General features: G+C 41.2%; 1 protein-coding gene and 1 long non-coding RNA gene across 2 annotated transcripts; one reads left to right on the top strand and one right to left on the bottom strand.

Annotated features, from left to right (window-relative positions):
* Positions 1-14497: 14497 nt before the first annotated feature.
* Positions 14498-62953, bottom strand: GRXCR1 (glutaredoxin and cysteine rich domain containing 1). The gene is made up of 4 exons (XM_074991796.1): positions 62418-62953; positions 25580-25819; positions 16693-16758; positions 14498-14715 (listed from the first exon to the last, which is right to left on the bottom strand). The coding sequence occupies exons 1-4, from the start codon at positions 62820-62822 to the stop codon at positions 14536-14538; spliced, it is 891 nt and encodes a 296-aa protein (XP_074847897.1). The 5' UTR covers positions 62823-62953; the 3' UTR covers positions 14498-14535.
* LOC142012020 (uncharacterized) lies at positions 51665-67916 on the top strand. The gene is made up of 3 exons (XR_012645245.1): positions 51665-51715; positions 62159-62380; positions 65892-67916. It is a non-coding gene; the product is annotated as an uncharacterized LOC142012020 (long non-coding RNA).
* The last annotated feature ends 4173 nt before the right edge of the window (positions 67917-72089 follow it).

The following is a 72089-nucleotide window of genomic DNA, read 5'->3' as shown; positions in this document are numbered from 1 at the left end:
AAGGGGTACATTCAGATAACCTAAAAAACTGGAACGTTCACTTGGTTTATTCAACAACTGTAAGCTAGTGAGGAATAATATGTTTTAGATTGGTTTTACTGTTGAATGTTATCTAGGAATTTAGAAACAGAAAATAAAGAAGCATGAAATATTTGGTCAAGTTTCCAAAGAGTATCTTTGCAAAGGGAGTGTAGATGTTTATCTGTAACTTTCTGGATGAGATCATGCCATCATTTCAATTTTCTTCAATTCCACAGAGCCATTGACTTCATTCTCATCTTGCATGGAATAATGGCATATTTGGCTCTATCATTGCCTGGAGAAAATATTCTAGGCCAGATTTGGATGCATAGGATTCACCACCTATAGACTGGTAGCAATATAGCCAAATCAAAACTAGGGTAAACGAAGTGCATGTCTAATTTGGTCTTTATGTGGTAGAACTGGCATGAAGGTAGTTTTCTAGTTCAACTTTACAGTTGTACTAACTAGCTTTTAAAAATAGAGAAGTTATTCAGTTTTTATTCAAGCTAGTCTGACAATCACATGCTTATTCTACTTCCAGATATCTGACTTCTTCCTAAATAGGACTTAAGCAGACTTAAAGGGACTCTTGTTAGTGTTCAGAGTTTAATTGTTACAAGACAGTGTGCACTCTATCTCAGCCAATAGAGGTCTCGTCCAGCTCTTTCAGCTAAAAACAGGGCAAGTTTATACAGTTTCTGATGATCAGCATAGTGGTACTTCTAGGCAAAGTGGATGTGAACCCAGGAAATATGACTCCTGTTTCTAACAAAGGCTGAAATCTCAACCCAAACTAAAGTGGTGTTGCTTTTCATCATGAAATGAGAAAACAAGGCAACAACTCTGCTAATTCTTGCAACATTGTCTCTGAAAAATTTCAGTATGTGCGAAAAAATATCGTATGCCATATTAGCTTAAACAAAACATCTTGTGCCATATACTGAACGCTGCTCTGGTGTGCAAGCTCTTTTATCATTCTGTTCCTGTTCATAGTTCATAGCTACCTTCTGGGGAATAATTCAGACCAGTGATGGTTGTCACCACTCACCTTGTAAACTCAGGCACTCTAAATGTTCCGTTGTTGCAGTCCTTTGCTAGAGAGATGCACAGCCATCAACAAACATGCACTCTGCACAGCTCACGGACACAATGCTGAGCCAATAGTCCAACATCATCAGTCTTCTTTCTGCAGCAACACAACCATTCCCTGTTTTCCACCAGTTTTGTTTGCACTGAGCAGGATGATATCAACACTTTCCCCACCATCCTGAATTTCCCAGAACCATATGCTCTCCACTGTCCAGCTCTTTCTGTGCTACTCAGAGGAATAATAAGGTTTGCTTGCTCCACTAAAAATAAACAAACTGTACAGTGTATCACTGTGGCTAAAGTGAACAGTCACCTCAATTCAAACAGAGCACTGAGTTGGTTTAGAGTTAAAGTAAAATCTGGTTAGTAACAAAAGAATATAGGACTTTTAGAGCACGTATAAGGAATAAATTTGCAAAGGATTATGAACAAAAGTAAAAATATGCTTTCTAGTAATAAGGCTTACAAAACTTCAGTCTTGGTTCAAGGAAGGGTTGCAAACCTACCAGGATTGTCCTGGAGTCTCCAGGAATTAAAGGTGAATCTTTAATTAAAGATTACATCATGTGATGAAAGCTCCAGGAATATGTTCAACCAAAACTGACAACCTTAGTTCAAGGTAAGATTTTTACCACACTACCCTACAGATCACTTTGGCAATGACACTTCCTCAAACTCCAGTGATCTGTCACAACCAGCTTTGGGTAGCTTTTCACTTTCCATACAGTTGTTAGATTTTAACTAACAGTCTTCTAGCTCTGTTATTCAACAATAGCACTGTATTAAACCTAACTGATGGTTGTATGTATGTACCTACAAAAATTCTACGCATAAAGTGTATCATAAAGATAAGAGAGAAATTTATATCACAATTTAACAAAGTTTGATTGCTGGCTTAGGTGGCTGTTAACACTTATTTAAGTCTCTTTTGTGAAATATGTAAAGTGCTTCTTCAGTGCTTTTAAAATCTTATACATGAATGAAACCCATATCTTTGGCCTATGTGGAGGTACATAGCAATATATTATTATTAAGCTCCATATATTCTATTGTGAGCTGCCCTTATGTGTTGGGGGGGTTAAGGGTAAACTATGATGTGTGAGGTATTATGCCTCCCAGTGGTGCTGAAGTGATGCAGCTCCACAGAATCCTTAATGGAGGCTGCAACTAAAAAACATAACTCAGGATATAAATTAAAATGATTAGCAAAACATAGAAAAAGTCACAGCACATTGGAAGAGGAACAGTAACTCTGAATTGCAGTTTGAGATGAGCTATTCAGCTGTGGGTTTTCCCTGTCAAGACCATGACAGCCAAAATAAATTATGAAGTAAGTGGGGCCTGTGTTGCTGATATTATTATTTATTACTTTCATGATGAGGAGGAGAGTGGAATTTTTTCTCTGCCTGTAAGTGATATCACTTCTAATATTTCTTTTTCATAAATTCCACACAACATGAATGGGAAAAAGCCCATTGTATACTCTTGAGTGAATGTTTGAGGGACACAAAATAAATTATATTTGTCCATTAAATTAAATCAGTCTAATTAATAACATCTAAATATATAAAACATCTCCACCATGAAGGGTGGTTATTTCCCCCCATCATGTGACGGATGTAAATAACTCATGTCTTCATTAATTTTTTTTTCTTTTTCAATTAAAATAGAGAACAGTTGTCCTTCACGGATGAGCAATTCAACAGTATTTAGTCAAGATAAATGGCTTTTTTTTAAAAAAACACTCCTCAGATCAGGCATGTAATGGCAAGTCATTTACAATTGGTCAATGGCTACTTACAGTACAGATGTATATTTCCAAGCATACGTGCTGAATGATGAGCAGTAAAATATTCCCATCAGCTTATTGTTATCATTGTCAGTCTAGAACATGAGCAGCTGCTCTCATGTACATGACATATTCTTTAGTGATGTTTTTTATACAAGAAGCCAAATATCAGCAAAGATAATGATTACTGAAAATGTTTAATAAAGTACAAGAAAACCAAATCAAACATATACTAGTGTTAAAGTAAAATCAAATTTGTTTCCAGTCTTGTCCTGAGAATAGTTTTTGCAGTCCATTTATGTCTGATGTATAGTTATGACCCAATAAATGTAAGATTGGTAAATAAGACGAATTGACAAGACCAGTTTGGGGTTTTTTTCAACTCATTCTCATAAAACATACACATCCAGGACCAGAATGTCAAAGGGAAAATACTCACATGAAAACATTTGGCATGATGGCCTGTACCAGTGTTAGTTTCTACAGCTGAGTAACTGCATGCTCATTTGTTTCAGGGGAATATGACTGGAAATTCAGCTCTTCTTATTTAAGAAAACTGCAGAGCTTCAAAGGAGGATGGGTTATAGAGTGGACCCCAACCCTGCGTGACAGGGAAATATGATGATTGCCCAGATTCAAACATCAATAACAAGACAGAAAATAGAACCCAAAGGCCTAATTCTCTGCTCTGTTGTCACAGTTCCACACCAGTGTAACTCCAATGAAGCAGCGATTCAGACTTTTTCATTCTGTGTCCCCAAGGGTAAAATAGAAAAAATAATGTTGACCTGGCAAGTTGTTGTGAGGCTCTAGAGTATTTACAATATGAACTGAGATTCACAGCAGGAAAGTGCTATGTACATTCGAAATAATAAAGATAACAACTGCAGCCTTATTAATTTAGTATTTTAATGTGTTTCATGAATTTATTTTATGATAGGAGTGAGGTTCAAAGTCCATATTTAGCAACAGTTACCACACAGTGGTATTTCACATGCAGAAGTATTTGCCTACACATAGTAATAGGATATAATTACAGAAGCTCAGTTGTTGAAATTTTTTTAATTAAAAACATCTATTTTAATTGACTCTTTCAGTATAGTATATATATAGGAGTAGGAGTGCTGAGGGTACAGCAGTATCCCTGGTTGAAGTGGTTTCCATCACAGACAGGGTTTACAGATTGATTTAGCACCTGCCGCAGTGTACAGATTGTCCCAGCACCCAGTTTGGAGGCCAACTGAAGTCCTGTTGGTGACCAGTGAGTAGATGCGCAGGCTCGAATGCCATATGTCTCACTCTGGCTCAGACAGTCTCCTTCTTTGAAGCTGTGTCCCAGATTTCACATTTTTGGCAAACCTGAGCATTTGTCTCCTTTGTTCTTGCCATTTTGGGGGCACTGAGGAATGATCAGGCAAAAGCAAACAGGACAAATGCCCAGTTTCGCCAAAAAAAGTCACAATGTCCATGAAAGCAGGCAGAGCATAGGCCAGTGGCAAAGCCAGCCAGGGCTCAGACTAGTGGTGATGGCAGGTGGCTCATACCCTTTCAATGCAGATAGGTGAAGAAGGGGCGGCAGAGGACGGTAATAGGAGCAAAGTGGGTCAGGGAGAAGGGAGAGGGGAGAAAATAGAAGAGAAAGAGACTGTGGCAGAAGGGTCTGTGCCAGCTCTTGGTGTCCTGTGTTCAGGGAGGGGAAATATGGTTTGGCACAAGATTCACCTTAATAGATCAGCCAGCAGGGATAGAAGCTTTTTTGTTATTAATTATAGTAAATTGGTAATGCTGATTTTTAGTGGTATCTTTTGTTTCCTTTATTTTTAATTGACAATCACTCATCTGCTTATTAAAGAGATTATCAGCAATATACCATGTAGGAGCTTTGTTCCCAAGTTCAAAATACATCCCATGACAATTTGCTGGAGGGTATCACCCCGCAGCATTTGCTACGTATATTTTTATACCTCAAGACATTAGCACTGTTCATTCCCTCAGGCCATCTGGCATTGGCCACTGCTGATAGATGGGATACTGGATCAGTATGGCCATTTTTATGTTCTTAGCATTACATGCAGCAGAATGCAATTTTATTTCTAATTGGCTTATAAAGTTCTTCCTTTTGAGTGAGATGTGTTGTATTTTGGTCAAGACAAACAAGCAGTGAAAGTCTTCCTGAAATACCACAAGGCCTTACCTTAGTAAAAAGTTGATGGACTTCATGAATCTTTTAATCAGTACTTTTGTTGTTGTTGTTGTTTTTTAAAAAGAAAAGAGCCATGCACCACCACCACTGCCCACCCCCTCCCGCTGCTGGGTTCCCACTGCTGGGGCTGCTGGAGGGGCAGTGGAGACTCTGGTTCTCAGCCCCATGCTGCCGCAGAGCTCGGGGGCTCTGGCTGTGACTCTCAGCCCTACCCTGGTGCAGAAGTCGGGAGCTCTGGCTCCTGACCCCACACTGCTGAAGACCCAGCGGGGACTTTGGTTACTGGCCCTGCTCTGCCATGGGGCATGGGGGCTTTACCCCCAGCCCTGTGGCAGCTTCCCAGCTCCCAACGGCTCTGTAAAAAAGTGACAGTACATTGTACTAGCAAGAACCATCACAAAAAAGACACTGCTTTTAACTCATTTGAAAGCAATTGTGCAAAGTAGCACTATAAGCCCTACGCACCAATGTCTGAGTCTGTTCATAACTCTTCTCTTCTAAAACAGCGACGTCCTGATTCATTAACCAGGAATAAAAGAGTGTAGGAAGAAAGAAAAATGAGTTAAACAAAATATTTTTCTTATCATTTCTATCATCTAAATTGTAGCTGGATTACAATGTCCCTTACTATACTCTCTGAATAATTTTAAGTCAGATGAGCAATCTAAATTCTTTTCACCTAAATTATTTAGGGCATAAATGTTTCCTGTTGAATGCTTTTGTGGTCATGTTATGTGTCTCAGTGTAAGAGAATAAAACTATCTTTAATGCAATAATATAAAGGCAGTAGACAGATGTAATACATTAAGAGCCTACTTTTATTTCGCATCTCATGAAAATGATAAAGCACATTCCAGCAACAAAATTAAAGTCTCATTTTATTTAATAAACCTGGAGCCTCTGGAAGAAAAATGTTGCCCTTTTTGTCCTTTTGTTTGTTTTTTTGTTTTTTGTTTTTGTTTTTGCATCAGATGAAGTCCAAGGAAAATTGTATTTGATGCTTGTTACTTATGGCACAGTTAGCTTTTACCTTCCTGTTTAAATATCCATTCAGGCTTTTTATGTAAAAAACAACTAGTGTAAAGGTTTGCTCTCTCGAGAAAGTATAGCTTCCATTATTTTTGCAAAATGCAAAGCGTTATGATTCTAAAATGATGCTTTGGTAATTCCATATTCCCTGACTTCTGAATAATGAAGAGTTTATTTTAAACTTTAAGGTCTCAGTAAAAAGTCCTTTGAAATCAATGGAAAGATGCCCATTGGTTTTAACAGGCTTTGGTTGGGCCTTATAGACCATACAGTTAGAAACCAGAGACCAGTAACCCTACATGATTTATCAGAATGAATTAACTAGTCAAGACAATTATGAAAATTCTAACCAGAATTGCACAGCAATCCTCGCTATCCTGACGTAATGTAAAACATTGTCCAAACTAGACAGTCTCTCCCTAAAAGAATAAATGGACATAAATCAGACATCTGGAATGGTAATGTACAGAAGCCTGTGGGTGAACATTCAATCTCCCTGGACACTCAGTGGCAGATTTAAGGGGGACAGTCCTGAAACAAAAACATTTCAAAAATCAAATAGAGAGAGAAATCTCTGAGCTGCAATTTATTTGTAAATTTGACTCCATTAACCATGGATTAAACAGAGACTGGGAGCGTCTCACAGCTTACGAAGGCAGCTTCTCTGCTCTGGGTGATAATATCTCCCCATTAGACTCTGACAAAGGCTCACATCCCCGTCTGATCTGACTTGTTTTTTCCTCTCTTGATAAGTACTATTGATACGGGGCCATTTCCACCTTGCTGAATAGACCTTGTCAGCTCTGGCCCTCCCCCTTACTGGGACCCCACTCTTTAAATACCTCTCTGAAACCACACCCACCAGCTCATGCATCTGATGAAGCAGGTCTTTGCCCAAGAAAGCTTATGCTCCCAAATATCTGTTAGTCTATAAGGTGCCACAAGACTTCTTGTTGTTCTCGAATCTACAGACTAACACGGCTACCTCTCTGATACATATTACTGATGTAGCCTATTATCAGAGAGTCATGTTAGTCTGTAGCATCACACATAATACACAGTTCTGTAGCACCATAAAGACTAACAAAGTTATTTATTAGATAATGACCTTTCATGGGTAAGACCCAGTTCCTTCGGTCTGGAGCAGACAATTAGAATCCAGGATTTATACATAGGGAGGCAAATGTAATGAGCAAGTGTGGCCATTCACTCACCAAGATGGGGAAGACCCCTCTGTGAGCCCTGGGGGGCAGAACTTAACCCACCAGTTACTTGACCACAAATCAGGGAGCAGGACATCTGTATAAAAGATCCAGCTAGAAGCCCAGTTGGGGCCCTGCCACCAGAGAAGGCAGATGCTAGTCCTGAGCACCCAGGTTAGGAGACCAGTACAGCCCAGCAGGAGGCTGAGGATTGGCCCAGACTGCTAGGCCTCACCAAAGAGGAACTGCAAGCTGGGACATAGAGCCTAGTCTGCCTGTGCATGGAAAAGCCTACGCCCCCTGGGGCCCTGTGAGGTATGAGCTGGAGGGGGAGTCTAGAAGTGGCCCAGAGATATGTGGGTCAGCATGTTGTGGTTTAGATCCCCCTGAACCTAGTGGCAGACCACTCTGCCACTAGTAGGGCCCTGTGCTGGGGTGCAGTTGTGTGGGTGGGCCTACATCCTATCACCCCTAACCTGTAGATGGCGGTCTGCCCCTTCACCATTCTAAGCACACACCTGGGTTTGTCAGCCCTCCACCTTGTGAGGACAGCTGACCTTTATGAACTGCGTTTGTCTGTCACCCCACCCTGGACCACAGCATGTATCTAATGAGGCATGAGCAGAGCCCCAAGTCCCAGGAATAAGCCTTAGCGGTTGACAGGGTGAGGGGGGAGCTTTTATCTCCCTCCTCCACAACACACCAAGATGGCTCTCCCGTATGCCAATCTCTTCACAGGGTGCACTGAGAAAATGTTTCTGGAAAAAGGCATCACAACACTATGCTTTATCTGAGATACATATCTGGTATTTTATCTTCAAGATAGAAGACCTAAACTCACTCACAGATTTCATCACAATTTCAACACCATCCATCCATCAAACTTCTTGTAGGCAATAAGTGGCCGATAAGCTGACATACCATGCCAGGGTTAGCTGCTGGTTGGCCACTGACACTTCATTTACCTGCACATCCAAAGGTAGAGCCATTCAGAACTTCCCTTGGCTGTGGATCGCCATTCTTGGCCAATGGGAGCTGCAAGACGTGGCATAGACACCATTTCCCACCATTGCCCGGGAACAATGATCCACGGCCAAGGGGAGCTGCAAGTGGCCATACCTATGGACATGCAAGGAAAGATAGCACAGGCAGCCCACCCATGTTAACCCTGATTAATTTGCTCTTGGCTTATTGGCCACCTCTGTTCTATACCATCCCTACAACAGCAACAACTTTTTGGATACCATGACTAGCTTGAACAATGGAACCCTACAAACAACTATGTATAAGAAACCTACTATCACCACGTTTACTTCCACAGATCTGGCAAGCACCCCAGGTGCACCAAAATCTATGTTCATCAATCAGGCACTCAGGTAACACACACTAGCTGTGTCTACACGTGCACACTACTTCGAAGTAGCGGCACTAACTTCGAAATAGCACCCGTCGCGGCTACACGCGTCGGGCGCTATTTCGAAGTTAACTTCGACTTTAGGCGGCGAGATGTCGAAGTCGCTAACCTCATGAGGGGATCGGAATAGCGCCCTACTTCGACGTTGAACATCGAAGTAGGGACCGTGTAGACGATCCGCGTCCCGCAACGTCAAAATTGTGGGGTCCTCCATGGCAGCCATCAGCTGGGGGGTTGAGAGACGCTGTCTCTCCAGCCCGTGTGGGGCTCTATGGTCACCGTGTGCAGCAGCCCTTAGCCCAGGGCTTCTGGCTGCTGCTGCTGCAGCGGGGGATTCATGCTGCATGCACAGGGTCTGCAACTCGTTGTCGGCTCTGTGTATCTTGTGCTGTTTAGTGCAAGTGTGTCTGGGAGGGGCCCTTTAAGGGAGCAGCTTGCTGTTGAGTCCGCCCTGTGACCCTGTCTGCAGCTGTGCCTGGCACCCTTATTTCGATGTGTGCTACTGTGGTGTGTAGACGTTCCCTCGCTGCGCCTATTTCGATGTGGTGCTGCGCAACGTCGATGTTGAACATCGACGTTGCCAGCCCTGGAGGACGTGTAGACGTTATTCATCGAAATAGCCTATTTTAGGCTACTTCGATGTAGGCTTCACGTGTAGACATAGCCACTGTGTTCTTAGGAGAATGTTTGGGATACACATATTAACATACTTAAAACAGCCTTTACCAAATGAAGACACTGTGCCAGTAAATTGTTTCATGGAACAAACTACCTGAAAACCCTGAGAGAATCTGCTCTAATGGAAATGTGTATAGAGGTGTAGGGGTTGACTCCACTGGCTGCAAATCCCTAGCTGTCACCCACATGCCATCCTGTAACCCATGCAGAATATCATCAAGCAGTATCAACCAATATTAAGTGGGACCTTAATATTTTTTCTCTTACATTTTTCCTCCTGAAAAAATCTCTCCCAAGCCCTCTTTGCTGGCCTTCAAACAATTCCCTAACTTTGCCAAGATCATCAAGGACACAAAAAGTTAATGCAGCACCTGACCTTTCCAGACGAACAGGTATAAAAACTACAAATAATTCCACGCCTCCAAGGATCAATGCTCCCTAATAAAGCACCTTTCAGGATCGTAAATTCTACATGTGCTTATCACAATATGTGGTGATCCTCATTCACTGCATCAGAACCAATCATGACAATCAAATGGACTCATGCAGAAAAATGATAAAAAGACTAAAACAGCTGATCACCTGGGGCAAACATTTTTCACAAACTGATCCCTCCACATCTGATCTTTCAACACTTGTTCTCAAAGGAAACCTTCACATATTCAAAATGAAAGACTGGGAACTGTGTCATAACTCTGCTAGACATGAAAAGCCATGGAATTAATATCAATACTGGTTTTATGGCTCATTACAAGAGTCCACACTTTCTGATATCCTTAATTATCCAGTTCAAAGCTTTTGTACATAACAATCTACTCCCAAGTGCACATTTCATTTGCAAAATCCAGTTCCAGCATGTTACTCCTTTAGCTCAACAATGTGACATTCTTCTTCCTTCCCCAGACCAGAAGATGAACTGTGACTGCCAAAGGGTTGTATCTTCCACCAGCAGAAGTTGGTCCAACAAACAATTACCTTATGTACCTTATCTCACACCAAGAAACAATATAGAGCTAACAAAAAGCAGTTTCTAGAGGCTCTATTTCTCATAAGAAAAAAAGATTGGACACCTCTCAAGGCAAACCAAATCAAATCAAGCTTTCAAGGTGTTAAAGTGAACTATTAGAAAGAACAACAAAATTTTTAAAAATTAAGAACGCATTAAATAAAAAGCAAAATCCTGCACCAGGGCTATAGAATAAAAATGAACTACTTAGCAATATCCTCGGCTCTGGCACATTTTTAAAAAGCCAAGGGCCCAGTGCAAAGAAATACATTTTGCTAGAAGCCCAAATTTGTCTTAGACAGTGAAAGGTTCACTTACATCCAGCATCAGGTACAGTGAAACACCAATGAACATAAAATGTAAGTGCCACTTAAATTCCATGTCAGAAGTTTATATACGTTGGATGTAAGTGGTCTGTATTGGCTCTGCAGAGGGCAAATTCAGGCCATAATGTAGACTGATTGCTCTGACAATTTCACTTTCTGCAGGACCTTTTTAATAAAAATTACATACACTTTTGTTGCTCTCTGCAAATAACCTGTTTTTCTCATACTTATTGGTCCCATTTATGTGGCTAGCCTGGAGCAGTTACCAGCATGATATGTAATCTAGCATTTTCTGTCTTCCACAATTTTTTTTCCTGAGGTAACTTAGTTGTTCTTGGCTTTGTGTCTGATTTTCATCCCTTCCAAAAATGAATAATGAGGTATCAGGTAGCAAACAGTGCATCCATTTCCCATGGTTGTTATGTAATATCATAATTACAGTGTTTATTTTGTATGTCAGTTGTACTTTACTGGATATGGACAGAACTACTCCACTGTATGCCATAGGTCCTATGTTGCTTATAGCTACAGGAATTTGTCCCTTATTTTTAGTAGTAAGGGACCTTTACTTCCAGAAGACGAGGCTCTGATTTCTAGTCCAGTCTAGTCCATGTGCAGAGGGTGTGCTCCAATGAATGATCCTGCTGCGTATCATAGTGACAATTATGTAGTTGTACGCATAATTTTACTGACAATATTGCTGCAGTATTTGTCAATATATTCTATACTTTGGCTTATTCTTAGTAGAAATAAGCTCAGTTTTCTGAGCACACAACAGAATAGAAACTTTAAGAATGTCAGAGAGTGGATTTTAGCATGTTATGGCATGTGGCATGAATCATGGTGAGAGGGAAAAACAAGCTTCACAATGCTTTTCTTATAAGATAGATCAGTATTCAGGGTAGCATACACTTCATTCCTGGATGTTCATTCTACTTGCTATAGAATTCTACAACTTTAACTGCTCTTTCAGTCTAATGTCTCATTAACAATTACCAGGATTTTGCAGAGGAGTTAAATGATTTTGTGATTGGACTCAGTTATGGTTCATATACATTTGAGCCAGGCTAGAGAGGGAGACAGTTTGGTCACCCTCTGAATCCTCTGCCCAGTCTATCGCAGTTTTTGCAGGGAGCAATACAATATGGTCTATATTGGTTTGTTATTTATTCTTCTGAATTACCTATTCATATACTCCTATTTCTCTCTAACTCCTATTACATATTGTTATCTCAATTGCCTTGCTTGTCCCCCAGCACAGAGATACACGCCACAGGCAGCTGGGGCCTGTGTTCCCTGCAAGCTATGCACTTGTGCAGCTGCTCAGGAGAGATTCAAGCGCCACACAGGTGATGGCAGAGCTAGATTTTTTCTGTTGGTGGTGCACATTTGCAAGTGTATCGGTGCATATAGAAAAAGTATTCTGCACACAGATGGAAAAAAATCCACACATGGATCGCAAAGGTGAGAAGGAACATTGCTGAGGACAAGGGACAAGCTTGGATAACATATTGGTTAGGATAATAGAGCAGAGACACTCCTCTTACCCAGCAAGGACTGCCTGAAAAAGACATCTCCTAGTAGAATTTTCCTTTTCAGCTGCATAAAGGACCAGTCGTGGCGGGGGGGAGTCTTACCTGTGACCTAAGCTAGTGTAAGAGAGGACTGTAACTCCTTTAACATAAGTGGTGTTATGTTAGTGTTCAACTTGGGCAAGTCAAACTGGAATTAAGTCCTTTGTCTAGTTTGTATACAAATATAGCTTAAAACATGGTTTACAAGTGCCATGGCTCAGGGACATTCGCTCCTATTTCTGAGAAGCACTGGGCATATTAATGTTATTGTCACCAGATCTTTAGCTGGTGTAAATTGGCATCACTCTATATATTTCACTGGTGTTACTCGTCTTCATCTAGTCAAGGATCATCTGAAGGCTGAATCATCAATGTAAATGGAGGTAAAGCTCTTTTCATCAGTGAGGGCCTTTGGGTTTTCAATGCCATAAATCAACTGAAAATACAGTTTTGGTTTAGGGCAGTTTAATTACCCAGAACACATCCTGGTAGTCACTGTCTAGAGGGTGCTCATAAGTTATATCCAGTGTTCATTGGGGTAAAGGATGTAAAAGAAGCAGGGTTTCATTCACTAGAAATTGCAAGATAATGAGTATCAGCATATTCTTTAATACCATTCCATTTTCCCATTAATCCAACTAGTTCTTATGCATTAGCCACTAAGGGCACTAGCCACTAAGGGCAGGTCTATACTAGGGGAAAAAGTCAGTTTAAAGTATGCAACTCCAGCTATGACAATTTCATATCTGGAGTCGAAGTACCATAAATCGATTTTTGCTGCCGTCCACATAGCAGGAGGTTGAAGTGAGAAACTGTCCCATCAATTTCTCTTACTCCTCATGATTCCCTTACTCCCTGTGACTGCGATGAGTACCAGGGTCAACAGTGGCACCCTGATCATTTGATTTATCACAGCGGCCTACTAGACATGCTAAATCAAACCCCAGAATATTAACTGTCAGTGCATCAATCTTCCCATTAGTACAGACATGCCCTAAGGGAAGCTACCTCTTTGTGGCAGCATAACATACAGAGTAGGACATTGACTATGTAAGGGAAAGAAGATGCAAAAACAATTTGTACATTTGCAGTTCACTCTCTAATAACCTCAGGCCACACTGCACTTTGATTGCTCCTTGGAGCAAATGCAGTTACGTTAATTCATTTGTCCTGCCATGTAGAAGATCTGTGAGAAGGAAGAGATTCCTTGTTACTATCCCATAAAAGCAGGAATTTCCAATTCCTTACATACACTGTAGTTTGTAAGACTCTCTTGTGATCTCAATTTATCACTGCAGTATGCAGCAGATCATACTTCCTTGTGATGTTTCAGAGATCATTACAAGCAGAAGTCATAACATCAAATATTTATATAACTTTGTTTAATACAATGAAACAAAGCAGCAGAAATGTGGCACTTTAGAGACTAACAAAATGATTTATTTGGTGATGAGCTTTTGTGGGACAGACCCACTTCTTCAGATCCTTTCTGTCCCACAAAAGCTCATCACCAAATAAATCATTTTGTTAGTCTCTAAAGTGCTACATTTCTGCTGCTTTGTTGGCACACAGACTAACACAGCTACCTCTCTGTTACTATTTAATAAAACAAGTTAGGCATTTAAAGTATAAGAGATGTTAGTGGTTCAAGGGCTGGTATGGGATATTTTACATATATGTCACCAACTAAATTTTATGATCAAATATTATGACCAAACATTTATAATTCAGTGAAATGTTCTCTGAAAAAGAACTGGTGGTCTTGGGTTAGTCCACATCACAAAATCACTGTCAGTATTGGCAGTCTGTGCAGACACTCGACACGCTAAATTTCCTTCTGAGGTTTTCTCAAGGTACCTGAGAGGGAAAGGGACTGAGGTGGGACAGTTTGAGGAAACTTGTGCTTCAGCTGCTAAATCTCCTATGTGAATAAAGAGGATTTCACATCCAAAAGCTGTCCATTTAGTGACACTCGTGCGCTCTGTGTTCTCTTAAATATCCTGTACTCTCTCCCTTTTTTGAAAACTCTGTTCACAGAAGAGGCAGTGGCCTGAGTTCATGGTGTCAGCAACTGAATCAGAAAAGCTTCTTACAAATAATTTTTATTGACTGCATCAGAAACGTGGTTGTTTTTAAAAAGTATATAATAAACTTCTGCAGTAAGATAACAAAATGAGTTTGGACATGAGAAGATGCCGTTCTTAACTCGTGCAGCTCTTGCAGCGCTGTAACCCATTCTCATTGCAAGAGGTACACTTGAGGGCTTTGAAAGAGTCTGTAAAACAGTTCCGAAAAACTGACATCTTGCTCCCATGGCACGCTGAGCATGGAAGGAAACCAAAACCACCACAGGAAGGGCATTCACGGGGATGTTGCACTCTCTGAATAAGGAGAAAGAAAGGAGAAGAGGAAAAACATTACCCTATTAAAGGCCGTAAGCTCAAATATAATGAGGATTCTGAGCTGCAGTCCACTCTGCAATATCTGTTCCAGGAAACATCCAAATCAGACCATTGAAATGTGGTTGTGGTTTTTGTTGCTGTTCTGCTCCTGCCACAGGATCTTGCTTTATTTGTCCTTTCAGGTTGTAAAAGCAATCGTCGGTGATCAGACAAGTTCCTTACAAGTTGGTATATCTAATATAATGCTAAATGGTTTGTGTTTTTGTTTGCCAGAAGAATTAGCTAGATTCTAAATATGTTGCTGTTTAGTTATGATCTATTTAGTTATGATCTATTAGATAACTTATTATGTATGGTGCATATTGTAATTGTATGGCTTGTGTAATTGTTTATGTTTGTGTCAGAATTTGACAGTTGCTCATATCTGAAAATGATTAATGCCATCTAAACAAGGCAGAGATCTTTGGAAAAACAGGTATCTTCAAATCTGAGTTTTGAGATTGTGTATGTGTGGAAGAATTATCATGGTAAAAAAAGTTGTTCCAATATAAATCAATGCTCGCAAAAGACAAAGTCAGGTTCTGTAGTCTTGTCAGAATACCAAAAGTCCAACTTGCCTGCATTGTTAATTCCCTCTTGTTTTTACCTGCCTCCAACAAAAGTAGCTTTTACCATTGTTTCATTCAGCAGGAAATTCCTGGTTTTGATTAGCCTTTGTGGGGGAATGATTACAGGAAAATTCATTTTTCATTTCCAGCAATAGGCATATTTTCTGTTGCGCCTTACAGTACGAACTTTTATACTTACATGGTTATGTTTGCTAACTCCAAAATAATAAGAAAAATCACATTTTTTGCCTCAAATAAAAGATGATGTCCCTACCTCACAAGAACTGAAAGACTGTACTGAACAGAGTGAATTTCTGTGTTGTGAATCTTTAATAAATGAATCATGGTTGAACCTTGTATCTGGCTTCAGACAAAGCCATTTCTTTAACTTTCTCATTCTAGACAGTGAGAAGAAACTGGTAATAATACAAATTTATATCAATGGATGTTCTGTGTGTATAGTTATGACCACGGTCTGCTCTAGCCTGATACTTATTTATGTTTTAGTTGGACTTAGAGGCCCAAGCAGAGATAAGGACACCCATTGTGTTAAGTGCTGTACATACACGTACAGACTGAGGTTATGTTCTAAGCAGATAGGCAGAACAGGGGAGAGAAGACCTGTGTCTATTTTACAGATGGAGAAACAGTATGCTAACCTTACTTGTCAGAAATCACACATGAACTTTGTGATAGAGCTAGGAATTGAATCCCCACCTTGTTAGTCCCATATCAGGGTTTTATCCACTCATCCTTCTAAAGAAGGATGCCAGACAGATTCTCAAAAAAAAAACCAGCCGTAGATAAAGCTGTCTGATGGTTGGTCCCTGAGCCCAGCGGTGGCCAGTGGATGGAGGACTGAGGGGCATCTGCTCCCCGCACTGCTACTACTGCAGTCTTCCCTCAGGACATTTGTTGCATGAAGAAGGTTTGTTCATTTTTTCAATTATACTGTATTGGATGCTATGTTTTGTTGTACTCACTATTGTGTTTCTCTTCTTTCAAGGTCAAGCAATTTGCTGTCTGATTAAATATTGGACACTTTACACTGAACTTGATCCAGCTAATATTCTGGAGACTGCATAAATAGTTCTCACAGTGAACTTCTACCTGTCAAACTCAAGGGCCATGAATGGGATTACTGAGTTTGGGGTAGTAGCAACATAAGCCTTCTGATGCAGGGAGAGTGGTCTTTGCTGGTTTGTAATGCTAAGTAGCTGTTCATTTTACAAGAAAGCAACATTTGTGATCATCAGTTCAAAATAGAAAAAAGTACCTAGCAAGTAATTTAATTGTTACACTAGTTCCATTTGCGATATCTTCAAAGAGGTTGTAAAAATACAGTTACCTCAATTTTGGTTAAGAGATCCTGCAGCTCCCCTGATTCATTCATTGACAAAATTTTCTCAGCTCCCTGTCAGCAAAAAGGAAAAAAGAAAAAAACAGCAGGTTTAAAATTGGGGTAACTGGAATTACCTGAGGGTTTATTCTTGGAAACATCACCAGGTTGAAGGAAAGATTAAACTTTGTTCACTTGCAGCATTACTTTTTTCTTTTAAGAGATGAGCTTTAGGATTGCCGAAACCCAAGTTCCTGAAAAGCTGTCCAGTTTTGGTTACTGAATTCTATACTGTATTTTTCTTGTGAATTTCAATATAGCTTCATTATAGACTGTTTTCACCTTATTTTACATTGTGTATTTCCATAATGCAGAACTGAAAATGTCTTATGTATTATGTCAAAAATACAATTATATAAATATACAATGCCTCGGAGAATGTAGCTAAATAATATAGTGGAAACTATATTTCAACTACTCTGGCAGATGAGTGCTGATTTCAGACATAATATTCATAATAAGAATGAGTAAGGGCAATGAAAATTCTATAACAACATTGAAATCAAAACTCTGTATTGAATAATAATAATTTAGACCTAGTACATTAGGCCTTTGGGGATTTCTGTGATCTGAACCAAAGCCACAGTGAAATAGCTGCTCATTTTCCTTTCTGAAAGTAAATGTTCAGAGATTGCTACAAACAAAATGAAAGTGCCAAAAATGTAAAACTATTTTTCTTTTCTTTTCTTTTCTCAGTTTTTGTTTGTTTGTGTTTTGTAAATAATTGAGGATCCAATTTGAATGTTTTGAATTTAGCATATGTAGGTCAGTGTCTTGGACAGTAATACCTAGGTCTTATATAGAACTCAATCTGTAATGCTCAAGGTGCTTTATAAAGTAGGCAAGCTTCATTATACCCATTTTACAGATGGTGAAACTGAGGCACAGGGCAGTCAACCTATTTTCCCAGAGTCAGCCAGAAGGCAACTTAGTGGTAGAATCAATAGAATCCATCACTTTCAGAGTCTCAGTCCAATGCTCTAGGTACTAGGAAACACTGTATCAACTGTAGCTAAATACTTATTGTCACTGTGCCCGATAAAGTTTGCTGGATAAGAGGTTTCTGTGTGCCCATATCTGAACACACACATAGTTTAACTCACAATGTGTGGGAGTGTCACATCTTGTTTTCCGTGGCCAAACATATGGTCAGCCCAAGGGAAGAATCAGTGAGTAACTGTTGGTAAAACCACTGGGTGGAAACACAGTACTGAAATCCAATCACTTCTAATACCTATTAGGTGCCTTGGACAGTGGAACAGAGACACTGGTGTTCTACCCCAATGAGCAGATGGTATAAAGTGTCTTTGTTCCATTAACATCAATGGAACTATGACATTTTTTGCAAACTGAGGCTCTGCTTGTAACTAGTTTTGGGGAAAATTTGTCATGACTGCCCACCCACCTCAGATCCCCAGCACAAAGTTGTTTTGCTCTAGCTTTTGCCAAAGGATGGCATTTTCTCTCTAAGGTAGAGACACAGCAGATGTAGGTAACTTCTTTGTTATAGCTATTGGCTCTTATTCAGAGACACCTTTTTTGACGGCAGTATTTTATCTCTTCAGTGACAACATATGGATATTTTAGCCAACACTTGTTTAACAACTGATTGCTATTATATTATTTCACATTCACTGGAATTAAAAAGGAGAGAACATACATATCTGGCTCTGGGTAGCTATAGAAGCAAAGCTGACTGTACTCAACTCTGCCACCTTTGGTCATGCTGAGTAGTGCCTACCTCCACATGTCCTATTGAAGCCTACTACAGATTAGGGACTGATGAACCAGCTGCTTCAAAGACTATTCCATGGCCCTCTGACACCTACTTCTGGAGCTCTACCAGCCACTCCCATGCCTCCTCTCACTTGAACACACCACATGTTCATTTCAGAGTGATGACTGGGGGGGAAGAGCGTAAGGGTGACAGAATCTGAGATATTAACGTCCTGGTCACCTAATGTGAGTATTGTTACAAAGTCAACATTTGCAAACAAATTCAACAATGTTTGCTGAGACTTGGCTATATGATGCAGGAAGAGCTAAGCTCCTGAACTATACCAGGGAAAACCATTGGTGTATAAAGATGCACTGCACTGGTATAACACGAGTTGCACTGGTGTGATTTTCTATCCACTGAAGCAGCATTTAGGGGTGCTTAGTTGGACTGATGTACATATGTGGGTGCAAATCTCCCTAAATCTAGACAAGCCCTGAGATGACTACAGTTTATTTCCATTTGGAACAGCAATATCTATTGTAACTATGTCATAACAGATGTTAATAAGACTATTTCGATGGTACATTGCAATGTAAAGCTATTCTAACAACAGTATAATACAAAATTTGACATGTTCTCCACCATAAACTCAGACCTTAAAGGGTTTCTATTTCAGCTTTCATTCAGCTAAACCTCCATCATCTCAGCTGCAAACCAGAAATTCACATTGCTGCACCTTTTAATAGTTCAATAGTTACCAAAGCTTTACAACTTTAATATGTTTTTTTCTGACTATTCAGAACTAGAAATGAAATATAAGAATATTTTCCAGAGAGTTAATCTATATTGTAGACCTGTGACTGTAAGAATACAAAATAAGGCTCCATTTTTAGGTGATAAAGCAGATAATGTGTTTGCATGGAAGCTGCTTTTCATAACCTTTGTATTGATGACACAGGCTCTAGGCTAGATTATGTCTTGCACTTCAGCAGCTGCACTGGGATGTTAAATTATGCCCCTTCTGAGGAAAACATAAAACGCATCTGTAATAACCAGCCTAGTACTCAGGGAAGTACATAGACTGTCTCCCTGCTGTACACACACAGAGGTAGGGAGTGGGTGCTAAAGACAAGCTCAGAAATAACACAACCATGAGCTTCCCTTTTCCTCCTACCCCCACATGTACCCACTGAATATGTGACAACCTTTAAATAAATGTAACTACTTATTAATTACTGTCCCAGCCAGTCCTCTGGGGGTAGTGCAGCTCCCTAACACCCCCTGAGCATGAGCTCCATGCTAAGATCATGATCTAGTCCTATGTAGTTAGCATTCTAAAATAGATTTTATTGCACCTATTCCATAGACACCATTTCTGTTAACACAGCTCTTTTGCTGTCAGTGAAATACTTGTACCCAGGAGTGCTGGAGCAATTTGTATAGTGCAGGTGTCGGGAGACAGTCACCCAAACAATAAATATCCATACATGATAGAAACTATTTCAAATCAGGGGGCATTGGCACATCCTCAGCACTGCTCATTCCAGTATTATAGAATCATAGAACACTAGAACTGGAAGGGACCTTGAGAGGTCACCCAGTCCAGTTCCCTGACCTCTCAGCAGGACCAAGCACCATCTAGACCATCCCCAATAGGTGTCTATCTATCTTGCTGTTAAATATCTCCAGCAATGGAAATTCCACAACCTCCCTAGGTAATTTATTCCAGTGTTTAACCACCCTGACAGTTAGGAAGCTTTTCCTAATGTCTAATCTACACCTCCCTTATTGCAGTTTAAACCCATTGCTCCTAGTCCTATCCTCAGAGGCCAAGGAGAACAATTTTCTCCCTCTTTCTTAAAACCCTCTTTGAGGTACATGAAAACCATTATCTATAGCTCTATCTGCCCACGAAGGCCACATCTACACTTGTCCCCGCCTTCCAGAAGGGGCATGGTAATAAGCAGATCAGAAGATGCTAATGAGGCGTGGATTAAAATATCTCACGCCTCATTAGCATAGTCCCATGAGATCTGGTGTCTGGAAGAGCTTCTTCTGGACTCCAAAACAGGCATGTGGGCATGGTTCACTTGGCTATGTGGCTGTAGCCTCGTTCAATACAGAGTCTCTGAGATGACCTCACCCTGAAGAACTGAAGTAAACTAACTCTGAGCACTGGGTTTACTTAATAAGAGGCAGACTTATAAACCAATTAATCAAACATTGGTTTTAGAAGTTAGCATTTGGTCTAAGAGAATTAGCAAGAGATGTAGTTCAGAGACATGAGGTGGAAGCTTTCTCACACTGCCCTGCCAAAGCACCATATGCTGCACTCGCACAAGGAGAACTGCTAAAATATATCTGTCTGAACAAGGACTATTTCACAGTGTCTGTATGGGAATTTTGTGTCATGCATATCTTTCTGTCTACACTACATCTGGGTGTGGTATGAATGAGGTATGTTGAATGTAGATACAGAATATTGTATCATATGATCTGGAAACCTCAAAGCAGGGCCTAATTCTGTCTCTGAACTTCCTTTCCCTTAATCCCACATCTCTGTGATATATATAGTCATTTATTTTTCATTTGATTTTCAGAAGTTCCTTCTCTAATTTAAAGAGAGCTATCATTTGTTGAAATCAACAAGTAATGATAAGAAAAAATAGTGTTATATTTTAATGGTATCTTAGTGGAATAAATCTGCTGCTGCTGTACAGTTGGGATTTATTAAAAATTTAAAAAGATGAAGTGAGAACAAATGTCACTAAAGAGAGAATTATTACTCTGTGCCCCCAATGCACAGCAGTGAAAGTGCATTTGAGTTTAGATTAAATCTATCTATCTTTCAGGAGGAAAGTGTTCAGTTGTGAATAGAACTGTTCAAATAACTGATTTTTCAGTTCAGTGGCAGATACGTAAAGTAATAAAATAAAAACTCAAAGTTTTGTTCAACCCTAAACAAAATATTTGATTTCTAACTCTAAATTCTTGTTTCTAAAATAAATTGTAAAAAATTCAAAATAAAGGATTTTGAACTGAAAAATAACCTAAGAAAGCTTATGTTCCAAAATATCTGTTAGTCTAGAAGGTGCCACAGGACTTCTTGTTGTTCTTGAAGATACAGACTAACATGGCTGCCTCTCTGATACTATGTTCTATTTTGAATATGTCAATGTTTCTATTTTTACAGAATTTTGTTTGTTTTTATGCTTTCAATCTAAACAATTTAGTGAATTTGAAAAGACTTTACAAATTGCTTTGGATAACTCATATTTTCTCAGAAAAAAAATTGTTTGAAAATTTTCTCTGACCTCTCCTTATGAATACTTCCATAATGGTAGGAGAAAGCATCTTTAATTTGACACCTTTTGGTTTAACTGCCTTTGTGGTAGTTAATTGCCATGGTAAAACATCTAGGCAGCCTTCTTCTTCATGCTATATATGTGCTTTTAGGTTAGTAGATGAAGAACTAACCCCGCTGCCAATAAGTACATTCTTTCTTGTTTTGGACCCTCTTTCTGGGTTGCCAGCTTTACCATCACCTTAAAATGACAGTCTTCTTTCCTATACATTCTTACTACTTATTAGCTTTAGGCAGGTTTATCCCCATCCAGCAAATAAGAGAGAACAATTATATAGCAAGGTGAAATCTACATGGAGCTTCAGTGCAACAAGTCATACTGGCTGTGTTTGCATGTGCTGCTTCTTCCAGAAGCAGCATGGTAATGAGCCACCCAGAAGATGCTAATAAGGCACGGATGTAAATTTCCCATGCCTCATTAGCATATGGGCACATGATTCGGAGTCCAGAAGAAGCTTTTCCAGACTCCAAAATACACATGCGGATGTGTGGCCCGCAGGGATCTTCTGGAAGGAAACTCTTCTTGTGGAAGCCCCTTCTTTCCCAAAATTATGGGGAAAAAGGGGCTTCCAGAAGGAGGGTTTCCTTACAGAAGATCCCCTCAGGCCCCGCATCTCCACGTGTATTTTGAAGTCCAAAAGAACTTCTTCTGGGCTCCAAATCACATGTCCATATGCTAATGAGGTGCAGGAAATTTACATCTGTGCCTCCTTAGCATCTTCCAGACAGCTCATTACCATGCTGCTTCCAGAAGAAGTGGCTTGTGTAGACACAGCCATTATTAACAAAAGATGTGTACATTATTAATGTCGTTGTTCCAAATTCTAGCCTCACCTATGCTATTATTAATTAAGGGTAATTTCTTCGATTATTTTTTTGTCTTAGTATTCTCATTCCATTGTGGATGTTCACTCCTTGCAGAAGGCTGAATGAGACATGTGGCATAGCAAGTGATGCTTAGTATTACCCAGAGTTCATGAACTGTAGTTTATGAAACCCTGATAATCTCTGTGGAAGAGTAAAGTATCTGCAAAAGGTTGCCCAGCAAAGTTCCATGAGGTTACCTGAACTATACACTCTTATGTGCTGGGTAGTCTCATGCATTTAATAATAAAGTTGCAGCCTGATTAAACTTCATGAGGGATAATTTGAATGAATAATATAAGCTTTTAAGAGTGCCAATAAACAACTACAAGAGACCAAGAATCAGCAGTGACTGTTGTACTTTTCAGTTATGAAGGCAACACACATTGACCATTTCACTGATCTGTCGATTATAAGGCCCAAAAGCACCTTTACAATCAAGTCTGACTTGCTGCATAACAAGGACCCTAATTTCTCATTGAACTAAAGTATGCCTTTTATAAAGCTGTCTGATATTAATATGAATAATCCAGCACATTCCTGGCTAAATTGTTCCAATGATTAATTACTTTTTGCTGTACGAACACTACGAGGAATCCTGTATCACCATGAAGACTAACAGATGCCACAGGACTTCTCGTGTATGCAGATACAGACTTATACGCCTGCCTCTCTGAGACTTTTTATTTTACTTTGTTTTCACTACTATCAGAAATATTTTCTGACAGAAGCACTTTTAGGCCATGATCAAGTTACTATTAACCTTATTTTGATAATATACTTCGGATGAGCTTCTTTATTCTCTCTCTGTAAGTCAGGCTTTCAAGAACTCAGATGATTCGTGTAGGTTTTTTTTTTTTTTGAAGCCTTTCCAATATTTTCAGCATCCTATTTTAAAGTGTGGACATCAGATATGACATGGTTGTTCAGAAATGATGTCACCAAATACAGACATAATACCACCTTCCTGCTATGATTCTGTATCCTCTGTACACTCCTTTATAGCCATACCCCCTCGTGTTCAATTCCTTATTCACAATGACATATAGGTCCTTTACACAGGACCTTGTCCTGGATGCATGACCTTGAAGGTGTCTTCATTAAAATGCATGTTGCTTGCTTCAGGGAGTAAACACAGGTTTGTATAACTTTATACAAAGACAAATAACAATATTACAATTTTAAATGAGGCAGGAGGCCTTATGACAACAGTAACTGCTGTCTAAAAAGAGTGAGTTTGTAAGAAATATGAGGTCCAAAATAAAGGACAAATCCAAGGGCATCTCTTGGAACCTGCTTAGCCTACAGAATGAGTCCATTTCCTGGCTCCTGAAAATTATCCCTCATGAAATTAATGTTCCCACCCCCGTCTCTCATTTGCCATCCTTGTGGAGGGTTTTCCCAACAAGGAGAAATTAATTCAGCACCAAGCTGTAGTTTTTTCAAAAGGGACTGAGGAAGGGAGTACAGACACAATTCCTGTGGGCTGAAAACAGAGTCAAACATTCATCCTCACTCTCCACGTGATCCTGCTGTTGGGGAAATGATCTCACCCATTGTACCAGACAGTAGTCATGCATGTCCAAAGGCCTGGGAACCTTGCCATAAAATGAGAAAACAGTGAATGCAGTATTGTTACATAGTCTACGAAAGAAAATCCTAAAATTAATCATCAAAAGGCTAAATTGTGGGTTTATTGGTCTCTAAAAAGATATTTTTAAAGCCTATTCTGTAGGAGTGCTGACCTCTGCAACATGAGGAAAGCAGGTAGGGAAAAAACCACTAGAGACTTGTTTTGGTGACAGAGGTCAAATGTTACCCCACACTCATGGTAGTGGGACAATGACTGTAGGGGCATTCACTATTCATCCCACCAAAGGAAAGCTGTAGAATGTTTTCACAGTTGCTAAATACAAAAGCATTTTAGAGTAGGGCAATCACATACATTCATTGCAATGACAGAAAAAATGCAGCTATCACTACTTAGTTTATACTAAAACCACATTTTACAATTGGTATTTTCTTAACGAACTACACAAATTTAAAAGCTGTCATCATCATCATCATCATCATCATCATCAGTAAAGCTTCACAGAAAAACAAAGCAAATAAAAATCTAATTTTTAAACTCACCACCCTATCAGAACTGGCCAAATTAAGAGAAGAAACACAATATTATGAAAAATATGAAATGTATTAAATGGATACAGAACTGAATTTCTTCAACCAAATCTCTAAGATGAATGACAAATGGAAGGTAAAATTAGTCCCATATATTATATGAAAATAAATTATGATAATAATTTCTTCATTAATTTGTAAACTATATACATAATTTTCTCTTCTCCCCCACCCCCAAGAAACCCCAGGGCTGTGTCTGCACATGCCTCCTCCTTTTGGACAGGGCATGTTAACTAGGCAGTTCGGAAGATACTTATGAGGCCCTGACATGAACAGGCAGCAGCTACACGTGATTCAAAAGTGTAGCTTTTGGAACACACACCACCCATGTAAACAGGGGCCTTTTGAAAGGACCCCCCAACTTCGAAAGCCCCTTCTTCCTAAAACCAAATATGCCTATTTCCCCATATTCTTATGGTTTGAACTGTAAAGATGAATTATTTCTTCAGAGCTTGAGCATAACTTGTTCACTTATTTGTTACTTAATCATGCCCCCAACTTTTTCCTGTTGCTTCATCCACCCATTGCACTTTGTAGTACCCTACACTATTGGCTCCTTGGGACAGGGATCATGTTCTGATCTGTATCTGTACAAAGCCTAGCACAATAGGCCCCAATCTTGACTGCTCATAATAAAAGAAAATTAGTTGCCATTCTTATTAGTTAACATCTATGCACACAGGCTGCTAAACATGTTCAGGACTTACCCCTAGATATTGGCCATCAATAAAGACAACAGGCAGTGATGGGATTTCACACACCCTCCTGCATCTTTCTTCTAGTTCTTTTCCATAGTCACTGTTCAGAGCAATATTTTTTTCTTCAAATTTCACTCTGTGATTTTGGAAGATCTTTCTCACAAGCTCACATCTTTCAAACGTAGTTCTCACCACACGAAGGCTAGTCGTGTAAATTACGATGCGACCGAATTCTAGAACCGTAGATACCTGAAACACCAAGTGTTTTTATTGTCCGTTCCAGTAAACAACATGCTAGTAGTTACATTTATTTCATGACTGCACCATACCTTCCAGTGATTATTTTGTTCATTTGAAATATAAGTTAAATAGTAAGTACCTCTTAACCTCTTTTCCAAAATTGTTGTTTTGGGTTTTTATTCTCTCAGACATAAAGATGTAAGAGGACGAGGTGTGATCTGGGAGTAAGGTGTCAAAATTGTCAAGTAGGGGATCAATTCAGATTGTTTTATAGTGGTTTGGCACAGCTTTGAACATAGGCAGGGGGTGCACAGGCATAGATTGAAGCACTCCCCAGATTTTGTGGTGGTGGAAGATGCAGACGGAGTAAGGCCTGGGGGCAGAGGGAGGGAGCAGGTCCAAAACAGTTCTAGTACCACTGGCTTTGGACACTGGTGAATCAGCCCTACTAGTTCCAGCTTGTAAAAGAACCACTTTGCAGTTTTGCAGCTGTAACATTCACCTTGGCATGTGATGAATCCACTTGTGTGGGATTTGCCAGACCTTGCCTGTATCAACTATTGTTTCATTTTTTCCCACTCAATTGGCATCAAAGATCCGTATAGTCAATGGTATCTTGATCTCCCATTAATGCACCTATGAATACTTTAATATAGGGACAGTTAATAGGTAGTCTGCAGGCCTAATCTGGACTGTCAGACATTTCTGAACAGACTGTTCCCCACAACTTTTTATTTACTTACTATCATTTTTATTATTATTATTATTATGTTCTCCAGGGTCTGGACCGTAACTACACCTGGACCAAGAAATTTGTACCTTGACAAAAAATAATCAACTAGCTATGCTATAGTCCATGCTATCTTGATTCCTCATGCAAAGACAACGCTACCGCCAGGAAAAGAGGTTTCCAGAGAAAGTCCGTCAATTTGTTTATCTAACTGCTAAGGACTGCTAATTTCTCAAGGAGCACTCAGTACCTCCTGGTCTTCGGTGACGATTCAACCAACAATTTTTCCTTTTAAAATGGTAAATTTACAATAAGGGACACATCTAAAGCTCATTGTAGTCACCAGAGGTTGAAAGAGAGGAAGTATGTGAGAGTCTCTCTACTCTTTTAAAAAACGGCTTGCATTTATGGTAAAGCCTGAGAACCATAGTCATAGATCAAAGAGATATTAAGTTCAAACAAACATGGTGTAAATTGTAAAATGTCTAGATTATTAACTAAAGCAAAATGAACTTCCAAACTTTTTTAGTTACCCATTGCAAAAGCCGATGTGAGAAGTTTTCATTTTAATGAAGTAAAATCACAAGTTAGGAAACATTACAAAACTATTCTCAAGGGATCATTATGAATTTTTAATTTTGTAAGCTAACTGTAAAGGTAAACTCAGTCAAACTGGGACAAATACCATTGGAAGTACTGGCAGACAATGAAGTCATGATCCATCTAGTCAAATGCACAAAACTGTCACTAGCTGCAAATTTTCTTAGATTTTTAAAGCATTCACATCTCAATTTTTTACAAATTTACAAATTTCCTACCCACCATTTCAGGGCACCATCCTATGAAGGGTCTGAAGATTATTTCTCTCTCCAAATTTCTTGCTTCTTTTGTTTGCAGGAAAAATTGGGGCAGATATTGACCTACTACTCATTGGCCTAGAATTTACTAGCCTAGAATTTACTATTCCTGTGCTGAGGCAATTAACTCTTCCTTCATTTCTTTCATGTCTCCTAAATGAGAGTAATAACTTGATCCAAAATATTTTAGTAAGTGTCACCTGTCACCTCTGTCTTTTAAATTATGTCCTCCTCCTTTCCAGTTCTTACATTTTTGTGCACATTTCTAATATGCCCATCACCATAGAATCTTAGTGCACAAATAATTATTTCAGCATTATTTACACAAACAGCTCAAATCTTTTATATGACCATTAATTTGTTCTTGTAATGCCCATTTAAGGTAGTGTGTCACTATTGTTCCTATTTCACAAATGGAGAAATTGAGGCACATAGCAATTAAACAAGTTTTCACAAAGGAAGATTGTGGCACAATCAAGAATAGAACCTGTCATGTGGCTCAGTTTTATGCTTTAGCCATAAGACTTTCTTAAAAAAAATATGCTAAACTAAATATAAACAGGAAAAAGTACTGACAATACAGTTACAGACAAGATTGCTGAGTAATAATCCACAATTAAACAAGTTCCTTATGGAGCAGAAGAGCTGATGCCAAAGTCCAAACAATTTGCAGAACTACTTAAAGCAGAGAATTGCTGTAAATTATTTCAACAAGATGTTAAACCCATTGCACAGTTTGTGGGGGGAAAACAGCTATTTGTGCAGAGAACAAAAGAGTAGGAAGTGGAAGTTTTGAGCAGCAATTCAGCAAGCTATTTTTGAACTAATGGAAATGCTAACTCCAAAAATTTCTGTAACAGTGCTAATTCACAATCCCAAAGGCAAAAATAATCTTCACTTATACCTGACTGGAAAGACTGGCAGTGAAAGAACTTTGGTTCTCCTGAATGATGGTTTCCAACTTGGAATTAATAAAATCAAGTTAGCTCTTGGTGACATTGTCACAATGAACAGGAGCCAGAATCAGCAGCTCTAATAAACCTGGTCAAATACTTTCCAGTGGAATTCTTTTACCCATGAAAAAGCTGATACAGCAGAATCAAAACATTCCTACTAACATGTTGCTTCCATTGAAACCTTAGATGGGAACCAAGCAAGACAGCCTGCCCACTGCCAGCTTGCCTACACTCTGACTCTTTGACCACCTGCCTTTTGGAAAAGATTGGGCACCAGGGATCCCAGAGCTTCCTGGCTCCTTGGTAGCCTGGTGCTGCACATCTGCTATTACGTGCCCTAGCACACTGTGAGGGGGTTAATGCAGATTCAGGGGCTACATCTACACTATAGGGTTTTCTCAACAAAACTGATATTTTGTAAACAAAACTCATGGAGTGTTCATATTGCAAATGCATTCTGTCCACAGTAAATCGACAGAATGTGGCAATTACATCAACAGTGTTCTGCCATTCCCCCAGGAGGCAGAATGCCTTCCTTGACAGAATCTGTTGACAGAAACTAGTGTGGATGCTCGAGAGAGAGGTGGGGTGGTTCTGTTGTCAGACAGGGTTTCCAGGATGCCGGGCAGCCCTGTCTGTTATGCTTCTGGTTGGCCATTCCGTCGATAGAGCAGATCAACAGAGCGATCCCCTCTCATGCGTGGCTGCAATCTGTCAACAGAAGTTTTGCAGAAGATCTCTTCCAACAGTAACTTCTGTCGACAGATTGCTGTAGTGTAGATGTAGCCTGGGGGTGCATTGAGCTGGGACTAGAATAATCTTTTAAAAGTCCATTTTGAAAGCCTGGAAACAAGATTTTTGATAGTGTCTCTCCCAGAGAAAATTTTACATATCCTGTGTTTTCTTCTGATTTAGAACGATTTTTTGACAGGGGAAGGAGAAAGCAACATGTCCTATAGGTGGAAATTCCAAAATTCCAGTTACCGCACAGCTCTGATTTCTAGTTGCTAGTGGTTCCCAGTCACAGCAGATGGAATTGAAACAAAATGGATTAGCATCAGCGCTTCAGGTGTTTTAGCAGCATACAAATCAACAAAGATATTAGGAAAGTACAGAGCAAAATGACTATCTGGAGCAATAGCAAAGAGAGATGAGGGAGGTTTATGAGTTTCCATCTGTTTTTGTGTTTCTTTGTTTTCCTTAATGGGATAATGAAGCGGCACGCTTGTTTGTGCTGCAGTGATGTATCAAGGAGACAAGATAAATAGGAACTTAGCACATTTAAGTTAGCTTTCTGCCAATGGCTTTCTCAGCTAGAGACTGACTGTGCTTGGCATTGGCACAACATAAAATGTTTCTGGCTTGGCATTATACTGTTGCCCTCATGTAACTGCACTTGATAATTCAAAATCATGCATGTAATTATGCAGAAAATGTGAAAGTTAAATTCTCTTTTCTCTTATTCGTGCTACTTCCAATTTTGTTACCCAGTTTGAAGGATATGTATATATTACAGTATATAAACATTTGCAGTTAACCGGCAGAATTCTATGCTGAACCAGTATCCCTGTATCTTTTCTTTGCTGAGTTGTAGCTATAGGTTCTTATCTGTGTTGGTCTTATATGGCTGCAAAACCAAATTAATGGAAAAGCAATTCAGAAAATGAACTTTCATGGTTTACTCTAGTGAGCAACAGATGAGGCACATTTCATTAAATATATTAATGCATTTCAAGTTTTAAGTTAGAATAAAACAGAGGATGTTAATTTAATTCATGGATCAATGAACCTGAAAAGGCTGATATTCAGCCACAGGTCATCTGATAATGTAATACATTACAAAGGTTCTGCTACAATGGTTTACACTGTTCACTGAACATCCTTTTGAAAAAAAAAATGCCTAGTAAAACTTAAAGCAAATGGAAGTTGATTTTGGTTTGAGGTATCATTACCAACTCAAACATGGGATTGGGCTCACCAGGGCTCATGAACTTGAGCCAAGTTTCAGGTGAACCTGCTCTGAGTTCCAGGGAAGGTACTTGAATGGAACAAATGTCAAGAAAGGATTTATGGAGTCAGGAAAAAATAAATGATCTGTTATACCAAGCCTATACACTATTTACAGCTGTTAATTTCACAATGAAGTGTCCATGTGGGATGACTGCTCCCTCAAACTGTATTTCATTTTGTGACTTCAAGGGAGCAGCAACAAAACTTCACAAGGCAAGCCTTTTCACAGTGAATGAGCACAAAGGAGCAGAGCTCAGTAAGATCTGCCCTTCCTCTGCCAGGAGAGAAAAATTAAACTTGAAACTATCCATAATGCTTTTACTAAGTGCCTATAGACGTTAGTTTGCCCCACTTACTGAGACTGAACAATTCCTTATTTCTTGACTAGTCCAATTGAAATACACAGTTAACATCAGCATAGTAAGAAACTGCTCAGTGTGAATAAAGAGCTCAGAATCTATCCCTGACCTGTTTTCTCATGAGAGATGGAGATTTGTAGAATAGATATTTGCTTAGCTACCACATCTCTAGCCAAATTCAGAGGAAATACAAATATTGGTCTAAGTTACATGTTCATACATGCTCCTGATGGTTGCTATTCCTGTGTTACAGTTCTGTCTTTTCACTCCCTGAGTGTGAAAGTGACAGCAGCTTGCATTCACACTTCTGTATAATTACTTATACCACCTATTTTTTTCACTTCTGTATTTAGCCCTGCGCCTTTCAACGTACTTACATTTTTCCGAGTCCTGAGTTTTTCAAATAATATATGCAATGAAACCTGGCTTTCTATTTTGTACCCCAGCTAAGGCACAATATTGTTTTTGTTGCATTTAATAGTCTGGAACAACTCTTAGAATCACTAATGCTGAAAAGTTAACACCAACCTTTAGTAAATACAAGGTTTCCTAAGGTTCTTAGTATATTGGTATATATCATTTAAATAATTCCATTCAAGCAGTAGCAAAATGCTTCACTGATGCATAGAAATGACTGATACTTTCTTCTGAAACCACGAATATGATCTTGCTACATTTTGAAATGTTCTACTGAAAGATGTACCCCTCGACCCTGTAAATAGATCCTATCAGGTTGGCACAGGTATCTACTATCTGCTGACTCTTCCAAAGAAGAAATTCACAGTATGCCACAAAATCGGTCAGACGTGTTTTCTTAGGTGAATGAGCACTCAAAGCTGATGGCGAATATTCCACTGAAAAGACAAATTATTGGGCCAACATTTTCATTCATGAGTCTTAAATTAGGCTTTGGCCCACATCTTGGCATCTACATATATTGTGGCCTCAACTAGCAAGATTTGCTAGGACAGAGGGTAGTAAGCTTAAGAATCGTAAGATGGGGATTCTACCTATTGTTGACACAACACACCAATGCACACTTCTCGTACTGCACCATTCAAGGTCTGATCAGATGTTAAATCCAGGCCCTTATAGTTGTCATTGATGGCTGCCCATTTGGAAGTTGAACATGTCATAGCCTCTTTAAAGGAGAATAAACAGCCCTGACCACCTTTTCTTCACTCTCAATAAACAGTTCTGACCTCCCACACTCTGAGGGAGAAGGAATTGTGAAGAGCAAGTCATATATAGGTAGAGATATAATGAGACTTCCTATGAGCATGTCAAAGTCATACTTGGTCGTCAAAGTGTATGTCCTACCATAGGCAATGCCTCGGGGGCACATGTGCCCCCAGTGTCCCTCCCATACTCACCATCGGCTCCACACTGCTTCTGATGAGTGTGGGGGCAGTCCCACTCCCCCACCAAGGAGTGTGTCCTGAAAGCAGTGTGAGCTTCCTAGTTCATGCTACTCCCAGATTGACCCACTTGGGGCAGGGGAGGGGGTCACTGCCCCGCACTCACTGGAAGCAGCACAGGACTTCCATAGGAAGAGGCAGGCAGGAACAGAGCAGATGTGGGGGCAGAGGCTGAAGTCCCTGGGGAGGGAGGCTGGAGGCTTGAGGCTGCAGCAGTCCTGGAGCACAGGGCTGTCTGGGGGCAGAAGCCCTGGACCTCCCATGGTCCAGCAAATTCCCTTGTTTGGGACCGGTCAGGTCCAGAGCTTGCTAGATAAGGGATGTTCAACCTGGACATGTCTCATAGGTCAGAGTCCTTTTCTGTGCCTGTAAAACAATATGTACTTTCCAGGAAGAAAAAATATATGAAATACCAATGGCCACAGAGCATGAGACACAGACAATGGGGTACAGGACTTTCCTGTCCTCAGTAGGATAGAAGTGTCACAGTGTCATGAGAACAGCACCTGAATTACTCCTTTGGGCTACCTCAATGACACCCACTTTAGGGTTCTAACTCCTTGGCAGGCACCTGTATCCACTTTTTCTGGACCAGGGATTTAAAAGCTGCTAGCTCCTTACCTTACAATGTGATACTCTCAGCAAATGAGACTGACTGAGGAGGCAATATCAGTGCTTTGTTTTCTCTCCAGCCTGCTGTTATAATTTGCCATACATTTCATTCTAAGCAAGCACATTTATTTTTAAAATAAAAGCATTAGAGAGACAACATATTAAGAAAATCTAGAGGCAAGCTGAAATGCTTACTCAAGGTCACCTCCAACTCCACCTCTGGCTCATTTAAGTATTCCAGAAAACATAACTAGGTTTTCCCCATGCATACAAGTTCATCTGTCTTAGATCAGGATCAAGGCTGGGCAACTCAGCTGATCCTTTATACAACTCAGGTCTTTGATCTTTGCCTTCTGTAACAGGTAACCAGTAGACGCTGACCCACACCTCAGATCATATTCTTCAAAATGCTCCAGGTTTATGTAACTGGAGTTGAGGAATTTGCATTAATTTCCCCTTAGGAATTCCCCAGGAAATCCACTTAACCGTCATTATCCTAACATTCAATACTTATATGGCACATTTGCAAACTTTGGCACCGTCAGGTCTGAATGGTTACATGCAGTCCCAACCCCCAATAATCCATATTCTTAGTGCAATATAGTCTTACACAGATATTGCAGGAAATGACCAAACTATCAGAGAAGCAGCACACCACCTATCACTGGCTGGAGCACTTCCAGTTCAAAAACTGCAGTTGTGTCTAGCTCCTCATGCTCTCATTCTTCTTCACCATACACAACTGCATAGGAACAAGCCACCACCCATTGTCTATGTGACTTAGCAAAGGCCACAAAATGAGCTAATATCAGAGTATGGAATTCATAGGTTCCTGCTCCTTGGTCATTAGCTTCTGCTTCCCTTGACTTCATAAATTCATATACAAATTTACCACTACTGGTATGCAGCTGGCTCTAGAAAGAATGTAGTTTAACAATGCACAACATGTAAGGACTTTAAACAAAGGAAACATACTATAGCCCAGTAAAACAATACGGAGAAGGTAAGGCAGGCAGAACTCATTTAGCCAGCTTGGAATTTGTTCAGGGCATCATTTGTAATGATGATCAAATTATTGACATCTGCCCACACCTGGCTAGGCTTTATTTACGAAGAACCCTCTCTCTAAAAGCACCATCAACGGTCTCAATTTAGTGGAACACATCACTGGGTGCTCTGTGATTTATTTCTTTCTGCCTGTTCTGACTTGATAAATTCTGGGATGTCTGCAAACCAGGAACCAAAGGCACACCAGTGTCACGGTGGCAGGTTATGTAGCCAAGGGAAGATATTGCTTTCCCAAAAAGACCCTGGCGGCCCTGCCCATGGTCTGGCCAGCCAGGAATGCTGGGGCTCTGTGGCTGCCTGGAGAGATGAGAGGGCTGGGGATGTGGCACAGCAGCCTGACTACTCCCTTGGCCAGGGAGAGAGTTGCATGGCTTCCCTGCTTCTCTAGGGACCATAGTGGGGTCAGAGCAGTACAGCTGCCCAGCTGCTCTGGAGGCTGGAATGGGGTGGAGCCGGAGCCACATGGCTGCCAGGCTGCTCCAGCAGCTCCAAGGGCTGAGCAGGAGCTGGGTTTGCCTGGCTGCCCCAGGATCAGAGATGGGGAATGGGACTGTGTAGCTGCTCTGACGGCTGGGAGAGGGAGCTGGGAGCATAGGTGAGGCACAGGGCAAGGACCAGTGGCCATGTGGGCATGGAAGGGATGGGGCCTTAGGTGGGAGGGGAGGGACTGGCATTTGTCTCCCCCCGCCAGGTGTTCACCCACTACCCATGACCAGTGTGTTATGTGTGATCTATTCCTTAGCCTTCCAGTAACAAGGCCATGGTCTTTAGGTACTTCTTATCTCTTCGTATCTCTGGAAATAGAAAGGTGGTATATACGAAAGGAACAGTACTGTCTGAGACTCCCACACAACAGCCTGGAAAGGAATATTTGTCCAGCCAATTTATACAGATTGCTCTCCATTAAAACTCAATGAAAAGAGAGAAAACATCCAGTAAAGGCAGAATGAGAAGAAACAAGAATTATTGAAAATAAATTTAAATCACTCTGGTCTCTGCAGCTCACATGATGCACTTCAGGAAGTTATTCCATTACAGCAGCTAACAATCTAATCTAATAGCGTGACATGCTCTGAACTGCTCTTATTCTAAACAAGTCGCAGCTAAATTGTTGTGTAAAACTGCTGAAGTCTCCATTAGCTAGTCTGACATTGAGGGCTCAGAATAAGACATATATTAGTAACTCAGCTGTTTGTTAGTTGAGTGCATCCCACCTCAATGCTTATAGTCTTCATTGTAACAAAGAAATCACATCCTTTACTTTGTCTTCAAAGGAAAAGTACTAATTTAATATAAAGAGTGCTATTTCTAAACCAACAGCAGTATAGCCTGTTTTTTGAAGATTTGATCAGTGGTAAAATATATACATTTGGAGGGTCTTTGTAAGATCTCGGAGGTCTAATTCAGGCTTTTGTGGAATGCTGCCTCTTTACACCAACTCCAAGTATGGCCCATTGCACCTATTTTTGAAAGGAAATGACTGTAGTAAGGTGTAGGAATGATCACATTACTGTCACAAAAACAGCAGGCTTAGTGAATTTGACAAAATGCAGCTAATTCATCTGCTTGATCTTATTTTCAATGCAGAGTTCTGATATACAATCTTTTAATGAGCTATGAAAGATTTGAGATACTACATTCCAATGCATGCCCTGTTTACATACACAGATAGCTGGAAATATATTCACTATTGTTGTGTAACTGCAATTTCCTTTAATGTTGCTTACTTATATTACTGGGTGAAATCTAAATATAATGCCAGTTAACATAAATGCCGGTGCAAGTAAAATGTAGTCAAAAGGCTCAAGCCTCAAACAAACCCACAAATAGTCATTAAAAGAATCATGTATTTAACATCCTACTTCTGAGTTAACAGATTATCCTAGCACATACTTTCATTATTTAAAACCCTTCACCACTGCACAGATGTCTGAAACAAAATCAGCTTCCCCACCTTTTCCATAAAGCTCTTAAAGACAGACCAAGAAAAGCAAAATAAGGCTGCATAGAGAAAATAACATTAAAATGTTAAAGCCAGGGTAATGATCACACAATCAGTTTTATTCTGCAGTACACTTCTACAGTCTTGGGGCAGCTAATAGATTTCAAACTACCTTTCTCAATACAAATAAAATCTGTGCAGCTGCAACTACATTGGCAAAATTCAGACACATAATTCACTACAAGTTCCATTCCACCTGTAGGAAAGGCAGCGGAACCTGTGCTTATAGCAATTTCATCACTCCAGTGAAACGTTGCCAGCCCTAAAATCTATTGTGGTTTCTGCTGAAGAGCTCACAGCAAGACTGTGTAACAGTTTGGACAGGAGGTGAAAGGTAACTTATTCAACTGCAACCACACAGAAATTTTTAAGCAAGCCTAGTGGAGTTGCTCAAACTGAATTTTAAACTGTGCATACAACATGCTTTCTTCTCCAGAATGCACAGTGGGAACTTAGACAACTTACACAACTATAAGCATCTGGGACCTAATTTTATTATTACAGCAAGTGCATGCTATCCCTCTCATCTTAGCAGGATTCTTGATGCAAAATGTAGATCCAGATCCAAAGTTCACCCAGTCTTACTACAGCTTGGAATCTAGGTTTTGATTTAGTCTTGCTCCTAACTAAGGTTAATTTCATTTTTTTAACTATATTAACTACGTTGGTCAGTTTACATTCAGTGGAATGAGTAAGGATGTACATCAGTTGAATCTGCTTTTAGCAGAACCAACATAATGCTGCGTACAAATGAACAAATCAAATAACCCTTTGCCATTCTGTTATGGAGAGAATGATATTGTAACATATGCATTGTGTTAGAGGAAGAATGTCACCCATAAGAAAGGAAAGAAGAAATTAATTCTGTAAAATGATTTCTTAAACTCTTAGGAGCTAATCCAGCAGGTTGACTTCCAAGTGAAACCAATTTTATTTCTGGCATTGATCTTCTGTTCCACAGATTGAGACCCTCTCGTGATTCCAAGGTGGACACTCCAGTTCAATAAGTGGCAATGACAGGATCAGGCATAGTCTTGTTCTCTTTGGCTAACAGTTTGTTGACTAGAATGTCAGTTTTACAAGAAAGGGAAAGGAGGGATAAACAGAGATTTCAGGTACAAAATCAGGGATACAAAGACCCTGCTATGACTATGTATAAGGAGAACAATGTTACTAATACACCATGGAAACAAAACAATTGAATCATGTGAAGTTCATAAATACAAGTAGTTGGAAAAGGGTTTTGAGTCAGTTTACAAAAAGAAGTCTAAACAATAGAAGCCAATTTTTCCTGCATAATTACTATAGTTCTCCATAGAAAAAATGCTACTGTATCCAATCCTGAAGCTAGTTTCATACATTGCATTTAATGTTAATACTATTAACCTCTATCTAGTACTTTGCATATCATCAGCAGATCTGAGCACCTGTCCTAAAATTTAGCTTTCAGTGGTAATTGAGTTTTCCAGCTTTCTCCAGTATGCCTAGTCTGCTATGTTCCTGCTTTATTCATCAGTGTGTTATCCTGTATCCACAAGTTTAATGTATGACTGGAGAAACCGTATTTACTGTGTGTACTGAAGTTTCTGAAGCCCAGGATATTGTTTAATTACCTGCTGTGTAATAAATGGCTCCTCTGCTGAACATTTTGCATCCTATTACAGAGATAAACAGGTTCTCTTTACTTGAGTTAATCACAGAATCTCACATTCACTACAAATTGAAATCTTTTCCTTTTGCTGATCCAAATTGTTGCTATGGGGTTATAGCAGGCAGAGTCTGACTGGTTCTGTCCTTGCTTCTTTGACTGCTCATAACAAATCATAATTTAAACAGGAGTTTTTTTTTTAAATGAGCCATGTACCAAACCTCTATGACTAGTAATTCACATGAGGGGGTAAAGATTCAGAAAAATGAAAAGAGAAAAATTCTAGAGACCAGGATCTATGAAAACCGTTGCATCCTTTCAGCCGTGGGTCTGGTGTCTTACTCTGGAGACCTAAACAGGGATTCCATCAGGATAGTGTCAGCTGGTCACAAGAAGGAACAGAAAGAAAACCCACCTCAGAAGAGGGCTAAGAAACACCCTTATAAAACAGTAGTAGTGCAAAGAATGAATGAAATGTCAGTGTCCCATGCCAGGTAAAGGCGGGGCTCACTTGACACAGGCTTCAAAGGACAACCCATACATCCAGAGGTGATTGGTGGGGGAGACAACAGAGGGGAGGGACATCAGCCACTTGCCCCACATCAGCCCAAGGAAGGACTGGAACAACCTTCCTCCACCTCAAGACCCTCTTGTGCCCTGCCCTTGCTCCACCCATGCTCCACCCATGCAAAGTGGTCCAGTGGACGAGTGAGGGCCAGTACCAGCAGCAAGGAGTCCGCACCCCCTGCGGGACCCTAACCCTAATGCCGTTATAATTTGGGCTTTTCCACCATCCCCTAGCATACAGTTCCACAGGTCGATCATGAAGAAATAATTTAGTTTGTTTGTTTTAAATCTGCTGCCTGTAAATGTCATTGGGTGAGCTTGTTGTGTAATGTTAGTGAAAGAGTAAGTGACATTTCCCTATTCTATTTTTCCACACCATTCTTGATTTTCTAGACGTCTAACCTATCCCTTACCCTTTAGTTATTTCTTTTTCAATCAGAAAAAAAACCAGTCTTTTTTATCTCATCTCATGTGGGAGCTGGTCCTTATCCCTAATTATTTCTTTTGTCTTTTCTTTACCATTTCCAAATACAATATATCTTTTGTTTTAAGGTGGGATGACCAGTTCTGCGTGTGCTATTCAAGATGTGAGCATACCATGACTTTTCTCTTATTACAATTCCTTTCATAATGCTTCCCAATATTCTGTTATCTTTTTAGATTGCCACTGCACATTGAGCAGATGTGTTCAGCAAACTATCCACAATGATTCCAAGATCTCTTTCTTGAGGAGTAACAGCTATTTCAGACCCCATCATTTTTGAATGTATAATTGGGATTATATTTTTTCCACGTGCCTTCCTTTGCATTTATCAATGTTGAATTCTGTCCACGTTTGTGTTGCCCAGTCATCCAGTTTTGTCCAGTCCCTTTATAACTCTTTGCAGTCACCTTTGGACTTAACTATTTTGAGTAATTTTATATCAACTGTAAATTTGGCCACCTCACATGTTTACCCCTTTTCCAGGACCATTGATGAGTAAGTTGAACAGAAGTGGTCCAAATGTAGATCCCAGGAGCACACTGCTGTTTATTCCCCCTCTTTTTTCCCCCATACTTTAAGTGGAGCAATGTTTTACTGATCATCTAGGGATGCTTCAATTACGTGAATGACATGTCTTTTGTTATCTCACCTTAATCTTAAACTCCCTATGCCAAAGGCAAAGCTGGGATGCGGGCAAGCTCCATTGCAGTTAAGTACTGCCTCTGGAGCAAGGGCATGAGCTTTAATCAGCCACAAGTATGAAATACAACGGTTCAAACTTTGGGGTAGAGGAGAACACAAACCTCTTAGTCTCCCCATAAATTGTGCCCTTGGGGGCTCTGTCTCAAGCAGAGCTGTGTCTCTTCTCTCTCTCCAAGGCAGCACGACCACAGGCTGCCTGAGAGAGTGATGTGATGTGACCAATTTCCTCTCCCGCTCCACGGACTCAGAGCAGCATGTGACCCTTCATACACAACCCATGTGCTGCCTATATGCCCACCTCTCTTCCAGAGGTATGCAGATTGAGGTTCATAAACCACAAATGGCTCATTAAAGTATCTTCTGCTGCTCTTTGCAACACAACATATTAAAACTCTGAGCAATGTAATTATTAACCAAACTAAGTTATTAAACAATCTGGATACTTTAATATGTGAGTAGCCCAATGTAGTTGATAAAATAAGTTTGTCAATCATTTTGCTGAGAGAATTATTTATATATACTGTACAGTAATACATATGTAACTTGATATGTCCTGCCATGCTCTTCAAATATTCATATACACTATACAAGCAACAAAGTCACACGACAGTAGTTTTTTTGGCTAATATTGATCACCAGTTTGGTTCCTGAACCACTTAGGTCTGAGTATTGTGTCTCAATTTCATTTCCAAACTTACTTTTCCCCTCAGGAGAGGTTGATATTTCTCTCCTGCCTACCAGGTTTCCTACCACATCATGAGCTGAAATGGAGAGAAAAACTTGGGTATTTCCTTACTCAGGTGAACAAACCAGTCTTCCCACTGGCTGAGCAGAGAGCAGACTACCTTTTGAACTTCCCTTTGCCTCAGTAAAGGTCCACTTTTTCCAGGCCATCTTCAGTTCTTAGGTCTCCATTGCCTAGTTTTGGGCAGCCATTTTACAGCAGGTCCATCCTCTCTCTTATTTCCTTTTCTGCTCCTGATTGTTCTGTCTATTTTGAAGGATTTTCCTCCTTAACTGGACACCTGAATCAACCCAGCTTCACTTAGGTACGTCACGGTTTCCTTCAGTTCCCAGTTAACTTCCTCTTCTCCCAGCTACCTCCACAAAACCATTGAGCTTTGCTTCCACCCGACTCCCGCAGCCACCTCCAGCACACACTGCCCAAACCACAGCTCCCAACCGTCTTCATCATCCACCCACTCATCCCCAGATACCCAGCTGCCCTCCTTTTGAACACACCCACATACTCTCCAGTCACCCTTCAATATATATCCACTTGACACCACTGACAATTTTGATGCAGCTTGTATCTGACTCACCACTGCTGGGTGAAAGGTATATTGCTGTTCAGCTGTAGTTCACAGTCATATGTAAAACATTCGCAAACATAAAAATCAGTTAAAGAAAATGTTTGTATTTTCAGAAATAATTTGTATAAATCTCGGCAGGTATGACACCTCCAAATTGGCAATGACACTAATGGAGCTCCCCTTGCTTACCTAATCCCTGCATGCATATTAGGTCTGGCAGGAATAACACATGCAGAGACGATACAGAGCTGCGAATGGTGAAGATACGTTTGCACATAAACCCTGTTTTGTCTGCACAACAGTGTGCCCATTTTGGGATACTGTTAGGTGAGTTCCTGACTGAGTTCAACATACCCTAAATTCTCAGTGTATTTGAAATATCCCTTGACTCCAGCAAAATGTTCCGCATACCTTAGAAAAAGCAATCTTCTATGATGCTGTACGTGATCCTGGTGGGTTTGATGTTCACAGTTCACACATGAAAATGGAGGGGGAAAGAGGCTGTGTTCCTACCTTTGCAGAGACCATTGTTTTACTAGATACAGCTTTCTGAAGGCTACTTTATCTGGACAGCAGCACAACAGCTTAGATTGGGGTCAGCCACTTTTCCAAGGCAGAGTGCTGAAATTTGACCTTTTAACCTCTGTGTACAATTTGAGTGCCATTGATATGTTTTAAAGTCACTAATTGTCCTACTTTAATTAATAAATAATGATGCGGAGCTTTACCATTTAGGTCATTGTTGGTAGCATTAGCTGGTCTTTTGTTAATCTGCGGGCGGCATGACTTTGAGCAAGCTCCCAACTGCATGGGAGAGGAGGGCTGAGCTCCCACCCCACGTGCCTATGAAAATCATCTTGTGTGCCACTCTTGGCACCTGTGCCAGAGGTTGCTGGTCCCTGTCTTAGTCAAAGAAGCAATGGACACAATAAGCATTTTTAAAGTAGAAAGTTAGAGACATTTTTAAACATTATGGGCTACGTCTACGCTAGCCCAAATCTTTGAAATGGCGATGCAAATGGCCATTTCGAAGATTACTAATGAGGCACTGAAATGCATATTCATTAGCATGTCGCCAGCCATGGCTCTTCAAAATTGCTGCTTTTCGCTGACACACAGCTCGTCCAGATGGGAATCCTTTTTGAAAGGACCCCACCAACCTTGAAATCCCCTAATTCCTATCTGCTCATAGAACCCCGCTCAACTTCAAAATCCCCTTATTCCTATCTGCAAATAGGTTATTTGCATGGCCATGAAGATTTGGGCTAGTGTAGACACAGCCATGGAAAGTTGTGGAATAAAGCAAAATAGCATGGAGAGACCATATCACTGCTGAACTCACAAATTTTCATTCCTTCAAATTTATTCTGTCTCTGATCACTAACACACAACATATAGTGAGCTAGTGAAATGTTAAGATGATCTTTACATCTTCTAAGTACCTAACAAACATTAACTAGTTAATACAGGATCAGGGGGAAAAACCCTCAGCATGTCAACTTAAGAAAAGCTGCTCTCAGGACATTAAAAATGCATGTCATGGTGTGCATAGCATATGCTTGTCTAAACATATGTCTACAGTGAAAGATGAAGGGTTTAAACAATGGATCACATATGTGGCAATTCATTAGGATGGTAATATTAATCGTGACTAGAACTAACTGAAATAGGAGATTTGTTGCTGTTGTTGAGCTTCTTAACTGAAAAAATATTTTTGTTCAGCTTTTAATATGTACAATATGTAAATGTTTGGAATATAAAGAATCAAAGGTTACCTTCATGAAAAAAATTGCATGTAGACAATATAATTTACATTCCTACTACTTATGGTTTGCGTGTTACCAACTGGTGACAAAGTGTCCATGTAGGGGTTGATATTTTATTACTGTTTGTAAGTTTTTGGTTTATGCCTCTGGGCTTTTTGATTCTAATCAGGGTGAGAAAAAGAACTGCTGGAAATTAGGAAAAATAGCTGGTACCTAAAGGATTTTCCAGCACAATTTGGAAACTAAAGTGCACATATAGTTCAGAAAAATATCCAGACTTTTCACTGACTATTCAAACTGAACTTTTACACATTCTGAGAACTGTAGGTCATTACTTAGTCCTGAGCTATTAAAGATTGTAACAGTTTTTGTTTGTCATAATTTTTGAAATCTTCCTTTTTCTTAATTATACATGGGGTAAAATTTCTCAAACTTGCCAAGTTGTCCAGCATGAGGATGTTTCAACCTGCTACTCACCCTGGTTATAACTATAACACGTGGCACTAATATCATACCTCTTTCCATCACAGAATCTTAAAACATTTTAGAAACAGTAGTAAATTAAACCTTAACAGCCCCCCTCTGGCACAGAACCCAACTCTTCTGACCCCCTATCCTCTGCTTTAGGGATAAAATGATATTTCTGTTCATTCATTTGTCCCACTTTTTAGCACAGATTAACCTTGAGTATCATAAAGGAGAAAGGATTATTGAGCTGCTTGCGTCTTCCTCCAGCATGTTCTGTATCTAAGGCTAAGTCTATACTAGGGAAATAAGTCAATTTCAGTACACAATTCTAACTACGGAATTTATGTAGCTAGAATTGACATATCAGAATCAACTTATTTCCCTGGTGAACACCTATTAGCCATACTCTTCCACTGACCTTTCTTACTTCACATGATAGAGTGGAATATAGGGGTTGACTGCTGACCCCAGAGAGATGAATTTTGCCTTGTCTTCACCAGATGTGCAAAATCGAACTCCAGAAGTTCAACCCTGACCAGGTCAATCTTCCACTTAGTATAGACAAGCCTATACAGTGGAACATTTCAAAGTGAAAGGAAGCATAGCTGTACTGTTGGGGAGCACAGGTAGTGAATGGCAGTCAGGAAATTATCGTCCCTCTTTTTTCCCATTTCTTTTCAGTTTGTCATCGGGGCGAAAAACACCTATTTGTCCTCTGGCAACCAGCTGAAGTCTGGGAAAGGGCCCTGGTTCTTCCTCCTATTTCATGGCATAGCTCTGTGTCTTGCAAAAGAAACCACTCTTTCCTTTCTGTCCTCTTCCAGCCTCCCATTCTTTCACCTTCTTAGATGTACCCCTCAGGCCCCAAACCTCAATAAAGATTTAGAAAGGATAATAATAACATCATACTACATGAATGAAGCTATGGCCAAGTGCTACTTACTCATTCAGTGATCCCAAAACAGTTCCAGAAGAGCTGACTGCAAGTAATTTAATTGAAAGCTTTAGTTCTCCGTGAAAATGAAATCCAGATTGCTGAGATCCCTCCTATTATGACTCAGCCTAGTGCTGACGTGGGCAGAAGTCTCTCAGGTTGAGCATTGGGACAAGGTCTCTTTTCTCTCTCCATGATGTGCCTAATATGGTAAATGGGTCAGTTCATCTGACTTTGAAGATTCCAAGAAACACAGGAAAAGCCTTTGTGTGCAATGTTCCCTGACTTCATTTTTTTATTGGCAAACCATCTGAGATACCTCATTTTAATTAAAACATGTGTCAGTGCTTCTGTTGGAAACCCTCTGGTGTCATAGATAGTAATCAGCACGTAAACAAGCAGTTGCCAGTAAAGATTTTATCAGTTAGACTTAGCTCACTTGAAAATTTATAGTGTTTTCATTGGGAGCTGATACAGCCTTTCAATATGGCTTAATTACACTCCAGGATTAGTCTGTCTGGAATAACAAAACACTTTTCACTCATCAAGTGCAAGTGAAATACTAAAGGTGTTGATAAATGGTTGATGGAGTCCTGAGTCTGCCATGGTGTTGATGTGTCTTAATTAACTTAATGCCTGCATTTGTTCGGGGGAGGGATTGCTCAGTGGCTTGAGTATTGCCCTACTAAACCCAGGGTTGTGAGCTCAATCCTTGAGGAAGCCATTTAGGGATTGGGGCAAATAGATGCCACTGGTGCTGCTTGGTCCTGCTAAGAGGGCAGGGGACTGGACTAGATGACCTCCTGAGGTCCCTTCCAGCTCTAGGAGATGTGTATCTCCAATTATAGCTCAATGGTGAAGGAAAAGAACCTCTTCAAGTTATCATCTGAGAAGTGTTCAGTCCACTAGCAGCTTACTTAATTGGAACTATACCTCTCAACTGTTCATCATGATTTAATAAAATCTAAAACTTGGATACCCCTTCTTCATCTTCAAACTCTAATTCATTAACTAATTACATAGCAAATCTCTTTTTAAAAACTAAATTTACCTCTGTACCACACATGCTTGCTTCCTCCTTTTCCATGTAAATTACACCTCAACAATGCAAACATGAATCTGATATGGATTCCATTAGACAGCCAGTGGGGACCAGCCTCTACACATTAGAATACAACATACCTTGTCTACATGAGGGTATACGTAATGCTGTTAAAGCATGTTAGCTAATGCTTTAACAATCACGGCACTTCTATCCTAGTCTAGACATATGCAGGGTGGCGGGCGTAATTACTCTCAGGAAACTGTATCTCTCAACCAGAATAGATTTTGTTTTCAGAACCTGGGTAATTCAGAGGCACTGGATTCCTCCGAAGTGCCTTCAGCAAAATTTGACCCATAAAATAACACATATTTCTAAATAAAACACATTTAAAATATGTTCTTCCAACACCTGTGTGCCTCCTTTCAGGGCAATGTGCTGCGTCAAATATTTGAGCCTTGAGAGATCACAAGTGGAGCTACTCAGGTTATTCTAACCACTTAAATATCTACTGTTCTCCTTAGAGCACTAAAACTCCCTTGGGATATGAGTCATACTTGAACCCTCCCCAGAAAAAGAATTTCTCTAATACTGCTTGTGCAAATCTCTCTGAAGCACAAGTGTTCAGGAGTTCCTGAGCTGAACTTAACTACCTCCACAACTGTTTCATTGTACTCGTTCAGTTTCAGAGACTGGAACTGGATAAGACTTATTTCATCATCCACTACATCCCTTTGCTGTGCAAGATTGTGCCTTACATCGTATGCTTCAGCCTTTTGTCCAACTTAGATCTAAATGACTAAGTTGTCTAATTAAAAAGAGTTATGTCAGTAACCGCATGCAACAAATCAACACAGCCTCTTTAAAAGAAAATTATGTCTCTTTAATCTGCTAGAATTGTCTGAGCATTTCAAAAACATTGTAGACAAAGGAGAGCAGGCAGGTATTCACCTGGACTTTCAAAAAGTTTATGTCTAGGTCTATACTACTTACTCCACTTGAGGGTGTGAATATTTCATATCCCTGAGTGATGTAAGTTATACCGGTCTAAGGCTATGTCTACACTAGCCAAAAACTAGCCTCGTCTAGACGGGGCTCCTTTTCAAGAGGACCCCAGCTACTTTGAAGTCCCCTTATTCCTATGGACGAGCCAAGCGGCGGGCCATGTCATGTCAATTTCGAAGTGCCGTGGCCGCCCGCATGCTAATGAGGCACTGAACATGTATTTCAGCGCTTCATCAGTAAACTTTGAAATGGCCATTTGCGTGGCCATTTCGAAGTTTTTGGCTAGTGTAGAAACGGCCTAAGTGTCAGTCCAGAGCTTCTACCACCACCATAGCTACCATCTCTTCCGGAAGCAGGAGTTATTAAGTCAAGTTATTAAGGAAGAGCTCTCTCCTGTCATCTTCGAGCATCTTCCCCAAAAGTGCTACAGCAGCACTCCTGCATCACTGTTGTAAATGATGTCATATTACCATAGCCTATGATGAAATCAACTCAGGAGGCAATTAAAGAACCTTAAGTTGTTATGGGTGAAAGATGAAGTACTGTCACTGGTTAGGATTTGAAAAAACAGCAAACATGAGGTAGAAATAAATGGTTAATTTCAAATATGGCAAAAAGTTAACACTGATGTACCAAAGTAACTATATGGAACTCCAGGTGTTGTATATATTAACAGATAAGCGGCAAAATTTGTAGGTGGCAAAAATGAACTAAGGTAGTTAATGATAAAGAAGACTGAAAAAATTCAGAGGCCTAACAAGCTAAATGAATGGACACCAAAATTGCAGATTAAAATAGCTGCAGACAAGTTTACATGTGATGGAATCATTTGAGGTATTCATAATTCTGACTTACTATAAATTAACTGTAACCACTCAGGGAAAAGACCTGTAGTAGGCATGTAGTAGGCATCCTTCAGTCTACGTAGACTATGGATTGCGCCCTTCATAGTTCCATTTGGGATCATCATTTGCAGTGTCGACTGTGAATGTGAAGGCCCACACGAGAGTGACAGTCCTTCCTGCATCTGTTGCATGTGTAATGGGTGTCTGGCAGGTCCTTACTGTGCTTTCTGTGGGCTCGCTTCTCTGCTAGCTGTCTGATCCTCATCTCCCACTTCTGAAGGCGCTTGTGTAGTTCCTGCCTCCATCTGCTGCAATCGTCTGCCAGCTCCTCCCAGCTGTCCGGCTCGATGTCTACCTCCCTGAGGTCCCTCTTGCAAACACCTTTGTAGCGCAACTGGGGGCGTCCGGGAGGTCTTTTGCCAGAGGCTAGCTCACCATACAGGATGTCTTTTGGGATCCTTCCATCATTTATCCTGTAGATGTGGTCAAGCCAGCGGAACCGCCGCTGCCTGAGGAGGGTGTGCATGGTTGAGATTCCAGCTTGCTCAAGGACGGCAGTTTTGGACACTCTGTCCTTCCATGATATTCCAAGGATGCACCTGAGTCAGCGCAAGTGGAAGACGTTCAGCCTCTTTTCCTGGCAGGCGTACAGGGTCCAAGACTCACTGCCGTAAAGGAGGGTGCTGAGGATGCAGGCTCTGTAGACTTGCATTTTGGTGTGGGTGTACAACTTGATGTTATTCCACTCTCTTGCTGAGTCTGGACAGAGTTGTGGCCGCTTTTCCGATCATCCTATTTAGCTCAGTCTCCAATGACAGGGTGTCAGTGATGGTGGACCCGAGGTAAACGAACTTGTGGACGACCTCTAACATATAGTTGTCAGTGCTGATTGATGGAGGTTCAGTAACATCCTGATCAAGTACATTTGTCTTCTTTTGGCTGATGGAAAGCCCAAAGTCCTTGCATGCTTTGGAGAACTGATCCAGCAGTTTCTGAAGCTGATCTTCTGTGTGTGACACTACAGCAGTGTCATCTGCGAACAGCATACCTCTGATGAGGACTTCCCGCACCTTAGATTTAGCTTTCAGCCTTGCAAGATTAAACTGTTTCCCATCAGATCTTGTGTGCAAAAAGATTCCCTCTGTTGAAGATCCAAAGGCATGCTTTAGGAGGAGTGCAAAGAAGATCCCGAACAATGTCGGAGCAAGGACGCATCCTTGTTTGACGCCGCTCCTGATGCTGAAAACATCCAGTAATGTGCCATCATATTTGATGATTCCTCTCATGTCTTCATGGAAGGACTGGATCATCTTGAGTAACCGTGGTGGACAGCCTATCTTGTGGAGCAGTTTGAACAGTCCATCCCTGCTGACCAAGTCGAAGGCTTTGGTCATGTCGATGAAGGCAATATAGAGTGCCTTCCTCTGCTCCCTGCATTTCTCCTGCAGCTGCCTCAGAGAGAAGACCATGTCAGTGGTAGATCTCTCTGTGCAGAATCCGCACTGTGATTCGGGATGCACCCTCTCAGCAATCTTCTGGAGTCTGCCGAGGATGACACGAGCGAACAGTTTACCAGTGATGCTTAGGAGGGATATTCCACGGTAATTGTTGCAGAGTCCAAAATTTTCATTGAGAAGTGGTATTCCATTTCAGTGGTTTGTACATGTAATTCCTGAGGTTCCCTGAACTGCCTGACGCTCTGACTTTTCCCTGGGCAGGCTCCTGAGGAAGGTGGGAGCCCTGACAACCCCAAATTTCTAAGCAACTATACTGTTCAGGTCTTTTATCATCACATCTCTTGCCCTAGCACCCAGGGGTCACTACACTGTCTATTTTCTTATGCCCGGTATTTTACTGGGCCAGGCCAACCTGAGTATAGTCACTCTAGACACTTCCCAGAATCTCAGCTTTCATTAAAAATAAAATGGCCCTTGCAATTTCAAAGAAAAACTTAAAAATGTGACTCAAGTGTAACCCACACAGTGATGAGTGCCTGAGTCAGTAGAGGGCCTGAAGGAACAGGGACAAGAGATGTGAAGGTCCCTGTTCAGCTAAATGGAGTGTTAATGTCATGCTGACAGACCCCACTCATTGGTGGAGAGGATCAATCCAGGGATCCCTGGAATTAAATGATTGAGCTGCTGCTACATGAGCTAAATGCTACATGGCTCCCAGCTAAGGCTGTAGAAGACTGGTTAATCTCTAGATCATCTAGGCACCACTCTAGGGAGACACTGCACTGCTCCAAACAAGCACGAGCTACGGTAGCTCCCAGATACATTGCTCTGCAGGTCCTACACATCATAACTCCCCAGGACTTGATGTGTGGCTGGAAGAGAGGAATGCAGTAGGCCTGGCCACACACGTATGTTGACACAACCCCAGAGCTGGGGTAAATAGTGGGGTCACCGCCTCACCAGAAAAAGAAAGTTAACTCCAGATGCCACCCCTGCAGCTCTCAAAAGGAAAGCAGAGCACTGCTATTATTCCAGTGGAGGATGTAAGGGCCCCTTTTCTCTCACTCTTGCCTTTCTGGGAAGGGAGAAATATTCCTTCATGATATCTCCACTTCAAGTTGGTAGAAGGTCATGATGCAGAGCTGGGCCTATTGTAGACATATGCCATGATGTGCCTATGGTTCTTAACTGTTTTCATCCATCCCCTTTAACAGAGGGTCACTAGTCAGGATTACAATTAAAACAATAAAAATACATGGAAGAACAAAATCAAAATGGAAAAAAATCTTGGTTTTACTGTTTCCATAGATCCCCTAGGTAAGGCCAAATATCCTCTAGGCAAAAGAGTGTCTGGCAAAGTATTTGTGAGAGTTCAGGAAAGTTCTCTGACACTTAAGTCACAGGCATTACAGAAAGATGAAAATAAGTAGCTAGATCACCAAGCTTCTCAATGGATGCCTAAAGATAGGCACCTGAATAAGTAGCCTGATTTTTTCAAAAGTGTAAGAACCTAGATCATCCCACTGATGTCAGAATATAGGCAGAATAAAATCTTGGGCTGAAAATGTTTTCAGTGTAGGACTCTGTCCTTATTTTTATATTTCTTGACCACACGTGTCATGTCTTCATGAGGACATTTTTAGAACAGCTGAGGATGTGGTATCTCCACACTGTACAAGGTTATTCACAAGGTGCTGAAAGTGCAGACAAAGTAATAAAATAGTAATGGCAAAAAAGCTCTTCTAACAACCAGATAGAATAATAGCTACATCTTCATGTGACTGTCACAGGGAACATTCCCCAAGTTGGGTGCTCAGAAAAAGACTTCTGGTCCAGATCTAAGCCTCTTCAGAAGTAGCTTGGATTTCAAAAGACCCAAGAATACAGCAATTCCCACAGAACATGGGGCATGCATGGGTACGCAGCTTCTGAATGAATAACTTAAGTACTTGCTTTAGTAAATTACATTTTTTCCTGTGGTGCTTGGTTTGTGGAGGTTTTTGTTTTTTTTTTGTGGGCAGGGGGAAGCTGAGGATAGTGGCAGGTCTTTGGGTTTTTGGATGTGAGGTATTTGTGCTATCTGTTTTGTAGGAGGAATTGCATTGTGGTATGGTTTGTGGTTTATGGATGCTACAGTTGTATATCAGCTTGACTGAAAGTACCAAACTGTAGTTTTTATGAACATTAAGGCTGCTTCTATACTAGCAAGTGCTTTCGGAAAATCAGGCTCTTTTATGAAAGAACGTGCTGAGCGTCCCACACAAAATGTGTTCTTTTGATCCGAAATCAAACGAACACAGCTCTTCTTCCAAAAGCCATCTTCCACTCTTGGATCAGGAACAGCGCCTCCTTTTGAAACCTTCTTTCAAAAAAAAGTATGTGGAGATGCTCCACGGTCATTTTTTTCCCAAAAGAGCACTCTTCATGGCACCGGATTTTTCTATCCCTGGCCCATTCTGTCAAAAGAGCAGGAGCTGTGTGGATACTCTCTGTCAGAAGAGTGGATCCATCTTTTGATCCGCTTTTTTGTGTGTGGATGTGCTCTTTCAAAATGGGATTTTTTGGAAGAAATCTTCCAGAAGGGCTTCTTTCGAAAGATCACTGTGGTGTAGACATAACCTAAGAGCTCTGATTGGTGGAGGGGCAACATTCAAAGATGTCAGTTTTTGCCAGCTCTGCTATTCTGCATCCTCTCCCTTCTGCATCTGAATTGAAACACAATGGCAACTACTTCACAGATGTTCTGCAGAGATACTCCTCTTACAATAAATGCTGCAGCCCATGGAAAGCAGAAGCACATTATTGGTTAGATACACACAAAACACTACAGTTTCTTTTAACCGATTAAGATCCCAGACATAGGATTATAACCTTTGGGTGGGTTTTGGCTGTGTTATATACCACATGAACTGTATGAAGAAATAGGATTGTCACAAAACAAAAAAGCACTCCTGTAGCACTTTAAAGACTAACAAAATGATTAGATGGTAAGCTTTCATGGGACAGACCCACTTCTGACAGAATTTCCACTGCGCTTCTTTTTAAATCTTCTTTTTTGTGTGGTCTTCTTTTGAGAATATTATTAACCATTCAGTCAGCTCTGATGTTCCAAACTAGGTTACTAGGGAGTAACCTGATACAGAAGGATTTTATTATAAGATTTTTACATTGTCCTTTATTGATTGGTTCAGGGGTTCATTCGTATGAGTCATTATACTGTTTATTGATCTGTGCACATATCAGCCGAAGACAAATTTGCATGTTTCTGGGTGAGGAAGGAGGGCACAGGAAAGGCTGTGTGGCGTTTTTTGTGGTACTGCAGATATTGTCTTCAGAGTATTGATAGACGGTGCTTCTAGAGATCATTAAAAGCTCAGTTGTAGTACGGTTGTTAAAATGCTTCCCATAACTTACATTAAATATACAGATGGCTTTTCTGTCAGCTTTCTTGTCATGTGTGAAATTAGTCTATAGCTCACTGACTCCAGAAACATGTCTGTGACCTGTTTCACTGATTTGGATTAGGGACAGAGGCTGTGAAGAATTATGCAGCAACTGCTGCTGCAACCTGATTCTTGTATCTAGCAAAACACTACACAGGGAAGCATTTGGTTTCGGAAGAATTTTTCTCCTGAACCTTATCCAGCAGCAGCACAAAAAAGGTAGTGTTCTAATGATTCCTTACAAATAGGGACTAGTTTAAGTTGTGAATGTTGGTGATTATACATCAGAGCTCTTCATATTTGGTGCTAGAGGGTATCAGCATGTAGGAAAAGAGGTCAGAGGAAGATTAAAAGTAGCATACCCTTACTTCTAGCTGCAATTTTCCCTCATGTTACATCATGTTTTATTGCAGTTAAACTAGGTATTTACTCAGAATCTTGCAAAATGCTGCAGTCACTGGTAGAAACTGTTCCTAGCCAATATATAGACCACCTACTTTTAACTGTTCCTTGCTTCAAGCTATTAATATGTGTCTTGTGTGGGTGCAATAAACCACCAGCCACAGCACCCAAATGTCTGCAACCTGCTCTCAGTCTGCTTATCTGCAAATCCATCTTTGCTTTTTCTTTCTTATGGGCAGGGAGAAAATGTTCCTTAACCACTTCCATATGCAAGTCATTTTGACTGACTTGTCACTGGTTTAGGATCAGCTGCTAAAAGTGTGTATTGGATTTCCTCTGTTGCACAGCCTTAGTATTGCATGAGTATTGTGCAATTTTCTTATTTAGTTGGACAGTATTAGAAAACACTGGGGCAGGCTCAGTGCAATTATACTTCTGAGAGGCTGTTAAGAGTGTGATAACATTTCAGAACTAAATTGTGTTATGCTGTAATTAAAGAGCTTTGCATTTGAATCTGCATGATTTGTCATGAACCCAGTGTGATTAGCCACTAAAGGAGCTTCTCTTTACTCAGATGGTGGGATCATGTGCTTTTGGAATAGGAGCAGGTGAGATCTGCCCCTATTTTTACCACAGCTACAGTTGCACAGTTTGGTGATCAACATGAAGTCTGAAGAGACCAGAAGTTTGTTATATTTTCATGCTTTAGACTTGAAACCTAAGCTGTAAATGATCTCCCATGGAAATATTAAAAAGTTTGTTGGAAGAAACTAAGTTTCCACAAAGTCAGCAGTACTGAACCTACACGGTTGACTTAGCTGCTATGCACTTAGGATGGTTTATCAATGTGAATAATGTAGCATTTATGTTTCATTTTTTCAGTATGAAGTGCTTCAGAAATGATACACAAACAGCATGTATACAGCAACCAAGCAACTAGGGAATAGCTTGTTATTCAACAATGTGGGAAAAGGCAAGAAGTTTTGTTCAGGACAGCAAGGGACTCCTGCAACTATGACAAGCATTTTTAAAGTCTATAGACAGGACCTAGTTTTCAGGTTGGTTCAGAAAGGCCCTGCAACAGGAACGTTTCATTGTTCTGCTGAGTCACCCTGTTAATCACAGGTGTTAAACTGCAAAAAAGTGCAGGGTTGTTACTGATGATTAATGGTTAATGCTAGCAGATGGAACTTGTTAGTGCCAAGCTGGATATAAGGGAGGCTAGGGACTCTACAGAAGATGAAAGTGGGATAGAGTAGGTCTAGCAGTGAACTCTAACAGCAGTTAGTTTTGGGGTGATTGCATTATTGGTAATACTACATTGAAAGAAGGGAATGCCTTGCTGGAGATGAGCTAAAGACTAAAGCTAGGAGGTTCTTTCATTGTTGTAGTGTTTTCTCCAAGTGTGAGTTTTACTGCTGTCACCAAGAGATTATCAAGGCAGCAGATATTGGGGGGGGGGAAACCCCTCCCCTCCTCAGAGATAGCCTCTACATGTCACAGAAATGGCTGTAGGCCTCTAGCCCGCTACTGCCCTTCTGTTGATCATGTGACAGCAATTACAACTTTGAGCTCAGTAACAGTCCCTTGGGGCTATAGACAGTTGGGCACAAGTTAAAGTAGCCTTGAAGCTGCTCTAATCTGTACCAGAAGTCTAAATGGCCCTTAGCCAGCCCCAAATAGAGGTAGAAAGGTGGATCAGGTTTTTTTTTCCTTATTTATTTATGATCAGGGTTGCTGAGAGCCATGAAACCAAACTGGAAACCCTGTGTACAATGGAAGTCACTTTAAGCCAGGGGGAGCTGCGGAACTTCCTGCATTCCTAGGTCCAGGCCCTATGTAATAGAGCAGGCATGAAGTTACAAATGCTTTCTACCCATGCATCCTATCTCCAGCAGAGCTGCATGGCATTTGGGACTCTGATCCATGTGTAGAAAGCAACCATGGAAGGCTGGAGTGCAGAGGTAGTCTAGAGATTTTAAACTAACATCTTTAATGCTGTACTGAAAATGCCTGATACTGTTTTCAACTGCTTTGTGTCTATTGTAGTCATTTACATCTATGCAAAATGGCTATAAATGCTGCTGCAAGTGTAAGTAGAGAATTCAGTTTGGTAACAATATGCGTCCACCATAAAGAGGTAAAAATGACTGTGTGCAGGATCCGAGGAGCAGGGGCATGTCCATTTCTGAGTCAAGAAATATTCTCTGTAATTAGGTACGTATGCAAACCTGAGAAAGTAACGCAAAGGAGTTCCCCTCTTACATCCAGAGCACCACCAATTTCACCAGTATTCCACATAAGAATAAAGGTTCACAATTGCAGCTCCCTTAGAAGGCTAGAGCAAGAATCATTTAGCAGCACCTGTCAAGCTCTGATTACATATAGGCTGTAGTCAAAGAGCCTGTAACATACAAGGCTGGATGAGGTTTTCAAAATAAAAACATGTAATTACATTTGTTCTCTAAAATAAACAAAAATAATCCACTTCATGAAACCATCACTGATGGAATTTAACAAATACCAGGGTTTGCTTTGGTTGCTGGCTTCTTTATCTTCAATAAACCAAACAGTCAAGCTTGTTTTCTCCATAGCTTAGGGAAAAGATGGAGGTGGAGAAAAAAGTTCTGTGTGTCTGAAATCTTGCATATCAGCTTTCAGAAGCTTACATTTGCAGTAGTAGTAGGTATCCTTCAGTCTGCATAGACTATGGATTGCGCCCTTTATAGTTTCAATTGAGGACTTCATTTACAGCATCTACTGTGACTGTGAAGACCCACACGAGAGTGACAGTCCTTGCTGCATCTCTTGCAGATGTGGTGGGTGTCTGGCAAGTCCTTATTGTGCTTTCTGTGCGCTCGCTTCTCCTCTGCTAGCTGTCTGATCTTCATCTCGCCCTTCTGAAGGCCCTTGTGTAACCCCTGCCTCCATCTGCTGTGGTCGTCTGCTAGTTCTTCCCAGTTGTCCAGCTTGATGTCTACCTCTCTGAGGTCTCTCTTGCAGACATCTTTTTAGCGCAACTGGGGGCATCCGGGAGGTCTTTTGCCAGAGGCTAGCTCACCATACAGGATGTCTTTTGGAATCCTTCCATCATTCATCCTGTGGACGTGGCCAAGCCAGTGGAGCCGACGCTGCCTGAGGAGGGTGTGCGTGGTTGGGATTCCAGCTTGCTCAAGGACGGCAGTGTTGGTCACTTTGTCCTTCCATGATATTCCAGGGATGCGCCTGAGGCAGCACAAGTGGAAGACATTCAGCCTCTTTTCCTGGCGGGCATACAGGGTCCAAGTCTCGCTGCCATAAAGGAGAGTGGTGAGGATGCAGGCTCTGTAGACTTGCATTTTGGTGTGAGTGTACAGCTTGTTGTTATTCCACCCTCTCTTGCTGAGTCTGGACAGAGTTGTGGCCGCTTTTCCGATCCTCCTATTTAGCTCAGTGTCCAATGACAGGGTGTCAGTGATGGTGGACCCCAGGTAAACGAACTCGTGGTCGACCCCTAACGCATAGTTGTCAATGCTGATTGATGGGGATTCGGCAACATCCTGACTGAGTACGTTTGTCTTCTTTAGGCTGATGGTAAGCCCAAAGTCCTTGCACGCTTTGGAGAACTGATCCAGCAGTTTTTGAAGCTGATCTTCTGTGTGAGACACTACAGCGCCGTCATATTGGATGGTTCCTCTCATGTCTTCATGGAACAACTGGATCATCTTGAGTAACCATGGAGGACAGCCTATCTTGTGGAGCAGTTTGAGCAGACCATCCCTGCTGACCAAGTCAAAGGCCTCGGTCAGGTCGATGAAGGCTATGTAGAGTGTCTTCCTCTTCTCGCTGCACTTCTCCTGCAGCTGCCTTAGAGAGAAGACCATGTCAACGGTAGACCTCTCTGTGCGGAATCTGCACTGCGATTCGGGGTACACCCTCTCAGCAATCTTCTGGAGTCTGCCAAGGATGACGCAAGGAAACAGTTTACCAGTGATGCTTAGGAGGGAGATTCCATGGTAGTTGTTGCAGTCGCTTCTGTCTCCTTTGTTCTTATACAACGTTACAACGTTAGTGTCGCGCATATCCTGTGGAACCTCACCCTCTTTCCAGCACAGGCACAGTAGCTCATGTAGGGGTTCCAGGAGTGTGTCCGCAGCACGCTTGATTACCTCTGGTGGTATACCATCCTGGCCAAGGGCCTTTCCTGCTGCAATGCTGTCGATGGCTCTCTTCAGTTCATCCACAGTCGGTTCCTGATCCAGTTCGTCCATTTGCACACTCTATTTATAACCCTTAACAGTAAGGTATTTCAGGTCACCAGCAAACCTTCAACTATCACAGTATTTGGAGAGCCACTGTAATAATGCAAGTGTCTGACCCTGCTGATGAATGAATAGCTGTTTTTGCAGCATGGGAACAGAAGGTACTAATGCACTAATTATCTATCAACCAAAGACTTCAGTTGAAAGCCCATTAACCCAGAGTTTAAAATCCTTATTTCGGAATCATTGTAATTATTCAGCATGTAGTAGTAGGCATCCTTCAGTCTGCACAAACTATGGATCGCGCCCTTTAAAGTTTCAATTTAAGACTTCATTTACAGCGTCTATTGTGACTATAAAGACCCACACAAGAGTGACAGTCCTTGCTGCATCTCTTGCAGATGTAGTGGGTGTCTGGCAAGTCCTTATTGTGCTTTCTGTGCGCTCGCTTCTCCTCTGCTAGCTGTCTGATCTTCAACTCGCCCTTCTGAAGGCCCTTGTGTAACCCCTGCCTCCATCTGCCGCGGTCATCTGCTAGTTCTTCCCAGTTGTCCAGCTCGATCTCTACCTCTCTGAGGTCTCTCTTGCAGACATCTTTGTAGCGCAACTGGGGGCGTCCTGGGGGTCTTTTGCCAGAGGCTAGCTCACCATACAGGATGTCTTTTGGAATCCTTCCATCATTCATCCTGTGGACGTGGCCAAGCCAGCGGAGTCGACGCTGCCTGAGGAGGGTGTGCATGGTTGGGATTCCAGCTTGCTTGAGGACGGCGGTGTTGGTAACTCTGTCCTTCCATGATATTCCAAGGATGTGCCTGAGGCAGCGCAAGTGGAAGACGTTCAGCCTCTTTTCCTGGCGGGCATACAGGGTCCAAGTCTCGCTGCCATAAAGGAGCGTGCTGAGGATGCAGGCTCTGTAGACTTGCATTTTGGTGTGAGTGTACAGCTTGTTGTTATTCCACACTCTCTTGCTGAGTCTGGACAGAGTTGTGGCCGCTTTTCCGATCCTCCTATTTAGCTCAGTGTCCAATGACAGGGTGTCAGTGATGGTGGACCCGAGGTAAACGTACTCGTGGACAACCTCTAACGTATAGTTGTCAATGTTGATTGATGGGGATTCAGCAACATCTTGACCAAGTACATTTGTCTTCTTTAGGCTGATGGTAAGCCCAAAGTCCTTGCACGCTTTAGAGAACCGATCCAGCAGTTTTTGAAGCTGGTCTTCTGTGTGAGACACTACAGCAGCAGCATCTGCGAACAGCATGTCTCTGATGAGGACTTCTTGCACCTTAGTCTTAGCTCTCAGCCTTGCAAGGTTAAACAGTTTCCCATCAGATCTTGTGTGCAGCAAGATGCCCTCTGTTGAAGATCCAAAGGCATGCTTCAGGAGGAGTGCGAAGAAGATCCCGAACAATGTCGGAGCAAGCACACATCCTTGTTTGATGCCGCTCCTGATTCTGAAAGCATCCGATAATGCGCCGTCATATTGGATGGTTCCTCTCATGTTTTCGTGGAACAACTGGATCATCTTGAGTAACCGTGGAAGACAGCCTATCTTGTGGAGCAGTTTGAACAGACCATCCCTGCTGACCAAGTCAAAAACCTTGGTCAAGTCGATGAAGGCTATGTAGAGTGGCTTTCTCTGCTCCCTGCACTTCTCCTGCAGCTGCCTTATTCAGCATGTGGTTCTGGGAAATTAACGATAGGTAAACTACAACATTACAGTCCCAAGCAGTTGAAGTAACTTGACAAAATGTAAGAAGGCATTAAAATTGTTTTGCCACAACAATTTTCTCCCTCCTCCTGTCCCTCTCAGATTTTGGACATGCCAGTTATGCCTTTTCCATTTTCAAATTAACAAAACTCTCATTTTCCTTTTCATAGCTATTACCCTACTACCAATTGTCAGCTTTGTTATCTTTTTTCATACACTGTCTAATTATTCAATAGACTCCTGTAGTATAATGCTCAGAAAGGTCACAAATCCCAAGTGAAAAGGGAGATTAAGCTGGCACAGAGAGGTATAAGTTAAGCCCACCTGCACCAGCTAACACGCCTGCATTTCATCAGGCTCTATCCCATGATTCATACCGGAGATCTTGCTGTAGTTTGCATCTGGGATTCCACAACGTGGGGGGTCTTAGTGCCTCTTGGCAGATACTGGTGACCAAGCAATTCCCTTTTCTGTGAAACCTGATGTTTTGGAATCTACGTTTGTATTATGTCTTGTGCAGAATCCTACAAGGAGGCTCTGGCACGAGAAGCTTCTCTTCCTCTTGCTCCTCATAAGTGTGATCTAGGCCCAGTGGGAGCCTTTACGTTAAGGGAGTCAAGGGACTAGTGTGACACTGCCACTGCTGAAAATCTCACTTGGGAGTGGGAGGGCAAGACCAAAGACACTCTCTCCACCTAGGGGCACAGTATTCGTTCTTCCCTTGTGCTCCCTAGAGTTCTCAGGATTATGGCCTTCACTCTGCCCCACAACAAGGGACTGTAGCTACAGCCTACATACCATACAGCCTAGAATTGTAGATTTTCTTTAACCTGTTGCTCCCAAATCCTTTCCCAAGTGGCATTTTGCAGTTTGTGCTCTTTAGAGCACAATTTTTTTCTAAATCGCTGTGTCTCTATTCTGCTTGCTATTTGGTGCAGGTCAGCTTCCTGTTTCTACAGCATCTGCAAAGTTGAATAGCTTGCCACATATTCACTCTCCAAGGCTCTGCTGAATAGAGAAAATCACTAGGGCCTGTGAAAATGACCCCTGAAGCACTCTGTTACTGCCTTTTTATCTGATTGTCCCATAACTTCCCCTCTCTTCAGCTAACTGTAATTCTTTGTCAATATGATATTTTGCAACCTTACACATTAGTCTTGTCTCTGACATTGTATTAGGAAAGAGCTGGTAGAGCACTTGTGATTAATGTATTTGTGGATGTAGCAATGAGATTTGTTAATAGCACCTCCCCCTTACAATGGATGCTAAATCTAGTTCTCTAGTTAATCACTGAGCAAGTGACCTTTCAGAACATATTGGATACCCAGCAAAGTGGTATAAACCTGAAGTAAAATAGAGAGCTGTCTGCTGCAACAGTGATAAGGAGGGAGAAGATTTGTACAAATCTTCTGGCTAGGCTCCACTGTACCCCACTTTGTGGTTGGAAATCTGGCATGAATTGAACTCAGACTAGTTAGTGATATACCAAATTATTCAATCAATTCCGTTGTGTATTGCTTTCTCACCTAAGCCCAGAGAAAGGCAGGCATTCATCCACCTAACTCACATGTGAGGACCCACTATGGTAGGTATTGCCAGACTGCACCTGTGCATAGGGCACTATTAAACATCCAGACAAAGGAGATGGCATTGTGCACCTTATAATTTAGCCCACTGCATAAAGCACTTGTCTGCGCCCACCAGTGGGGCAATCTTGGAGTGCGGTTCCTTTTCACGCACTGTTGCTGAGGATCTCCAGTTGGTTGTAGCTTCAACAAACCTATCAGCTCAATTTAGCTGCACTGAGCTCCCAAGCTGGAACACAGGTATTGTCACCAACACACTGAGTCCTGAGTGCACATCAACATGTCTTAGGCCTGGTCCTGAGCATTCAAAAAGGTTATTGTTATGTCCCAGTCTGAATTCTGAATTACTCAAAGCAGCTGAGGTTCAGACATCTTTCTGAGTGATAGTGTGACCGATAGGCTCTGAGCCTAGGTTTGAGCAACCAGTGTGGTCACTGACATTGATTAAGCCTGGTTCCAAGTGCCCAGTGTAGTCACTGACCCAATGTCAGGCCTAGTACTGAATAGCTAGTGAAGGTCACTAACTTAGTATTTCACTATGGACTCAGCAGAGATTGCTCATATTGTTTGGGTCAATGCCTCCCCTGCCTGTGAGCTCCAGACTGGACACAAAGTGAGCCCTCCATCCTCAGGATGCAGAGCATGCTTCAGGGAGACCAGGGAAATCGCTATGTCACCTTTCTTGCTAGAGGCGTCAACTCAAATCAAGAGGGTGTGAGAAGATGTTGCTATAGCAACCTTGTTTCTCTCTTCATTGAAGCACAAGGAAAAGCTGAAGAGGTTGCTATAGCAACATACTCTATTTCAGGCACTAGCAGCTTAAAGAAAAAGTCAGAAGGGTTGCTATAGAAACCACGCCCCCATTGGACCATCAGCAGAGCTCGTTTCTCAGCAGACTCTCTACCCCAATTTCAAAGCATCCACATCCTAAAGTGGAACTAACCTCTCTCCTGAACCCCAGAATAATTCCTTTCATATTGTGTAGTTCCCTGCATACCTGTTTGAATTGCCAGGGATAATAGCATCCCCACCCTGGGAGCCGAGAAAGTAACTTTGTTGGTGCTTTCCTGACCATCTTTCAGCACCTTCATTGCTTGCAGACAGTCACAGCTGTTCAACATTGGGCTCTGAAAGTCTATAGGCCAGAGGCTGAAGAGAGAAACAAAATTATCCTGTCATGCCTTTGACTCCACAGTTACTACTTCCTACACTCTTGCTGCGGAAGGGAAGGTTCTGAGCAAGCTCAATGGAATAACAATGGAAACCATGTAGTGATAATCTTTTGCAAGAGGAAGGCTGATGCCATTCAATTTTTAGTGAGGTAGGATATCTGAATATATCTCATACAAGACTCCAGGAGTCTCAGAGGAAATCTTTGCATTGTGGAGCATCTTCCACATTTATACTGGTTAGTGTTGCAGACTTCATACCACAGGAAAGCATTGGCTTGTTCTATGACATGACACAAATGCAAAAGATAATTCCTCTTCACTAGACTCTGAACCTTGAAATTCTGGAGACCATTGTTCGAAGACCTTTTCTCATGCTTTCTTCAAACTAATTGTGTTCCGGTTTTCAGAGTCGTTTCTTTCTGCCGATAATGATATCACATGGCCTAACACAGACAAAAACCAAGAGTCTAATCTACTTCTCTGTGTTTAGTTTTCTACACATTTTTCCTCTGAAGCCCTTCCCCTGTCTTGAATGCCACCCTTCTACACGTCCCATGGAAATAAGTAAAATGGCTGGACCCGATTGCACTTATTGTACTTCTAACAACAGTGATTCTACTGAAGTTAATGGATATAAAATTGGTGAGAGCAGAATTAGGTGCATGGTTACCATCTAAACTTGATAAGAAGTTCTGTGGCACCTTATAAACTAACAGATAATTTTGGAGCATAAGCTTTCGTGGTCAAAGATCTGCTTCATCCAAAATATCTGTTAGTCTATAAGATGCCACAGGGCTTCTTGTTGTTTTTGAAGATATAGACTAACTCGGCTACCCCTCTGATACTTGTCACCATCTAAACATGGGAATAGTAAGGCCAGGGTGACAGACATGTCATAAAACTGAGGAAGAGCTCTCATGTAATAAGTACTTATATAAAACCCCACCGCTTGGGAGTATTGTACAAGTGCCTCTAAAAGTATATACATAATCTAAAACTAGCATGTGTTAATTTCCTGCATTATGATAAACAGATTAGACCTTAAATCCTTCTAGAAAACAGTGAATAATAGCATGTACGCTCCCTTGAGGTGAATAATAATAACTCAAAACTAGTACAGTTGAGCTGCTGAATGATATATTTTATATGATTACATGAAATCTAAACTATTATTTCATTTTATTTTATTTTATTTTATTTTTCTGTGAAGTCTAAGGCTTCAAAGGGACATAAGTCACTTGAAATATAGCTCTTCAGTTCTTTCTAGAAAATTAGTGAAAAACAGGCCCTAATAAGAAAGACATCTGACTAGATATCATTCATCTCAAACTTTGAATGTCATTGGTAGCATTCTGTATCTAATTTTATTTACTTGTCAGGTTAAACACAGTGGAATTCACAAGTATAAAAATTTATAGAACTAGGATAGCAGATGTCATGGTAAACTCATTAAAACAGATACCATAGGGCTGGAAATGGCATGTAAACATATATCACTCTTAATGCTGCTGATGAAGTTGAAAATTAATTAAGTCATATCTTCTCTCCAGGTCATGCTAGACAGGGAGTATCCATTATTAGCAGCAAATCCTATGGGAGGTGAATACTGAGAGAGAAGTTTCAAAACCAATATGTGCTATTGAGTTGTATAGGAAGAACAGTTCTCTCCTGTATAAGGAAGTCTTCAGTGGCATCAATTATGAATAATGAAGTATGAGAACTCATACATAAGAGAGGCTTGGAAGAAATAGGAGAAAGAGACAAAACATCAGGTAAGAGAGAGAGAGTTTTCACAATTAGCAAAGCTACTTCACTTACCTGAAAGATTTTTGACAAATTGTTAAACAGAGCTTGACCAGCACTGACTTTGTGTTTGACTCCTCTGACTGTACCATTTTTGCTGAGAATGTTGACACGTTTTGTACCAAAGCCCCTCTCACTAGTAGCTCTCATTAAAATGAGCAAATCATCTTGCTCATTTTCATTTTCATCACACTCAGATCCTAAATATCCATTCTGCTGTCCCTCAGCTTCACTCAGTCTGCTGGTTTGGTCTGTTTCTGAGCTACTGGTATATTCTGAATCCAAAGAGTCCGCCGTCTCTCCATCTGCATATACTTCCTTTAGCACTCTCCCACTATGAGATGAAGCAATTCGAAATCGGACTTTCCTCAGCTGCTTCTCACCTTCACTCTTCATCTCGCTTTTAAGCATTGTCCCATCTATTGATATCAGCAGTTTACATTGTTCTGGTTTAGGCTGTGACTGTAACTGCCAGCTTATCACACTTAAAACAAGATCAGAAGTGTTTTCCAGGGACAGCAGTACTCATATTAAACTGAAGTATAAAGGAAAGAGGATTCCCAGGAACCTACACTGCAGTTCTTGTGTTAATAATGAATGTGTTTGTGCTATGGTTACCTTTAAACTAAAACCTGCAAAATGATATCATCGATTAAATATTAAAGAGCCATTGTGTCATTTTAGCAGTTAGTCAGAGACAGAATATTAATTGATTACAATCAAAATTCAGACCAGCATCTAAGAAACATAAGGTTACATGACTTTCTGTGAATTAAACTATATTGAGAATTGAAAAAAGAAAGGAAGAGTTTTCCTCAACATTCATATGTTTAGAAATATATGTATGCTTTGCACTTCCGGTAAAAACCCAAAACTCCAGTTTTGGATAAGCGTGGCTGGTCAGAATATTTCTTTACAAACACTGCTTTCTTGATCTACTGACCAGCTGCAACAGGTTCATCCAAAATTTGCTCTTCATGTCACCATGCAATATCAATGGTGGTATGTGAATAAAAGCACAGTCATGGTTGTATGTGAGTATAGACAGTGACCTCTGAATTGTGGCGGTGTGCAGGAGTAAAATGGAAGAGAAGAATGAGGCCAGTGATCACAGTCACAGGGGCTGCGCCTACACTAGCAAGTTCATTCGAAAGATTTTTCAAAAGAAGGGGGTTCATTCAAAAGAGCTCATGGAGAGTCTACAACATAAAGCATTCTTTCAAATTTAAATTGAAAGAATGTGGCATTTCTTTTGAAATCACCCTTCCTTTCCTGTTTCAGGAAAAGCGCCCCCTCCAAAAGTTTCTTTCAAAAGAAAATGTAATTAGACGCTCCCCAGGGCGTCCTCTTTCAAGACAACAATCTTCATTTTTGATCCCTGGCCTATTCTTTCGAAAGAGTGGGTCCTGTGTAGGCACTCTCTTTTGAAAGAGCAGATCACTCTTTTGATCCACTTTTTTGTGTGTGGACGCACTCTTTCCAAAGAAGTTCTTTAGGAAGATCTCTGTGGTGTGGATGTAGTCTTAAGCTGCGTCTACACGTGCACGCTACTTCGAAGTAGCGGCAGCAACTTCGAAATAGCGCCCGTCGCGTCTACACGCGTCGGGCGCTATTTCGAAGTTAACTTCGACGTTAGGCGGCGAGACGTCGAAGTCGCTAACCTCATGAGGAGATAGGAATAGCGCCCTACTTCGACGTTCAACGTCGAAGTAGGGACCGTGTAGACGATCCGCGTCCCGCAACGTCGAAATTGCTGGGTCCTCCATGGCGGCCATCAGCTGGGGGGTTGAGAGATGCTCTCTCTCCAGCCCCTGCGGGGCTCTATGGTCACCGTGGGCAGCAGCCCTTAGCCCAGGGCTTCTGGCTGCTTCTGTGGCAGCTGGGGATCTATGCTGCAGGCACAGGGTCTGCAACCAGTTGTCAGCTCTGTGTATCTTGTGTTGTTTAGTGCAACTGTGTCTGGGAGGGGCCCTTTAAGGGAGCAGCTTGCTGTTGAGTCCGCCCTGTGACCCTGTCTGCAGCTGTGCCTGGCATCCCTATTTCGATGTGTGCTACTTTGACGTGTAGACGTTCTCTCTCTGCGCCTATTTCGATGTTGGGCTGAGCAACGTCGAAGTTGAACATTGACGTTGCCGGCCCTGGAGGACGTGTAGACGTTATTCATCGAAATAGACTATTTCGATGTCGCAACATCGAAATAAGCTATTTCGATGTTGGCTGCATGTGTAGACGTAGCCTTAGTGACATAAAAATAATTTGTACTGGTCTCTATTCTGTTATGGAAATTGTATAATATGTTTGATTAAGAGAGTCCCCAGATGTTGCTTTTCAAAATTGCATCCTTCAAGTGAAATGTTTCTGGGAACTTTTGGGTGAAATCATGATGCCATGGAAGATGATGGGACTTTTGTCCTTATTTCCTTGAATCCAGGCATTCACTCTCAGTACACAGTTTTTCCCCAAATTCTTGTAATAAACAGAGTTTATTTTACTTTTTATTTTGTACAAGACCCTGTTTTGTCAGTGATTTTCTGCCAGATGATAATGACTAAACTAGCTGGCAAGCTCTGCTGTACACACAATCTATCGAGTGGTCTTTTTTCTAGAAAAAAAGGGTGGCAGAACTCAAGCCCCAAACTTCTCCGCCCAAAGGCTCAAGCTCCCCCTCCAGCAGCTTGACCACCCCCTCCAGTGCAGGGCCCAAACTGCCCCCCCAGGGGACCCAAACTACCCCTGTGGCAGGACCTAAGCTGTACCCTCATGGCTTAACCACCCCACATAGGGCCCAAACCACCCCCCATGTGGGATCTGAGCTGCTCCCTGCTGGGGCCCATACTACCACTTCCCCAGGGGGCTTAACCACCCTCCCTGGGGACCAAGCTGCCCCTCCAACAGCTTAACTGACCTCCTGGTGAGGCCTGAGCCAGCAGTCCTGAGTGGGGCCCAAGTCAGCCACCCTGGCAGGATCCAAGCCAACCCCCAGCAGGCCCAAATCACCCTATGCAGGGCCTGAGCCACCCCCAGCCTCTTAGCCACCCCCCAGAACCCCAAACCACTACCTGTCCCAAGGCGTAACACCCCCCACCACACACACACACACACACAATCCCAGGATTACTTACCTTCCCAGCACAGCTGCAGCATCTCCCTCTGTCTACCCCATTTGCAGCATGCTGGGGCAGCTCCCAGCACCCAGCTGTGCTGATAACAGGACTCTATTTCACTGATTTGTTTAAACTGATTAAATTGAATCCTCCTTCAGCTAGAAGGATGCTGGGAACTGGAAGGGTGCCTCAGCAGCAGCAGCCACAAATGGCTCTTTAAAGAGCCCCATGCAACTCAAAGCTGCTCAGCTGCCTTTTAAAAATGGCAGCTCCAGGAAAACGGTGCCAGAACACCGTTCTGTGGCATTCCGTCTCAAAAAAGAAAACCCTGAATCTATGGAAAAATATGTTCTTATTCTTCTCTCATCCCCTTTAGGGTCTGTCTGCCCTGCAGCTGGAAGTCTCCTGTCCCCGGTGGAAAGATTCATGCAAGTGCAGCTCAACCGTGCAAGCTAAAAATAAGTGTGGACATTGCAACCACAACTGAGACTCAAATTAGCATCTACGCTACCACAGAAGGTCAACCTGCTCAGGGTCAATCTTCTGGGGTTTGATTCATGCACACACATGAAATGACACTCTCAGAGGTTGAAGTCAACCCCTGTGGTCCCCGAGAGAGGTGTGGAATAAGGAAGATCGAAGGAAGAAACACTTCCGTTGATCTTCCCTTGTGTAGACAGACTGGAAGTCAACCACAGATAAATTGATTTCAGCGACACACTTGACATAGCTAAAATTGTGCATCTGTGGTCAACTTCTATGTCTAGGGTAGATATAGCCTAGGTCAGGCCCAGAGGGGCATGTAGGCTTGGTAGCCTGAGCTCCCCCAAGCCACAACATCCACAAAGCTATTTTTAGCATGCTTGCTCCAGCCCCAGTAGTGTGATTCTGCCACCTCAGGTTAAGATACTTACACCCTCTTGCCCTGCCACCACCAGCTGCAGTGTAGAAATACTTTCCCAGCCCACCCCCATTTGGAGATGATGGGACCGTAGGGCGTAAGCTCCTTGAGGAGAGCCAGTCTTGTACGATAGCACATAACTAAATGGGCCCACAAGCCTTGATTGGATCATCTAGTCTCTGCTTTAGTACAAATAGCAGAGATCAATTTTATTGATGTAATATTGTCTAAAATCTAAATAAAATGTTACAAAATAAAGAATGGGATGTGTAGCAAGACAAATTCTCAAATGTGTGCAAGTACTTGAAAAAAAATGTGTTGCTTGATTTCAGGGCTGGGACAGCTTAGTGGTTAGAACATTGGCTTTGTAGTCTTCAGGGTCGTGAGTTCAGTCCATCAAGATTCTGGGGCAGGTTGGATTTTTAAAAAAAAAAAAAAAAAAAAAAAAAGTGTGAGGGACAGTGGTAGGTCCTGCTGTGAGTGCAGGGGACAGGACTCAATGACCTCTTGAGTTTCATTTCCAGTCTATGAGATATGTACATCTCCATGTTTGGATGAGTTTACACAGATCTCTCCTTCACCTTTGGGAAAGGTTTTCTAAGCATCACAGTCAATTACAGGCAAAATGCATCTATTGGCATAAGAAGCTAATCGCTTTAAGATACCATTCAAGGTGAAGTGGGCAAGCAAAACCTCTGTAGTCATAAGGCAGAGGAGGGTCAATGGGCTATAAATGGCTGTAGTGAGCCATGACTCCAGTGTCTTTATTGCAGCCATGATTTTAGTATCTAAAGGGTAGGAATATAAGCTCTCAGGCCCATTTTATAAAGGTGTCCTGCAGGTTTCCATTGAGGATGAGGATTACAACGACAGATGTGGAATGATCTTGTGAGAAGTGTTCACCCACAAATTATAAGGTTTTTTTTCTTTGTCTTTTCTCATTTTTCTATGAGTTCATTCTTCAGCATAATGAGTGTCTCTTTTCTGTGTGTGTATGTAAGTGTGTGTCTGTCTGCACACATGCCTGTTTATACACTTCTTCTGTGGGTCTGGAGGTCAGTTTCTTGTTAACCTAACATGGGTGCTGTCTCTTAACTATTCAGCCATGACTATTGGGCTGAAGATGGCTAGAGAGAGAACACATACTGAAATATGGAGAGATCCGTTGCGATCTGGTTTTGGGAAAAAGGGGTTTCTAAAATCAGGGGGCCGTTTTGAAAGGCCCCCAGCTACATGGGCGGTGTGCGTTTCAAAACCGGCAGTTTCAAAGCGCGCATGGCCACCATTATGCTTATGAGGAGCTGCATATTCATGGCAATACTTCATTAACATATTCCAAAGTGCCGCATTACCATAGCCCTTCCAAAAGAAGGGGCTAGCGTGGTCACAGCCTTACTTTCTATATTCTGGTTAAGTTTCTGACAGTTACTTTTTGCACAAAACAATGCCAGACTTTTTTTTCAAATGAGTGGTTTTCCAGTAGAGCAATTACCATGTCCAGCTAATTGTTATCAAGATAAAATTAAGCAGTTACAGAATTTACCACTGGGTGGCTGAATTTACCCTCTGTGTCCTTGTGAACATTACTACAATTGATGCATCATTCTGTACCTTAGGGTCTGCAGATGACTTTTTTTAGCCAGGTGAGCCAAAGGTAAGATTTCTTTGAGCCATTGGCAAATAGGTTACAGCTTTAGGCACATATATTCTACGCAATCCAAATTATTTTCCTTTCTAACGCCATTTGGGCAATTCATTCTAAATCTTTTGTTGTTGTTGTTGTTGTTGCTGTTCATGGTATTGAATAACTGCTTTTAATTCACACAGAAAAATCAGGGCCAGATTTTCAAAGGTTCTTGCAAAGACCACAACACAAGTTTGAAAAATCTAGGGCCTTGTTCTCTTTTCTGTTTTCCATTTACTAAACATTACAGATAACAGCGATATGATCATGGATTGCTCCGACCCATACCAAAGTCTACAGCCCGCCGTAAATAGATACCATAATGTTCTCAAAAGTTAATGCCTATCACAAGAGATTTCAGTAATAATTCATACCATCTGACTACTAACAAATGATATTGTTTTGCTATAGCTATTGCTTTCACATTTGCTGCAAGTAGTTAGTTATCTGAAAAAACAATAAAATAAAACATGCATAGCATGTGTAAATATGGTATAAAAGTCTCAGTTATAATATACAAAAAGAAAGAGATTGTAGCAGTTTGTCACATGGTAAACTGCCCTATAAAGTTTGTCATGCGTGCAAATGAAGTAGACAGTTTATTTTAATCTAGCTATTTATCGTCATTTTTTCATTATTTTTACATGTTCTCTTCCAATACTGTCTCTTTTCTATGGTTCAATTTCTTATTTACTGCTGTTTTTACATAACTCATTTCAACACTTCTTTGTTGCCTCTGCTTTTTATGTCCCACTTCTATCATGAGCTAGAGTCTTGTTAAGTCCTTTTTAATGGTGCTCTTAAAAATTACGTTGTGAATCTTTTCAGCAGAGCTAATCAATGAATATGGTAAATGTTCTTTATCAGTGCATAGTCCTTACCTAGACTCTGCTTTATTTGTGTGGATTTTATATTGCTCCAATTCAATCAGTAATTTATGCTCCTTCCCTGCAGCGGACAGTCAATCTGAGCAATGTAAATCCAAGAATAAAAAACATGAACTCACCAAATTAAATTAGATAGGGGATTACACACTACACTTTCAAAATGTGGAGCTCATGAGTCAGATCCTCAACTACTGTAAATTGGCTGTCGGTTGAAGTAAACAGAATTAAATAGATTTAAACCATGTGAGACCAAACTCCATATATTTAAAATCTGGTTTTGAACCTCCTTCTGTTCTCCTGGTTGCTTTCGCAGGCCTGACTATGAGGGTTTCACTCCCAATGTTATTCCTCCATGAGCTTCTAAATGACCCAAGCTTTTATCTGAATGTAATTAAATTTCTACCCCTAACTGGTAACGAAAATAGCTTTTTACAAGTAGGCAGCAGAATGATGGAATGAATCAAGAGCTCTACCAGAAGTGCATACCGCTGCAGTCACCTCAATTGGCTGATAACTCTGAAGCATAATGAAGTCAGTCAATTGTTCATACCTTAAATGCTTTCACTATACAACATGTTAGTTAGTAGAGATGCAGTGATGGATGGAAATACAATCACTCCCTATATCATTTTCTAAAAACCCTCCTTGGTTAGTGGTGAGTCTCTGGAATGCTCTCTCTCATATTTCTTTTCTGTTGTCCTCAAGAGGAATAGAGGTGGAAAGGGAAAATATCATTGGACTTCCATGCCTCTTGAATAGGGAAATAACTTTTCTCCCTGTCCGTGTCTACACTATAGTGATCTTTTGATAAATGATCTTCCAGAAGATCTTCTTTTGAAAGATCACATCCACATGCAAAAAAGAGATTCAAAAGAGCATTCTGTTCTTTCAAAGGAGTGCATCCATACAACCGTCACTCTTTTGAAAGAACAGACCAGGGATCGAAAAATCCAGCACCATGAGGACCACTCTTTCGAACAAAGAGCCCCCCTGAGTATCTACACATGCTTTTTGCTGAGAGAATCTTTTGGAAAAAGGAACTCCTCCTCATTTAGGAGAGGAATAGGGCCTCCAGAAGAAGTGTCGCATTCTTTTGAAAGGAATTTGAAGGAGCATTTTTTGTGAGTGGATGCTCCGCTTGCTCTTTCTGAAGATTTTCCAAAAGGACTTGCTAGTGTAGATGTGGCCCCAGAGATTACCTTCCAACTATAAGGGGTCTCTCCTACATCTGCTGACCAGTAGGCAGCAGCCAGCATTCTTCTCCCTCATCCTTGACATTATTTTATTCTCATTTCAGACCAGCACAATTGGGAAGGAGGCAGAGTGAGGTTAGGAAGGAAAGGTTCAGGGTTCTGCTGCTCATGGAGCACTCAACCCTGAAGGATTCTCCTGGAATCCTTGGGAATTAAAGACTAATCTTCAATTAAAAATAATGAAACCTTCAGGAATATGTCCAACCAAAATTGGCAACCCTATCTGGTTAGGAGACTGAGGAATAGGGAAAAAGGACTATGCAGTTGCTACCCATTTTGCCAGCAGTAGGAAGGAGAGAATCTGATGCCAGTGATACATGGGGAAGTTAAAATTTGTTTCTTGCACTGATGTAAGAGTAGGATGGTGTTAGGCTAGGTGGGGACTGAGAGTTAAACAGGAAAGAAGGAGCAAAGGGCTTTGAGCGCACGTGTGCAACCTAGGAGTACCATGCTGTAAAACTGATGCATTTGAATTGGCCCTGCGTTTGTTCATGTTGCTAGTCTCCCTACTGACCTACACAGATCCAATCACAGAAGAAAACATTAATTTTGCCTCTGCTTGGTAGTCTTAGCTCTATGAGATCTCAGGTTTGGAGCACTAGCAGCATTTGAAAAGCATTTTGGAAAGCAGACAAGCTTTCTCACCATGTATGTGCACCATGCATTGTTCTCTTCAGTATTATGCATACCTCATTTTCAGAAGAATAAAACTCGTTCATCATGAAAACGAATAGAGATTGAAATGAACCAGAGTCTTCTAGGAGTTCAAAACTATAAAAATGATTATTGTATTCATGTGCTATATTGATATGTCTAGTAAAAAACTCAAAATGCACTTCCTGGGATCACACTAAAAATGTAATTTACAGATACTCTCGCAAGGAGACAGAGCATAAAAACTAAAGGCGGCACTCCCTCCCACCACCCAACCCTCAACTGAACAATTTTTTTTTAAAAGAAAGTAGCATGGAAGAGGGGAAGACCATCACTCAGCACTGAACATGAGCAGTTGAAAATAAAAAGGACGAAAGAGAGTGAGAAGCAGAAAAGATGTAAGTTAGTACTTGCAATAAACTCCACTGAAAAAGAACTAAAAGAGAATGATTGTATCCGGCAAGAAATGTGTCATTATTGCAAAGTTCCACTGCATTAGGTTTGGGGGGTATTGTCCACTAAATAAAACATCCTGATGAATAAAGAGTACTTCTGGCCTTTTTTTCCTCAGGAAAAATAAAAAAAAGCACTAGAAGCTCATGGCATCTGAAAGTGCAGAGTCAAAACTGACAGGTAAAGATATGTCAATTTACAGCAGTAGGTGAACAAATCTGACTCTGTATATGGGACAAAAACAGGATACCCTTCCTGGCTTCAAAGAGTCTCCACTGAGAATATTGGACTTCATAGAGACCATAGTGCTTGTGTGAGACAATACAAACACGTCTGTCAGCTCTTTGATCCTAAATTCAAATTTTATTACATCACAAATGAAACTAGTTTGGTGCTTTGGATCTGTTTCCTGGTGGAGGTTTGCATATACAGTAACCCCTCAATTTAATGGACCCCAATTTAACAAACTTTGGAAATAATGGGCGCTGTCCACCAGCTTCCCCCTCCCACCCCCATAGATGCCAGTAACTCACCAAAGCCACCAGGGCTGGAGGGGTTGGAAGAGTCGCCTCCTCCCAGTCGGGTGGGTGCTTGGACCAGACAGCTGGTGAATGTCCTGCCAGCCAGAGCCCTGGGCAAAGGCACACCCACTACTTAGTTTCCGTGGAAGTGCCCAGCCTTGGCTGGATGATGAGCGGCTCATGGCAGGCAAGCCCAGAGCCCACTGCTGAGCTCCCTCTCT

Source organism: Carettochelys insculpta, chromosome 4 (assembly GCF_033958435.1).
Source record: "Carettochelys insculpta isolate YL-2023 chromosome 4, ASM3395843v1, whole genome shotgun sequence".
Classification (NCBI taxonomy): domain Eukaryota; kingdom Metazoa; phylum Chordata; order Testudines; family Carettochelyidae; genus Carettochelys; species Carettochelys insculpta.
This window is presented reverse-complemented; position numbering and strand designations above follow the sequence as displayed.

What these genes read in the sequence shown, in the direction of transcription:
- GRXCR1 (XM_074991796.1), bottom strand. Translation starts at nt 62,822, where the DNA reads ATGCTTAAAAGCGAGATGAAGAGTGAAGGTGAGAAGCAGCTGAGGAAA. An exon ending in TTGATGGCCAATATCTAGGG is followed by an intron (nt 16,759 to 25,579) that starts GTAAGTCCTGAA and finishes TTTTGCTGACAG; the next exon opens with GGAGCTGAGAAAATTTTGTC. An exon ending in ATCTCTTAACCAAAATTGAG is followed by an intron (nt 14,716 to 16,692) that starts GTAACTGTATTT and finishes CTCCTTATTCAG; the next exon opens with AGAGTGCAACATCCCCGTGA.